The sequence below is a fragment of the Schistocerca piceifrons genome, chromosome 5 (genome assembly GCF_021461385.2).
Source record: "Schistocerca piceifrons isolate TAMUIC-IGC-003096 chromosome 5, iqSchPice1.1, whole genome shotgun sequence".
Classification (NCBI taxonomy): domain Eukaryota; kingdom Metazoa; phylum Arthropoda; class Insecta; order Orthoptera; family Acrididae; genus Schistocerca; species Schistocerca piceifrons.
In genome coordinates this window covers 504,483,113-504,555,201 of record NC_060142.1, presented here as the reverse complement: position 1 = coordinate 504,555,201, position 72,089 = coordinate 504,483,113, and the positions used below count along the sequence as shown (strand labels likewise).

At 42.3% G+C, this 72,089-nt stretch overlaps 2 protein-coding genes, 1 non-coding gene and 1 pseudogene across 3 annotated transcripts in view; 1 reads left to right on the top strand and 3 right to left on the bottom strand.

Moving 5' to 3' along the window:
* Positions 1–19,273: 19,273 nt before the first annotated feature.
* Positions 19,274–19,348, bottom strand: Trnat-ugu. Its single transcript has one exon. It is a non-coding gene; the product is annotated as a tRNA-Thr (tRNA).
* A 1,811-nt stretch (positions 19,349–21,159) lies between these two features.
* On the top strand, positions 21,160–38,633 carry LOC124798618 (peroxiredoxin-6-like). Its single transcript, XM_047262094.1, has 4 exons — positions 21,160–21,314; positions 31,004–31,160; positions 32,208–32,425; positions 38,342–38,633. Exons 1-4 carry the CDS (start codon positions 21,232–21,234, stop codon positions 38,544–38,546), a joined length of 663 nt encoding a protein of 220 aa, XP_047118050.1. The 5' UTR covers positions 21,160–21,231; the 3' UTR covers positions 38,547–38,633.
* On the bottom strand, positions 36,283–36,400 carry LOC124799539 (annotated as a pseudogene).
* Positions 38,634–66,677: 28,044 nt separating the features above from the next.
* LOC124798155 (neuropeptide-like 3) overlaps positions 66,678–72,089 on the bottom strand; it is a 5,811-nt gene continuing 399 nt past the window's right edge. The window contains exon 2 of the mRNA XM_047261437.1: positions 66,678–67,036. Within this exon, the coding sequence (XP_047117393.1) occupies positions 66,809–67,036 (228 nt within the window). The 3' untranslated portion in view covers positions 66,678–66,808. The remainder of the gene's footprint in view (positions 67,037–72,089) is intronic.

Sequence of the window (72,089 nt, the reverse complement as noted above, 5' to 3'; positions counted from 1 at the left end):
ACAATTGCCAAGGTGCAGGAATTTGGTGCACGAACTGACCTCTCTATAATGTTCCATAAATGTTCGATGGGATTCATGTCGGGCTATCTGGATGGGCAAATCATTCTCTCGAACTGTCCAGAATGTTCTTCAAACCAATCGCGAAAAATTGTGGTCTTGAAGCATGGCGCATAGTCACCCATAAAAAATTCCACCACTGTTTGGGAACATGAAGTCCATGAATGGCTGCAAAGGGTTTCCAAGTAGCCGAAAATAACCACTTCAAGTCAATGATCGGTTCAGTTGGATCAGAGGAACCAGTCCATTCCATGTAAAGACAGTCCAAACCATTATGGACCCACCTACAGCTTGCACAGTGCATTGCTGACAACTTCGGTCGATGACTTCGTGAGGTCTGCACCACACTCGGACCCTACCATAAGCTCTTATTAACTCCAGTCGGGACTCAGCTGACGAGATCACGATTTTCCACTCGTCTCGGGTTCAACCGATATGGTCACGCCGGCCGGTGTGGCCGAGCGGTTCTAGGCGCTTCAGTCTGGAACCGCGCGACCGCTACGGTCGCAGGTTCGAATCCTGCCTCGGGCATGGATGTGTGTGATGTCCTTAGGTTGGTTAGGTTTAAGTAGTTCTAAGTTCTAGGGGACTAATGACCTCAGATGTTAAGTCCCATAGTGCTCAGAACCATTTGAACCATTTGATATGGTCACGAGCCCAGGAGAGGCGATGGCATGCTGTCAACAAAGACGCTCCCATTGGTCGCTTCCTGCCGTAGCCCATTAACGCCAAATTTCGTCGAACTTTCCCGACATATACGTTCGTCGTACGTCCCACATTGATTTCTGCGGTTATTTCACGTAGTGTTGCTTGTCTGTCAGCACTGACGCAGACGACTCTGCTCTCAGTCGTTAAGTGAAGGTCGTCGGCTACTGCGTTGTCCGTAGTGGGAGGTAATGCTTGCAATTTGATATTCTCGGCATACTCTTGACACTATGGATCTTGGAATATTGGATCCCCTAACGATTTCTGAAATGGGATGTCCCAACGTCTAGCTTCAACTACCATTCCGCGTTCTGAGTCTGATATTTGCCTTCCTGAGATCATAATGACGTCGGAAGACTTTTCACATGAATCATCTGAGTACAGATGACAGCTCCGTCAATTGCGTACGCGATACTACCGCCATCTACATACGTGCATATCTCTATCCCATGGCTTTTGTCACCTCAGTGCGTAAGACCCACCATAAGATTAATTCTTTCTTTCGGTTTGTTTCTCAAAATTGCAACTGGACGCTCTTGTGCGCAACCTGTGAATTATAAATGAGAAACGCAGACCACAGCGGTCGTGGTCAAGCACGCACAGGGATTAGTCTCCTACCGATTTCATGTGCTAACATGGTCTGACCAGCGTTTGGACACTGAGAAGTTACGCTTAGTAACGATGTCGTGGTGGTTAACACTGTATTTAAGTATAGATTACAATTAAGCAAGGTAGGCTTCTTAATATTGTGAATGTTTCAATATTTTTATAAGAAATAAGTTTGTTTTTATATGTTGTTATGCGGTCTTCACATTAACTGAAAGGCAATTTTTCTGTTTGTTTCCGTAGATTTGAAACTTTTCGCTAACCAACCGTAACCGGTCATCAATTATTTGTCATTACGAAGTATTGCTACCAAGACGATTAAAATATGTACGAGGGGTGTTCGGAAAGTAAGATCCGACAGGTCGCGAAATGTAAACCACAGTGAAAATCAAAAATTTTTTATTCGCTACAGTTAGCCTCATCTTCCAGCTAGTTGTCTAAACAGTCGCGGCTCCGACTTAAACATTTGTCGTGGCGTTGTAAAAACTTTCCAATACCCTCATCACAGAAAGCAGCCGCCTGTGCTTTCCGCCAATTCTCTACGCTGGTCTGCCTTTCGTTGTTTGTGCCAAAATGTGTCTTCGTAGTCGCCGGTTCATGCGAGCAGAGCTGAACAACGGAGGGAGCCAATTAAGGGCTGTATTGTGGATGATCAAACACTCCCCGTCTTTTTTTCCACTTATGTTCGTTGTTGACCGATTGACTCAGTTTTTTTATTACAGAGGGCAGCTAACCCTCTGACCGAACACGCTGAGCTACCGTGCCGGCATCACTTTGCGCTCTGAACTGAAAAGAGCGACGTGAAGCGATCGACGGGCAAACTAAAGCCGCTGCCCAACACATATGCGCAAAGTTCCATCAGATTTTTGTAGTGGTTTCCACTTCGCGCCTAATCGGACCTTTCTTTCCGAATACGCTTCGTAATAAAAAGTTCTATGGTGATTCTCTAAGTTATCGAATCTTTTGTTGTGAAGACGGCGTTGATACTAACTGACGTTTCAGGTTGCGGAACAATGTTGTGCTACAGCTGATCTGTCAGCATGTACCAGGCGGCAATTCCTTTTGTGTTCGGCTACGCGGATGTTGACATGTCTTTTTCTGCACTAGCGACACCTGGGATGTATAAAATCCCGTGTAGTTGTGGGCAAGCATACATTAGAACAATAAAAAAAAGTATGTTGACGCCTGCTTAGCGAAACACAAAAGGAACTGCCGCCTGGGACTTACTGACAAATCGGTCGTAAGAGAACGTTCTGAAACGGAGACTACGAAATAAAATTCAGTGAGACGAGAGTGCAAAAACAACGCATTAATACACGTGCATGTATAGAAGGATATTAGAAATTCACGAACGTCATAATAATTTTAACAGAAAAGAAAAATCTCTTACGAGGGTGAGTCAATAAATAAGTCGCAAACGCCAGAATACCACATATCGTGTTAAATTTCGCGCCTATACGTATCTAGAAGGTGGCAGCACACGTCGCGTGGAAAATAGCTATACACAATATTCCGTGGCCAGTGGTTAATGATCTGCAGTCAGACCAAGGTGGTAGGTGTGCAATGCATGTGTATCCTGACTAGAACAATGCGATTTTTATGAGCCGACGTCCATACCGAAATTCCACCCGTATGTGGTTAGAACTGTTTTTCATGGAAATTTGTGTTCAACTGGCTACAGGATTTCAGGAAAGAACAAGAAAAAGCCACAAACAAGGAGCGTCCTGGTTATCCAAAGATTGCATATTTTTCCCCGTCTATGGGTATTTCGCTACCCCTAGGACACATCGGTCTTGTGGGTTGCAGCAATGTAAGGAAAAAAAAAACATTTTACATCCCGAGAGGTCACTCGTCAGATGCTAACGTTGCCACAAGAGACTATTCTGCAGACTTTTAACGCCTTGTCGAAAGATGGTATGCAGACGAAATGAATTAAAATTTGTGCTGCGGCCGGAACACGAACCCTGGTCTTCTTGCTAGGTAGAAAAAGCTAACCATTACACCATCGCAGTACGATGGTCAACTTTTCTGCATGAACTACCTAAGCTGAGTGCCTCCGCAACACATACTTCATTTTTCCCTTACATATTGTCACTACTGCCAGGGTTCTCCGATATTGGCAGCCATCCCAGCATTGGACGTAATGGCACTAAAGTTGTAGCGGTTGTTGCTGGAATAGGTGGCGCCGGCCGGAGTGGCCGTGCGGTTCTAGGCTCTACAGTCTGGAACCGAGCGACCGCTACGGTCGCAGGTTCGAATCCTGCATCGTGCATGGATGTGTGTGATGTCCTTAGCTTAGTTAGGTTTAATTAGTTCTAAGTTCTAGGGGACTGATGACCTCAGAAGTTAAGTCGCATAGTGCTCAGAGCCATTTGAACCATTTTTGAATAGGTGGCTGCGCTCTGGACATAGCTTCTCATCCTATTTACGCCCAAACCAACTAAAAATTTAATGCAATATTCGTAAAATTTCGGCCGGCCGGAGTGGCCGTGTGGTTCTAGGCGCTACAGTCTGGAACCGCCTGACCGCTACGGTCGCAGGTTCGAATCCTGCCTCGGGCATGGATATGTGTGATGTCCATAGGTTAGTTAGGTTTAAGTAGTTCTAAGTTCTAGGGGACTGATGACCATAGCAGTTAAGTCCCATAGTGCTCAGAGCCATTTGAACCAATCGTAAAATTTCCTTATTTGCTGCCCTTCGCGATATTGCGGCTTTAGTGTCTGTGTATTTCGAGCAGACACGGTCTGGGCCTTGACCCATTCGCTGGCAGCCACTTCCGCTGTTGTTTGCCCGCAGCCTACTATAGGACCGCCTAGTCACTGCCCCCCTCCACAGCGAGCACACGTCGCCTGTGCGGGCACGCGGCGACAGCTCTGCACTTCAGTCTCTCTCTGTCTGGTCCCTCGCTCTCTCTCTAGCAGAGATACCGCGTCACTGCGGCCGCGTCCCGTTTACGTCCCCCCCACCACGCTGCTTGTGACTCGCCGTGTTTACGAACCGGCGCTCGTCTCTAAACAAGGACGCCTTCCCCTTGCAGTGACCTGGCACGCCGCTGGTTGTCTCAGAGCCGGCCAGTGAGCGTGCCTTCCGTTCGCTGACGAAGCTGCCCGCCTGATTCTCGAATGTAACGAGCGGAGTGTCGCAGTGGTGGGAAACTGGAATTCTGCAGCGCGCAGTTCCATACCCTGTCCTGCCATCCAGATTTAGATTTCCCATGTTTGCACTAAATCGCTTATGATGAAATTGGAGATTAGGCCTCTGAAAAGGGATATGGGCGATTTTCTTCCTCTTTGTAAGGTTCTGTACCTCAGTCGATGAAAACGGAACCTCTATAGGATCGCGTTGTTGTCTGTCTACTTCTCTGTGTATCTCTCCGACTGCTAAGACACCTTTTCCTTAGGGACGGGTGGTCGTATGAAGTTCAAATTCATGTCGCATACTAAGATTTATGGTCTTTTGGCGGTGTAAAAATTTGAAGCTTCTAAGTCAATGCAAACGGAAGATAATGCCATTTATGTGGTATATTTCGATACTAGCAAAGTCACCCATCAAAAGCTGTAGGATACTTCCGGTTGAGCTAGAACTATAAAATTTAGTAATAACCAAGGTTTCACAGTACAAGTAAAGTAAAAAATCAGAAATGTGAAATGGTATCATATAAAAAATATCTTTTCGCCATTACCACTTACTTTGCTTGTATCATCCGTCAAAATCATAACAGAAGAATTTTTCTGCATGCAAGCGTGACATGTAAATTGTAGTCATGTTTTAGTAAGCAAATAAAAAAGAAATTTTATTATTTCTTCTCTCTCTCTACATACATAAATTGAAGTTCCCTGCTCGCTTCTTTTTGTATGTCCGGCCTAGTCTCAGTACTTATTTAGAGATTAAACAGAGAGTGGTTCTAGGCGCGACAGTCTGGAACCGCGCGCCGCTACGGTCGCGGGTTCGACTCCTGCCTCGGGCATGGATGTGTGTGATGTCCTTGGGTTAATTAGGTTTAAGTAGTTCTAAGTTACAGGGGACTGATGACCTTAGACGTTAAGTCCCATAGAGCTCAGAGCCATTTGAACCATTTCAATTTTCTACTAAATTTATACGGAACCCTTAGTGCAGGGACGGCCGAAGTGGCCGTGCGGTTAAAGGCGCTGCAGTCTGGAACCGCAAGACCGCTACGGTCGCAGGTTCGAATCCTGCCTCGGGCATGGATGTTTGTGATGTCCTTAGGTTAGTTGGGTTTAACTAGTTCTAAGTTCTAGGGGACTAATGACCTCAGCAGTTGAGTCCCATAGTGCTCAGAGCCATTTGAAACTCAGTGCGCCATTCCTATTCGCACTTGCTCAATTTTTTTCAAGTCCCTGCCTTTACTCCTGCTCTACTGACTCGTTGTCGACGAGATTATAAGCTCTAATCTTCCTTCCTTCTCTGATTCTCAAATACTTTTACGTATGAAACATTTTTGCGGGAGACGAAAATATAATTTAGGGTTTGCTGCCGAATAAAAATATTCGTTTCACTGTTTGCTGTCCATTTTAACGCTTGTGTATTTCAATTAGCTCTTCCAATGGCTTCATTGTTACGAAGTGAGACTGTCAGTCTTTCGTAATCCATAAACGGGTTACCTTTATTCATACCGAAACTGACGCTGGTGAATGTAATTACACTAGAAACACTCTAGTAAACGTAGGTTCACTTATGATAAATGCGAATGCTCAGGTACAAGCTGCCACTGAGTACAGTAGTATTCTAGTTAGTACAGTTGTATAGGAAATGTACCAATCCAGTTAGGACCAATTTTCATCAAAGGCCTATTTTAACAAGAAGTACAATAACACTTTATAATGTTACAGGTTACAGTTTCATCTACATCTACATATATCTCCGCCAGCCACCATATAGTGTATGGCAGGAGTACCCTGTACCGCTACTAGTCGCATTCTTCCCACTCTACATGCTTCCGTACGAGCCCTAATTTCTATTATCTTATCTTTGTGGTCATTGCGCTGCATAATCGTTCTGCATTCAGCTTCAAATGCCTGTTCTCTAAATTTTCTCGATATTTTTTTTTTCTGGATAAGAACGTCGTCTTCCCTATAGCGATTCCCATTTGAGTTTCGGAAACGTCTCCGTAAGGTTCTGACGTGTTATTCGAACCTACCCGTAAAAAGTATAGTAGACCGTTTCAGAACTGCTTCGATGTCGTCCTTCAATGTGTCCTGGTGCAGAGCCCAAAGTATATGATCAATACTCACTAAAGGACCACACTAGCGTCCTTCATGCCGTCACCTTCGTAGATGAATCGCACATTCCTAACATTCTTCCAATACATCGAAATCGGCTATTGGCTTTCCCTACTACAATCATTAAATGCTCGTTACATGTCATACTGCTTTCCGGTGGTACACCTAGGTACGTATTTGATTTGACTGTGTCAAGCAGCACACTGCAGCTATATTCGAGCATTACGGGTTTGTTTTTCCTACTCATCTGTATTAACTTACATTTTTCTGCTCTACTGGAAAGAAAAATTAGTGCTCCTGGAAAGATGACGTCGATTTTGATCCGATTACATCATACGCCGCCAGGGGGATAGTAGATGTACTCATATAAGTTTGTACGTCGTACGCTAACCTCGACAGCGTACTGGTATTGCTATCCTTTAATAGAGACTGCTCGCAGCCAGAAGGCATGGTGTGGTGTAAACGTTTGAATCAATCAGGCAACCACGCCACGGAGACGCACTCAGTCAACTGAGCGAGTTTGAAAGGGGTCAAATTGTGACCACCGGAGAGGAGGAATGGTTCTTTCAGAGAATTTCCATGCAAGTTGGACGTGCCGCTTCAGTAGTACAACGGTTCTGGTGTCAGTGGTCACATACCTGATTTTGCAGCACTTTCAACGATATTCTACGTCGAGATAAGAGGTGCCTCAGCGGGCTGTGAATCAGGCTGAATACTTTCAACCATTTAACATTTTGCTTACTACAAAATAAATTTAACAATTTGAACGTCTCGCACTCACGCGTGACTTCTCTGGAAAGTGGCGTAGACTTACGGGCGGCCATTCAAATGCCCGCACCAAGACACCCTCTACACAGTGGTGTGAAAGCCCTGTTGGACCATCAATGGTCTCGACGGCTTCTGTCATTTGAACAGAGAAGGACTTAATGAGGATAGGAGATGAAACTGGAGTTACAGGACACAGGCGTTCCAGTGTTACAGACGGAATTGAAAAGAGCTCTTCAAGGCTTGACATCAAATACTTCCATCGGAACTTATCAAGTTATTGGGGGAAGTGGTATGTAGAATTATGAGACTGGCGACGTGCTATCAGTCTTTCGAGAACATATCATCCACACTTTTCCGAAGACAGCAAGGGCAAGTAATTACGAAAACTATCGGACAATCAGCTTAAGAGCTCAGGCATCCAAACTGCTGACAAGAATAATATACAGTCGAATGGAAAGAAAATTGAGATTCTTTTAGACGACTATCAGTTTGGCTTTAGGGAAGGTAAAGGCACCATACCGACTGTTCTGACGTTGCGCTTGATAATGGAACAAGACTAACAAAAATCATGATACGATCATAGGATTCGTCGACCTACAAAAAGCGTTCCACAATGTAAAATAGTGCAAATGTTCAAAATTCTGAGAAAAATAGGGGTGAGGTTTAGGGAAAAACGGCTAATATATATATAACATGTGCAAAAAACAAGAGGAAACAATGAGGCTCTGGAGGAATGTAGTCTTTCGTCTTTACTGTTGAAACTATACATCGGAGAAGCAATGATAGAAATAAATGAAAGTTCAAGAGTGGAATTAAGACTCGAGATGGAGGGATATCAAGATTATGATTCGCTGTCGATACTGCTATCCTCAGTGAAAGTGAAGAAGAATTACAGGATCCGTTGAACAGAATGAACACTCTAATGAGTACAGAACATGGATTGAGAGTAAACCGCAAAAAGACAAAGGTTATGTGACGTAGCAGAAACGAGAATAGCTAGAAACTTAACATTAAATTTGGTGCCCACAAAGTAGACCAAGTAATTCTGCTATCTTGGAAGCAAAGTCATCTATTGCGACCGAAGCAAGGAGGGCACAAAAACCACTCTAGCACAGGCGAAGACGGCATTACTGGCCAAGAGAATTTTGCTCGCATCAAACATATGCTTTAATATGAGAAAGAAATTTATGAGAATGTACGTTTCGAGCACAGCATTGTATGGTAATGAAACATAGACGGTGGGCAAGCCAGATCAGAAAAGAATCGAAGTGTTTGAAATGTGGTGCTACTGAAGTATGTGGAGAATTAGGTGGGCTGATAAAATAAAGAATGAGGCGGATCTCCGCAGAATCGGCGAAGAGGAGAACATATGAGGAAGAGTTACAAGAAGAACGGGTGACATGACAGGACATGCGTTACAATATTAGAGAATAACGTCCATGGGAGTAGTGGGAGCTGTAGAGAGCAAAAACTGTGGGAAAGGACAGAAACATGAATACATCCACCAAATAACTGAGGACGTAGGATGCAAATGGTACTCTGAGATATAGAGTTTAGCACAGGATGGGAATTCGTAGCAAGCGGCATCAAACCAGTCAGACGACTGATGACACCAAAAAATATGTCGTTTCGCGCAATGATGACACATAACTTTATATGTCTTAAGGAATCCCTTTTGCAGGGCAGTCGACTCCAAATGTCCATTGTATCCGATTGTCTTCGCAAAGTTGGAAACTGGTTGTGATGAACCTACATTTACTTTCGGGCAGCAATTTGTATCATAGTCATTGACAAGGCGTGTGGCACTTGTTTCCTGTTCGGGCTGTGCTTATGATATCCAGTGTCGCTCACGGCAGTGGTTCGACCTTTCTCGAAGTCGGAAAGATGTTGATAAGCTGCTCGTAAACGTCCTCTGAGAATATTCTGGACACTTTCACCTAGAAATCTCCAGTAATGGTGGATAAATCCAACAACCATCGTGTACTGAGGTTATTCTTAATCAATAGGAATGGCTTTTCTCTGTACTGAAAGAAAATAAGCTCGCCTAAGAATGAAATTTTCGTCTACGCATCTCATGTAAGAATACTGTAATTCAGTTTGGCAGCGTTCGGTCAGTGTCTTCTTTGAACAGTACATTTCCCTGAGTGTAGTTCGTGATAATTAAAAAATATTTCATAGGTGACTGCGAGAATTATCGCACGATCAGCTTAACAGCTCTTGCATCCAAGTACATTATGATATGAGACCAAAGACGCTGCTGTGTTTGATTATATTGTTTATTACAATAGGCCTATTACGGTGTGATTGCCATCCTTAATATACTCAAACACAGCAGCGTGTTTGGTCTCATAACACAATACTGTCCTCACATGACATAAACGACGCAGCGAACCCAAACGAGTAAAAAAAAAGCATGCGCACAAATTGTTGACAAGAGTAATATACAAAAGAATGGAAAAGAAAATTGCGGTGCTGTTAGACGACGATGAGTTTGGCTTCAGGAAAGAAAAAGGCACCAGAGAGGTGGTTGTGACATCGCAGTTGATAATGAAAGTAAGGTTGGAAAAAAATCGAGACACTTTCATATGGTTTGTCGACCTGGAAAAAGCGTTCGGTAATGTAAAATGATGCGAGGTTTCCGAAATTCTGAGAAAAATAGAGTAAGCTGTAGCGGAAGGCCGTTAGTATATAGCATGTACAAGAACCAAGACGGAACAATAATACTGGAAATCCAAGAACTAAGTGCTCTGATAGAATGGGTATAAGGCCGGAGTGAAGTCTTTCGCTCCTACTGTTCAATCTATTCATCGAAGAAGCGATGACAGAACTAAAAAAAAAGGTGCAACACTGGCATTAAAATTAGAGGTAAAAAGATTCCCTGGCGACATTGTTATTCTGAGCGAAAATGAACAATTACAGGCTCTGTTAAATGGAATGAACAGTATAACGAGTACAGAAAGTAAATCGAAGAATAACGAAAATAATGAGAAAAAGCATAAATGGGAACAGCGAAAAACTTAGTGATCACCATCAGAATTGGTGATAACGAAGCAGACGAAGTTAAGGAATTCTACTATCTCGGCAGCAAAAACTATATGACGGACGTAACAAAGAAGACATAAAAAGCAGATTAATACTGGCAAAAAGAGCATCCCTGGCCTATATCAAACATAGGTCCAAATCTGAGGAGGAATTTCCTGAGAATGTACATCTGAAACACAACTTGGTATGGCAGTTAGTCAAGGACTGTGGAAAAAATCGGAACAGTAGAGAATCGAAGCATTTCAGATGGGTGCTACTGAAGAATTTTGAAAATTAGGTGGGCTGGTAAGGTAAGTAATGAGGTTCTCCGTAGAATAAGCGAGGAATGGAATATAGGGAAAACACTGAAAATAAGAACGGACAGGATGATAGGACATCTGTTAAGACATTAAGGAATAACTTCTATGGTAATGGAGAGAGCTGTAGAGGATAAAAACTGCAGAGGAAGACACAGATATGAATACATCGAACAAATAATTGAGGACGTATCTTGCAAGTGCTACTCTATGAAGAAGAGGTTGGCACAGGAGAGAAATTCGTGTCGGACCGTATCGAATCAGTCAGCGGACAGAAGTTTAAAAAAAAAAAAAATACTCTCATGGATGCGGGCGGTATCGATAATGGATAAGCTTTGCTTTAATTCAAGGAATAAAATCGATAGCGCCAACAAGTTGACTGAAGGTGAGTGGACAATTTTAGGAAAAACGTACGACTAACATCGGTTTATACAACTGGAATCTGTAATCATTTATTCAGCAGTGAATGTCAAAGAGCTGCTGCCCGCTGCTTGTGCTGCCGATGATGAGGATGATGATGATGATGGTTTCTCCAAAATGAAACAGTGGTTGTGTTACTGGGATACCAACTCGTAATTTTCACTCATCGATCGTCTTTTGGATTGTGTGAATTTTGTACAATTCCACACAGCGTAGAGACGATGGTAACTGGGCAGATTCCTCTCTTGTGTGGGTTACTTACGTAACAAAACAGGTTATCACTGGCGAACAGAGAGCGCTCTTGTTTGGCGCAGATACAGATACTGCTTATCGGCGCCGCGAGCGCTTCTGCGTCGAGGGCACTCTAATGGTGTATTCCCGTTCACGACAAAGCGGGTGGATTTAGTGTGAAAAGGATTTCTGTGATAAGATACTCGCAACTAAGCTCACCAGTAAAATTCCTACTTAAACTGATGTCATGTTCCCCTGACATTTGATAATTTCATAGGAGCAGTGACATTCTGTCAGGAAGTTCGCCCAAATAAAGTAAAATTTTGATACAGAATATTTTCGCTCAGTAGGGTTCTTTAAACGAAGTTGAGAATTTTGTTTCAGCATGAAATACTGGAAGGTATGGAAAGGGGTCAGTGGCAAGTTGGAGCATAGATACGAGAGCTATCTTTTCAACTTCCGATTAGTCGCGAAACAGAAACCACAATAATTTTTTTTGTTACATTAGCTACACCTTCCATCTGCTTCTCTACATAGTCGCCGCTACAACTTAGACATCTATCGTAGCGTGGTACCAACTTTAGGTCGTATAGGTGTTATGGTGTGGGGAGGCGTAATGTAGCGTGGGGGTAATTGCCTCCAAATCTTTGAACACTGTACATCCACTGGGCAAAGTTATTGTGACCGTGTATTCCTTACCCGCTTGCTTCTTTTCAGGAGTGCGTTCTGACTTCATTTTTGTGCATAAAAAAAATGTCGTGTGACTAGGGCCTCCCGTCGGGTAGACCGTTCGCCAGGAGCAAGTCATTCGATTTGACGCCACTTCGGCAACTTGTGCGTCGATGGGGATGAAATGATGATGACTGGGATAACACGACACCCAGTCCCTGAGCGGAGAAAATCTCCGACTCAGCCGGGAATCGAACCCGGGCCCTTAGGATTGACACACTGGCGCGCTGACCACTCATTTAGTTCGTTTTCGTTCGTTGCATCTGCTCGGAGCCGACGTCGTAAGACACTCGTTTAAGTTCGTCATTGATCCATTACCTCAGTTTTTTTTATTACAGAGGGTAGCTAAGCCTCTGACCGAACACACTGAGCTACCATGCCGGCTTCTTTAAATGGCTCTGAGCACTATGGGACTTAACATCTGAGGTTATCAGTCCCGTAGAACTTAGAACTACTTAAACCTAACCAGCCTAAGGACATCACACACATCCATGCCCGAGGCAGGATTCGAACCTGTGACTGTAGCAGTCGCACGGTTCCGGACTGAGCGCTTAGAACTGCACGGCCACCGTGGTAGTACCGGGGCGGACATTTTTGTGGATGATAACACATGACTGTATCGAACAGCATAGATGGAGGATCTCTTGGAACGTAGGATGTTCAGCAAATGGACTGACCTGCCCATTCCCCCAACTTAAATCTCACCAACCCCAAGTGGGATGCGTTAGGTAGACGTACTGCTGCACATACGCATATACGAAAGACCATCCAATTACGCTGGTGGAGGAATGAAACGCCCTACCACAACTGCTTACCTACTGTGAGGCAAGCGTGGGAGCACATTGCAGAGAGTGCATTGCCATCTGTACTGGTCACACACCCTATTTGTGGTGTCACGTGTTGATACTGCCCCGTGGGCATCACAGTTGGCAACAGAATTGCAAGTTTCCGTCAGATACCGATAGTGGTCGTGCGGGATTCGATGGACCCAATGGAGCATGCCTGCTGAGCCACGCCTCTAGCAGCTCTGCCGCTGTGGTATATGACGGTCGGTAGCAGCCACTCATCCACTTGCACTTGGAGCCTCTTCGCTACGACACCATCGTTCGCACTTAGTAAAAGTGCCTCGTCCTTATGAACATTGAGAGCAGAACTTTATTTCTTGCTGCATTACTTCTAATGAGTCTTTGTACACTTGGAGTAAATTTTCTGTATTCCATTTAAAAATTTCTCAGTGTATAATTTTTTTGAGTCAACTACTAAGTGTAACTTGATACACCCACCACATTCTCCTCTCATATTCTAGTGTCTTAGTGGCAGTTACACACATTGCCCTAAATTTTTTATCCTATCTATTCGAGTCTCTATCTTCTCTAGAGTATCGCTTACACCAAACATCCTAAATTATGCGTTGTATAAATTCCGTAGTCTGACTTTCACTACAATTATTGGATTCTAATTCCTTGGAAGTTGTTACATGACACCTCAACAAATGTCCTGTCATCTTGATCCCTTCTAATTTCCTTGCCGATTCTGTAGAGAATGTCCTTATTTGTTATCTTATTAGTCCACTTAATTTTCAGCAGTCTTCTGTAACATCACTTCTTAAAATCATCGACTAGTCCCTTCCGTTCTTCCATAGTTCATGATTTACATCTGTGAACTGCCATCGTCCAGACGCACGTTGTCAGATATTTCTTTCTCTAGTTTACCTGCGATTGATCCCAGTAGGCTCCTTTTCGCCGGGTATTCTCTCTTTGCCTGTGCAGTCTGTCCTCCTTGTTTCGTTAATCATGCGTTGTTTTGCTTCCACTCTCATTTACATGGTGAGACGAACTATAAAACTTCGGAATTTGTTCATGGGTATTTCTCTGAGTATTTTGGTATAAGGGACCTCTGATTTTCGATGACTTGTTACACAGTAATTGAATCCCATTTAATTTCTTATCCCTGTGTATCTTTGCACTTGTACTGCTCTGAAAATACTCGTACAACAGTGCAAATGTCGACGGTATGCACTTTGTGTTTTGTTTGGAAACAAACTTGTTTCATCCATTAGCGGTGCTTGGTGCTGACTGTAGTATGCCCCCCCTACAGTCTGCCCTTGAATTTACATTCAACACTGCTCGATTCTCTCTTGGGTTTAAGGTAGCAGTGCTGGTTGTGCGATAATGAACGACAGTATAAATAAGTTTACTGATGAAGCGCTGCACGATACGTACACATATATGGTTTTACATCACAATGTACGTGTTTCGTCTGAAGATTTTGCATCACTCGTGTTTTGTGTTGTATATTTTGGTGATTGATTACTATAGGCTTCGCCGCTGTTGTGTAAGTATTTTTACAGAAACAAAAGTAGTTGTGACAAGAAACCAAATAAATCATAATTGCGTTATTACCACCGGAGACCATGGGTCCCTTATGCCAGAAATCTCAGAAAGTATCCCTGAAAAACCGCCGAAGTTTTGTTCAAATAACTGAAGTGAATGCAGCCGGCTGAAGTCGTGGACAACCGCCTATATTTCAACATGCGACCACTCTGTCATATTCGAGGCCAAACTGCAGCAGGTAAGCCTTGTGCAAGAAAATTTAAAACTTCGATGCACACACACACACACACACACACACACACACACACACACACATACACACACACACACACTGTAAACACTAGCGGTACCACATAACCAAAGATGACTGACACCTGAAGTTACCGGTAGTGAAAATTACTAACCAACTAAACAACGGATGAGGTAGCATTAGCTCTGTCCCTCTGTTTTTTGTCAAAGGAGAGAGAGCAGTATTCTACGCAGAATTTAAACAAAAATCTCCATCTTTATTTACAAGTTTACTTGCTAATTTAATATCACCTGCTTCCTTAATAATACCATCCCAATAGCTGAAAGTGCATGCCAGAATCTTTGTGTTGTTACATTACATAAGATAACCAGGGCCCAGACAACGTTCTGCAATAGCCGATTTGCTCGAAAGCATGTCTGGCGCTTATTCTCAGTACAACGGTCCTCCACAGTCCCATTAGTCTGGCCAATGTGTGACTACAAAAACACGATAGACACCCACCTTACACAAACCAAGGTCATCTTAAATGGAACCCAAAATGACCCTGATATTAGATGGAGGTCGGAAAACGCATTTCACATCACATTTCCGCAAAACACGATCCATCTTGTTGCTTCCAGCGTACAGCAGAAAGAGCGTAAACGCTGGTGCCAACTCATTATAATCGTCACTCGTAAGTCGCACTGTTGCTCGATAGCGCAACGCATGTCTGGTCTGCCTTTCGCTATATCTGTTCTGACGAGAGGTAACCTCAAAATGGATTATTTATTTTTATTTATTTATTTGTTTAACCTGATCAGATTATGGCCATCAGGCCCTCTCTTACATCGGACCAGTGTTCCACACATGCAGTATTTCACACATCAGAGTTACCTCATGACAATAGTTTAAATGAGAAAATTAGATTACTCTAGTGATAATATGAATAAAGAGTAGTGACTAAGACCTAATAAAGTAAATGCGGCAGTATTTTTACAACAGGTGCTATACATACAGATTATGATAAAAGCAATAATAATAACAGTAAAAAAAAGGTCAAATAATAATGATAAACATGACTAAGACCTAATAAAGTAAATGCTGGCAGTATTTTACAACAGGTGCTATACATACAGATTATGATAAAAGCAATAATAATAACAGTAAAAAAAGGTCAAATAATAATGATAAACATGATTAAGATCTGATAAAGTAAATGCTGGCAGTATTTTACAACAGGTGCTATACATACAGATCATGATAAAAGCAATAATAATAACAGTAAAAAATCAAATAATAATGATAAACATGAGAAAAATTGGCAATAGTAATGAAGCTTTGTGCAGATGTACATTAATATCTTGGTGTGTAAAGTAGATGTTTACTAGTGTAGCGAGTTTTGGGGAAGGGAGATTTAAGGAGGGGGAAAGAGGGAAGTAATGAGATGAAGTGCATTCATGTACAGAGGAAGGCATTACTGTTGCTTAAGTAGATACGTCATTAACTGTTTTTTGACGCCGGACATGTTTTTAAGTTCTCTAACATAACGAGGGAGGTTATTCCATAGTCGGGTTCCTGCTACTGTAAAGGACTTGGAGAAGGTGACTGAGCGATGCAGTGGAACAGAGAGGATTTTATTATAATGGGAACGTGTGTTTCTGTCATGTTGTTCCGACATGAGCGTTAGGGACGAGGAGAGATATGAGGGACAGTGTACATTTATAAGACAGTAGATGACACAGAGTGTATGGAAATCTCTGCGTTTGTCTGCACGCAGCCAGGACAATTTTGCATGTGCTGGTGAAATGTGATCAAAAAGTCGAATGTCACAGGTATATCGGACGCAGGCATTCATGACCAGTTCTAGACGTCGCGAATTTTCCTGAGAGAGGCCTTGTAGGATAATATCACTGTAATCAATGATTGGGAGTATAAGCATTTGTACTAATTTCTTTTTCAGATCGAAAGGGAAGAGCTTTTTTATATTTTTGTAGGACATGAAGGGATGCTGATGCTTTTTTGCACACTGCAGCTACATGCTCTGTCCAATTTAGACTTTCATCTATTATAACTCCCAAACTCTTTGCTGAGGGAGAGAAGTTAATATTTATTCCATTTAGGATAAGAGGTGGTACGGATTCCCGATGTTTTGGGCTAATGAGCTTAGAGTGACCAACAAGTACCGCTTGGGTGTTAGATGGGTTTAGTTTTAGACCTATGTCCTGTGCCCATTTAGACAGTGCATCGAGGTCAGTATTGAAATTTTCAATAGCTTTCTTGAGATTGCTTGGTTTCGCACTTAGATACAACTGAAAGTCATCAGCATACATATGATATTTGCAATAGGTCAGAACCGATGACATATCATTGACATACAGAGAGAAGAGTATAGGACCTAATACTGAGCCTTGGGGAACGCCTGACACTACCTGCCGCCATTGTGATTTTATATTCCTAGACAGGACGCGTTGCTGACGAGACGTCATGTATGAGCGAAAACATTGCACTGCACTTGGTGAGAAATTTAGACCGCTAAGTTTGGCTAGTAAGATGTCGAAATCGACAGTATCAAATGCTTTGCTGAAATCTAAGAAGCAAATGATAGTCGCTACTTGTCTGTCCATGGCAAGTTTCAGGTCATCTGTCACCTTTATCAGTGCGGATGTTGTGCTTCGATTCTTACGGAAACCAGATTGGTATTCGTCTAGTAGGTTGTTAGTAGTTAGGTAGTTGGTGAGCTGGTCATGAACTATATATTCTAAGGCCTTTGATAGTGCAGGAAGAAGGCAGATGGGGCGGTAGTCAGAGGGTGCTGTGGCGATGTCCTTTTTAGGCAGTGGCTTAATTTGTCCCAGTTTCCAGGCCTCTGGGAAAACACTTGTGATTAATGAATCGTTGAAAATGTCTGTTATAGAGGGCAGTAGTTGGTCAATAATAAGTTTTACCATCTGGGTGGTGATGCCATCATGTCCAGTAGATGCTGATCTAATCCGCATTATGGCTTTCTTGACAGTACTGCAAGTGACGCGCTGTAGATAGAATTTTTCTTTCCTACAGTCATTCATCCCCATGAAGTAATCAATGATTCTCCGTTTTTTTTTTTTTTTGCGGTACAATTGTAGTTGTAGGTAATGTGAAGAAACTGTTTAGTTCTTCGGCTGGGACCATGGGATTTTCTGCAACTTTTATTTTGCCTAAACCGAGACTGCGGAGATTTTCCCACAGGATAGCTGGTCTACATCTATTGTCAGCTAATGTACGGGCATGCCTGAGCTTAGCGTTTCTCACCGCTTGACTGACTTTGTTTCGTTTCTGCTTGTAAACAGTATGATTTTCAGGTGTAGGGTGTATCTTGTATGCTCGATGTGCAGCGTCTCTGAGATTCATGAGCTCTTTTAGTTCCTCACTCAGCCAAGGTGCAGGTTGCCTTTTTACTTTTCTGGTCTTTATTGGAGCATATTTGTCATATAGTTGAGTAATTTTGCTAGTGAAATCCTGGAGTTTGTCGTTTATGTCCATGAGGGGAGTAGAGGTCATCGCCCAAACTATTTCTTGTGCCTCACTTTCGAGTTCAGGAAAATTTATGCGTTTGAGGTCTCGGTATGTAGACAGTTTTTGTTTCTTTCTAGGGCATTCTAGTGAATACGTCATGGAAATGATGTCATGGGCAGACATGCCAGGCGCAGATATTTGAGAGGTGCGGATTATTCTGTTCGGAGATTTCGTTGCGAATATATCTATGAAAGTGTGACTGGTAGTCGTGTGATGAGTAGGTGCCAGCTGAAGTAGCGTCATATTTGAGGAAGAAAGCATCCTCTTAAATTTCCCAGTGGAAGGACTATTGCACAGAAAATTAATGTTAGTGTCACCTGCTATAATTACATGTTCATATGACGATTCGAGACTAGAGAGGGCAGTTTCGAAGCAGGCGAACCCACCTACTTTAGGAGGTTTGTAAAGGACACATATTAAGCACTTTCTGTTAAGTGATTTGATCTCTATGAACATATATTCCACTTGTTTATCTACATTGTTGTCGGATGTGTGTAGTACTGTAGGTGACAAATCAGAGCGTATGTACGCCCCTACTCCGCCCCCTCGTCTGTTGCATCTGTCGTGCCTGAGAAAGATATAGCCGTCTAGGTTTACGGAAGTTGTAGGAATACTTGGTTTGAGCCAAGTCTCTGACAAAAGTATTACGTGTATATCAGCAGTTTGAAATATATATTTGAACTCGTCGAAGTGAGCTGGCAGAGACTGGACATTTGCATATGCAATATGCAGCTTGGTGCGTTCGGGTGTAGATTGCCCGAGGAGGCTGCCGACCGATGTTTGCGGGTCGTGGTTAGCGGTGACAAGAGGGTCTGGCATGAGGAATGCGGAAAGCGTGTGAAGGGGGGGGGGGGGGGTGAGGGAATGTCCTCCCAGTTCTGTGCAGTGAAAGCGGCCGGGAGGGGGAGGGGGTGGGTCCCCAGGGAGGCAACGGGATCTGCGGCCAAGGTCAGTTGATAATCTCTCTGGGTCTGAACTAAGGTACGAAATCACATGATAATGAAATCAAGACCCTAAGCTGTCGACATGCATTGATGTACATCAACGGGGACGGTTGAAAATGTGTGCCCCGACCGGGACTCGAACCCGGGATCTCCTGCTTACAGGGCAGACGCTCTATTCATCTGAGCCACCGAGGGCAAAGATGATAGTGCGACTGCAGGGATTTATCCCTTGCACCGATGATATCTGTTATTTTGGACATGTCCGAGAGAACAGATACTATCTTCATATATAGCAAAGGCTAACCGGCAATTGGCCATCTTCTTCTGTGCTGGATGCACAGGCATTGCCGGGACTCGGTAAGATTGTCTCCGCGAGTAATGCGTGTAATGGGCAGGGACACTACGAATGTAGTGTGTCGAGACTAAGTTGGGAATGTGGGTCTCATGGGGAGCGTGCAAGGGATAAATCCCTGCAGTCGCACTATTGTCTGTGCCCTCGGTGGCTCACATGGATAGAGCGTCTGCCATGTAAGCAGGAGATCATGGGTTCGAGTCCCGGTCAGGGCACAAAATTTCAATCGTCACCGTTGATGTATATCAACGCCTGTCTTGATTTCGTTATCTTTTCATTCTAAGAGAGCTGCATGGTCACCGATGGTGTCTGTTCTTTCGGACCCTACCATCTTCATATAAGGTATGAAATAGTCCTTCACGCTGAGCCGTGTGAGTGACGATAATATCGAGTTAGCTCCAAGATTTATGCCCTTTATGCCGTACACTGGAAACATTACCAATAAGATGGGTCGTATTTTGCGGAAATGTGATGTGAAATGAGTATTCCGACCTCTATTTGAGATGAGGGTCCCTTTAGGTTCCGTTAAAGAGGACCTTGGTTTATGTAAGGCGGACGTCTACCGTGTTCTTGCAATTATGGCATGTCATACATTGGTCAGACAATTAGGACCGCGCAGGGCCGGTGTACTGAGAATAGGCGTCACATACGCTTACAACAGCCGAGCATATCGGCTATTGCAGAACACTTTCTTGGCAACAGTCGTCCTATAGAATATAACAACATGGAGATTCTGGCATCCACGTACATCTACAGGGATAGTGGTTTTAAGGAAGCAGGTGAAATTAAATTAGCAAGTAACCTTGTAAATAAAGATCAAAGTTTTTGCTTGAATTATGTATGGAAAACTGCTTCCTCCCCTGTCAAAAAACAGAGGGCTAGAGTTAATGCTACCTCACCCATTGTTTAGAAATTTTCACTACCGATTACTTCTGCCGTCGGCCATCTTTGGTTGTGTGGTGGCGCTAGGGTTTACAGTTTGTGTGCGCGTGTGTGTGTGTTGCTCTACAAACCGAGGTTTTAAATTTTCTTGCACAGGGCTTACTTGCTGCAGTTTTTCCTTGAAAATGACAGGGTGGTCATGTGTCGAAATATCAGCGTTAATCGACGACGTCACCCGGCTGCATTCCCCTAATTTATTTGAACATGGTATACGCCGGTAGAAAGTCAGGTCTCACGTCGAAGTTTTATCCGTTTAGTTTAGTTTCATTCTGTGTAATCTTGCATAGTATCAATCCAAAGAAGACTCCTTGGCTCTTTGGACAGTAATACAAGCCAAAAGTCTTGTTTCGAATCATTTATCGGATTTTGGAGACGGGTACTGTGTATACTCTGTACCAGAACCTGCTGGATCTACGTTGCACTTCAACAGACATCATTACACATTACATTCACGCCAGTCGTAAAGAAGGACGTCACTGCATGAACCTCGAATTCCATGCTGGCAGTGGGCGTGTATTTGGAGTGCAGATAACGGCTTTCAACATTGCTGGTTATCGGCCAGACTTCGGCAGCTGCCGAGTCACGGTGTGAGACAGAGAGCGACCGGGACTGTGCGAGTGAAAGAGCAAAGCTGAGCGCTGCTGACTTTGCAGTCTTCTCTCTCTCTGTCCCTCTCTCTCGCTCCTCCCACCCAACTCCTCTCCGCCTACTTATATAAGTAGGCGGTGGCCCAGCAGCCGCCAATCACTTGTTCAGAGACGCACAACAGTTGCCGCCGCTACAACATGAAGCTCGAGAGCATCGTACCAAACTTCACGGCGCCCTCCACGCAGGGGCCGCTGGACTTCTACAAGTGGAAAGGGGACTCGTGAGTATTTATTTATCTACCATTTGTGGTAAATTCACTCTTCGTTTTGTTTGTAACATTGTGATGATAACCTTCTGCTTGTCTTTTAGTGTTACAAAATGTTCCTTTCATTCTGTGAATAGGCCAATAACCTCGCCTGAACATTTCTGTACGCTATTGTAGACAGGGAGAGCCCGAGGTGGTTTTGAACTACTTGTTGTGCAAAGACTTCTTTCTGCAAGCGTATAGCTAGCTTCCCTTCTTGTAATGCGAATGTATTGTGTCTTAAATGTAAATGACTCTGATTTGATATGATTTGCGTGTATGTGTCTGTATGTATGTGTGCGTGTGTGTGAGAGGAGAGAGAGAGAGAGAGAGAGAGAGAGAGAGAGAGAGAAAAGGAGTGGGTGTAACCCAGTGCCGGCACACAGCCCGCTCTTGTCGAACAGCATCGATTGGTGTGTCGTGTGCAATGCCGCCATGAACAAATTATCACCCATGTGTCACACCTCGTTATTTCGTGAGGTACTGATGAGAGGGCTTCTGTTTAACCCAAGCATTCACACATAGTCGTCTGATGTATTCTCGTCTTTTCGGCCTATGGCCATTGAAATTTGATCTGCAAACAGACGAAATACCTTTTCATATATTCTTGTTGGGTTGGTGACCAGTTTCCGCTAATGGCCATCTCCAGACTTATTCCAACTCTATCACTTCACCGTAGAAAATTTGGTCTGAAGATAGTTATTTAACCGAAAACCAGTCACAAAAAACAAATAAAAAGTGGTTACGTGTATTGCTTGACCAGTTTTTGAGAACCAGTTGCTGTAAGTACATAGACGTTATGTCTGAAATTATTCGCAACACATTTTTTCCACCATTGGTTTATGAACTGGTCCTCGAGGTGGCTGTGACTTTGCTGTACCTCCTGCTGTATAATATGCGCTTTTTGTTACCGTTTCTACATGTTTTTGTTACAGTTTTGTTGTTCAAAACATTTGTATGGCCGTCCTCAGCGTGTTCGAACGGAAATCTGAGGTACATTTGCATTTCTGTTTTAAACATGAATCCCTCATTTGTACATTTGCTAAATAAACAAGAAAGGCAGAAGATGTAAATCTGTTTTGTCGTTTATTTTCCTTATTTTGAATGTATAGGAGCATTTTTAACTATTTCAACCTGGAATATTCGTAACGTAGCGCGCTTACATGGTGGCTTTGTGTTTACATTGAGAGCCAAGCTAGTGACCTAAAAACACAAATTGTTTCCGTTACTTGCTCGCTTTGGGTTCTAAGACGAGACACTGAAAAGTGGAAACAACGGAAGTTACATGCATATTAAAGCCATTTTCACCTAACGGGAACATAAACTCTCGTAGGGCTTTAATTTTGCCAATGAACGTCCCCCGCCCCCCCTCCCCCCCCCCCCAAAAAAAGAAAATCTTTGCGTCCAGGGTCTGTAATAGTGTCTGTCTGTGTCTCAGATCCAATTCTGAAGCATTTCTTTATTCAAATGTAGCTGCTGAATACGCACACTGATACTAACCGCATTCTCCAGTTTAAATACTTATCCAGTTTTTATTCACCTATGAATAATCACAGAGTTAATTTTTTGTAAATTAACTAACAAAATAATCTTTAAGTATAATGTGAATATCACGTCACCAAATTCTCTGTGAAAGTTGTTGATCTCCTTTTGGATCCTCAGAATGATCTACTCAAAGAATAATTTTATCGTGTTTTAAATCGATGTATGTTCTTCAGGTCTCCCAAGGTCTAGCGAAGGCCAGTGACCGGCATAATCAGACACTAATGAGCAAATAATCCGTTAATTTCCATCATAATTTTGCTACTGTTATCGTGGAAGGACATTTTATAGATTCTTAGGTAGACTGTAGGCCTTGATTGTGTTTTCGCTTGGTATATGACGCAACAGAGGAACAACTTCATGACAGTACAAACATGTCAAATATTTTCAGATCTTTTCCCTTTACGTTAGAGAGATAGCTTTTTCAAGAATTTGAACTGTATCTCTTATTAACTGTCATAACGCAAAGTTCTAGCCATTACTGGCGTTCCAGTTGGCGGATGGCATTAACTCCACAGGTAATTATATTGTGTCGAGGACTAAAAGACGAGCTGCACGAATCAACTTCGTCTCGGACAGAAATGCTGTAGCAGATGTGCATCACTTTTATCGTTTACTATGTTCTATAAGGTTTTTGTGTTTGTGTAAGTTCTGTGGCATCGTGTTAGACTCTTTGATGCATTAACTGCGTGCCGTTCATTAACGGTAGAAATATTCGTGGCACCGGGAACACGAAGGTACTAAAAACGCGCTTTATGAAAAAATAGACCTTAAAACGTTTGAAATCTGCACTCTTCAACTATGTATCAAGTGCAAGAATAATTCTACACAGTGGCTATGACTGCATTACACATGTTATCACGCATGTATACAAAGAATATGCTTGCAAATGACGTATTTAACTGTGCATTTGACAACTGCAGTAACAGGTCTTACCAAAATTGAGCATTTTAAGATTTTGATTATTGTTTACAGTTCTGAAATGCACAATGAAATGCGTGTTTTGTAATTATCATATATTGGTTGTATACTTAAATGACGTTCTGAGCGTAATGCATGTCTTGTTAAAAATGTTTTATGCGGCACTGCGCACCATTATAGTGTGCGCTTGACATTCGAGGGCTGGAACTTAAATAGTGGCAACTATTTATGCACAACCGATACACAAAAGTTACATGTATGCACCTGTTACTGTCCTTCAAAGTAGTCACCAGCGTTGTGTAGAACCCGTAAAATGTTCCTCTGTCGCAAAGATGATCCAAGAATGGTCAGACTTTGATCGAAATCGACTGTCAAAACAAAAATAAGTACAGCTGCGTATTTCGTGATGCAGTTCCCAATTTTCAATGTTGGCATAAGAATCAACAGTAACAGACCAAATCACAGTTTCTTTTCTTTGCAGTGATGGTGGCCGATTTCGGTTACCATAAGCTTCACCTGACAAGGATGAATTTTCCCTGAGCACATGAGGTGCCGTTGCCCGCAGTCGCTGCGTTCTACCGAAGATAGCCGTCACCGACTCATGTTCTAAGACTAAATTAATGTTAATCAGATGATGCTTAAGATAATCGAAATCAGTCACTTTCAGTAGAAAGAGAAGAATTTGTGGTTTGAACTGGCACTATATACTGCAACATGTTATCGAAACTTCTTTCTTCAACCTTTGCTAACTCGTTGACTGGAGGGATATATTTCTTCGAAGGAAATATCGCTGAGAAAATGTGAAAAACTGTGACAGTCTCCCGCGTGTTTTCCTGCATGTCGTTTTTTCCTCAAAAACCCGCCTGAGAATAATTTCGTTTCCCCGATGATTACAAGGTGAATACAATATTGCTTTCTCCAAAAGTTTTCTGTAAAAAGAAACGAATTCGTAAAAGTCGTGTTTTATGCTCTTGTGTCAATAACCTGGGACATAACGTTGGAGTGGATATTTCACTCAGCGATTGTTCATAGACAACATTTGTCTGCTTTTTTCTATAGTAAATGAAACGAGCGAAATAGAAGTAAAATTACCAGCATTAAATGAGTGGTGGATTTCTCTTTTATTTACAAATTCTCTTTTGTAGAAAATTTTTGAGTACAAAATACGCGAACTAGTGAACTGTTAAATTTAGTACTCGATTCGCTCTCGCCTTTTTATAACTACAACTAATCGCTCAACAGGTCTTTTCCCTTTCGTAAATAACTGGTGACCAATTCCATGCGTAACGTGTTGACCTTTCAGCCGTACATTGACAAAAAAGTGAATTCTTCAATATTAGTTATCTTCAAAGAATTACCATGTGCTGCATCTTCATGTCTTTAAACACGACTTCTCAGTCTTTTCGTTTATGAACTTCTAACTGTGCTCCAGCATGTTTATGTAGTTGCCTCCATTGTCGATACAAAATTGTGGTGTGCGGTTTCTCACCTCCTGTGCCGGAAATAGTGCTGTTTGTCAATCAATCATTGCTTTCCGTACAGTCAGTGTGAAATTTACATAACAGTTAATTTACATATTAACAAGAAGCAGAAGAAAACCGTACATATTTGTTTGATTGGTGGCATTGCACTTCCATTTATCTCAAGTGTGTAATACCGGATCAAATATACTATTTCCCATGAAGTAAGACTAAACATTGCACTTGCTACAACCACAGCTTTCTTTTCTACATGAAAGATAAATAGTGTGATCCAGGTTGAACAGTAAACAGGAACGGACTGGCTCGCTATGTGCTCTGCGTCTGTGTTGTGGTACCGAACCGTAGTGACATAGAATTCAGTCATACAGACCGAGATAAATAATCTGTCTAGTTGAGGTTAAGAATTGAGGAGCGCCGAAACAAAACCCAATATATCCACTTTTGCTGTATTCGCGTGTTTGAACTGTAGGGGGGAGATATGGGAGTAATAATACATGCTGCCACAAAATAATTTTCAGCACAACGCGACATCAAGTGTTTTATGGTGTGTTTCTTCTTTTTATAGCTTATGGAGCCATTTAGAGATCACTATTTGTTACTTTCTGAATTAACAGCAAATGCGGATTTATCGGTTTTTGTTCCAGCGCTCCTCAATTAATTTATCATTCAGAACTAATATTTTGAGAAGTTCAAATGGTTCAAATGGCTCTGAGCACTATGGGACTTAACATCTTAGGTCATAAGTCCCCTAGAACTTAGAACTACTTAAACTTAACTAACCTAAGGACATCACACACACCCATGCCCGAGGCAGGATTCGAACCTGCGACCGTAGCAGTCCCGCGGTTCCGGACTGCAGCGCCAGAATCGCACGGCCACCGCGGCCGGCTTTTGAGAAGTTGAGGTTCTTCCTTTTAACTGAATTATCCGATTTCGGAGGCTGAGGCGATTTCCTTTCCCTCTTTACACAACTCGTTTTGACATGGAGTTGTATAAAATTTGTGCCGTGGTGTCGGAGGGGAGCTAGGCTGCGCAGGGGAGTGAGCAACCATAGAAAAATTACGTAAAAAAGTGCCAGAGTGTGCCACCCTAATATTACTAAGCCACGCCCGCCAAAGCGCCTGACAACAGCGATACGACGCGGCCTTGGACGGTGTGCTCGTGGCCGACCTCTTACGTAACCGGTTCGCCAGTTTCGCTGGAGAGCGTCCCCTCCTTGTGTGCTCAGCCTGCACGCGTTTATCTTTGCGCATCACGAAGTAACGCCTAACAGGTGCCAAGAGCGTAGAAGACGATGTGGACTTATCTACAAGGGAAAAACAGGAAAAGCAGACCTGATGACCATGGGACAAAATCGACCTTTAAGAATTACTTTTGGACTGTTACAGTGCCGTTAGTGTTCACAATATATATAAATCGTGAGTGAATAGCGTCTGAAACTTCTTGAGGTTGTTCATAGGCGGATTCAGAAGATATCGTTTTTGGCAAAAACACAACTGGCTCTTTATTCGCACGAAGTAGTGAGTTAATATTTTTTTCAAAATGTGGGGCCACAGTCATATATTTCTTTAAAGTCAGTACCGCCATTAGACTTTTTTATTTGCAGTGCTACATTTACACGATCATGATGTCGGCTTCAAAGTGCCATTATCAAGTGTTTTAAGTGTTATACAGTGCCTAAGATGGCATACTGTCGTATTTAAAATACAATATTAGAAACATTATTTAAGGGTCGATATTTCTGGTAAAGCCTACTGCTTTGTTTTATCACTGAGAATAGCATCTTGAGTCAAGATGGCGTACTCAGTGATAAAACAAAGCAGTAGGCTTACCATAAATATCGATCCTTAGACAATGTTTCTAATACTGTATTTTAAATACGAGAGTATGCCATCTTAGACACTTATAACACTTAAAACACTTGATAATGGCACTTTGAAGCCGAAATCATGATCGTGTAAATGTAGCACTGTAAATAAAAAAAAAGTCTATGGCGGTACTGACTTTCAAGAGTAATGAGTGCTATCGACAGGGGATCTTAAATTGATTCCACATTTCTATGTTTGCACAAGGCTTTTGATATCCTTTCTGAAAGCGGCTTCTAATCAGACTGCGTGCCTACGGAGTATCGTCTCAGAGTTGTGCGACTGGATCCGTGGTTTCCAGTCAAAGGTTACAGTTCGTAGTAATTGATGGGAAGTCATTGGTAAAAATAGAAGCGGTTTCTGGCGTTCTCCTAGTAAATGTTATAGGCTCTCTGCTGTTGCGAATCTTCATACATAAGCAATTTAGGAGATAATCTGAGCAGCCCTCTTATAAGAGACGATCAAACAGTTCACGTTCGAAGGCCGTACAGTCCAGGATCGGTATGCCAATCAGGAAAAATCGCCGTGAGCATTGAGGCAATCGTCTACCGGCGCACCAGGTTTGAAGGTACCCGTTTGGTGGAACACCGTGTCCTGCTGCGTGAAGAAGTTCGTAGCCGCTAGTTGCATTTCATTAACCGACAGAATTGTCGGCTCCTCAAGGCCTCGTTTACAGTACCGCAAGCGTGATAAACGCACGTGGAGAGATCAGGACTATAGGTCGGGTGTCCAGCGCTTGAGGTGGCGTAAGTTCTGCGTTACGAAATTTTGCGATACGGAGAGGTGCGTTACCATGAAGCAGCAGCACCGCTTGGCGCACCATTTTCACAACGGTGGCTTTCGATAAACGTGCTGCCCCATACATATTCTCCATTCTCCGATGGATATCTATCGGTGTTTGGTCTTCGGCAACCGAGAAAAGAATAACAGCACGTTGGTCCTGTTTGGACTCATTGGGTAATAATGGTGTCATAGTTCATATTTCCGCTTGTATCGCACGCACGACGGGAAGACGATGCCACACTAATCACTTACCTACGTTTTGGTGTTTATATACCCGCATCCGTATGCGCGTCACGTTGCCTGTAGCAACGACCTCAAATGGATACTTTTTGATCGGCGCTTATGGACTGTTTAGAGATGATGCTGTCGTTTAGCGTGTAGTAAAGATCAAAACCAATAGCAAAATGATTTAGACAAGATATCGACTCTAAACAATGAAAAGTGTTAGGTCCTCCACATGAGTACTAAAAGGAATCTGTTAAATTTCGGTTACACGATAAAGCACTGAAGTTTAAAGTTTGTCGATTCCACTATGTATCTAGGAATTACAATTACAAGCAACTTGATTTGCAACGATCACATAAAAAATGTTGTAGGGAAGGCGAATCAGAGACTGTTTTCTACTGTCAAGAGCACTCAGGAGATGCAACAAATCTACCCGCACTACGCTTATTCGTATTCTTCTGGAGTACTGCAGCGCAGTGCGGGGTCGTTATCAGGTAGGACTGATGGAGGACGTTAGTTTTTTATTTGTGAGTGTCACGTAACAAGTTTTTTAGTGAGTGTCACGTAACAAGTTTCGCCAAAGGTGACACAACTTCTTCGTGGCTAGCATTAAAGGCTTCTGGGATTATGTGATTAAAGAAGCCACCGAAATAACAATCACTGATAACACCCTTAATAAACGATAAGGTCTGCAGGTCAGCAGGGCTCGGGATCCAGCCATCGCGATTTTGATGCGGATGCAGCACACGCAGAGTCTGCGTATGTGTGACGATGCCGTGAGCACCAGTGACGTCACAGCCGGCATTTGGAGGCATACCAGCAGCCCGTCAGCGGTCATTCTGCTTGACAATGGCTAAGAAGTGCTTTGTCGAAAGCTGGTGACATTTTAACCACTTGACGCCGCTGGAAACCTAAGAACATTTTAGTCATACAGTAGAGTTAGCCAACAAATCACAATCAAAATCTAAAAAGAGTAGTTGTGTACGCTGAATAACTGCTTTATATCTTCAGTTAAAAAGGAAAATGGCAAACGGCAAATAAACCCGAGAAAATGAATTCCCAACACGCGAAATGAAAACTTATCTTTGTAACCAACTGTATCTCTGTAACCAATAAAAATGTTGCTCTTGTTGTATGGAATATGTTATTCGAGTTAGTCTCCACTACCACTTCCTAAAATATTCATTATTGCTCTTCAAAGACCCTATATATTCACGTTTTTGTTACACACTCTAAGACAAAAATAAACGACGCAGCACAAATGAATTGTCCGAATGGGACGGAAATCGGCAACTGTGATTATGTATATAGACAAACAAATTATTACAATTTCAGAAAAATTGGATGATTTATTCAAGAGAAAGACCTCACAAATTAAGCAAGTCAGTAATGCGTTGGCCCACCTCTGCCCCTTGTGCAAGCCGTTATTCAGCTTGGTATTGATTGTAGAGTTGTTGGATGTCTTCCCTCCCTAGGGAGAGAGTGTCAAATTATGTCTAATTCGCGCGTTAGATCGTCAAAATCCCGATCTGGGCCTGCCGATAAATCTCCAAACGTTTTCAACGGGAAGACATCCAGCAACCTTTCTGGTCAATGTAGGGTTGGCAAGCACGAAGATGAGCAGTAGAAACTCAGGCCGTGTGCGAGCGGCCATTATCTTGCTGAAATGTAAGTTTGGGATGGCTTTCCATGAAGGGCAGCAAAACGGTGCGAAGAATATTGTCGAGGTACCGTTGTGCTGTAAAGGTGCCACGGATGTCAACCAGAGGCGTCCTGCTCTGAAAAGAAATGGCACCCCGGACCATAATTCTTGGTTGTTGGGCCGTACGGTGGGCGCAGTCAGGTTGATATCCCTCAGCTGTCCCGGACGTCTGCATACACGTCTTCGGCCTGGAATCTCGTTGACTGGAGTAGAGTTGTTTTCTGTGTGACCTCCGCTTCGAACTGAGCCATGATGACCAGTCAAGATATGTCTGGAGACGCCACTGGTAATCATCTGCGACACCCTTACAGCAAAGAGGTTCGTCACGGTATTTTAGGCCTCATTTGCTACCCTTCATGGCAACCTATTCTGGGCTTGCATTTCAGCAAGATAGTGCCCGTCCGCACGCGGCGATAGTTTCTACTGCTTTCTCTTCGTGCTTGCCAAACCCTACCTTGTCCAGCAACGTAGCCGCATCTCTCCCCAATTACAAACGATTAGAGAATTATGGGCAAGGCCCTCCAACTAGGACGATTTAATGCGCCATTTGGCCAGAGTTTGGCACGATTTCCGTCAAGAGGAGAGCCAACAGCTCAACCAATGCCAAACAGAATAACTGCTTCGACAAGGGCTGGGCGTGGGCCATCGCGTTATTGTACTGGTCAATTTGTGAACCTTTTTCTGTTGAATAAATCATCCAAATTTTCTTAAAATGCAATCATTTCTTTGGCTTTACATGCACATTACACCTTCCGTCCCAATTTGATAATATGCTCATAATGCATCGTATTTTTGGGCTTTGAGAGTATTAATATTTCGATGAATTTGTGAAAAAATTTACTTTTTCTGCTTTCTACAGTTTAAAGTTTAGTTTTACACTGTAGACACTGTCGATTCCTTTTTAGTATCCAACATAACTGTCAAATAAATGAGTAACCAAGAAATGCTGGGTAATCAGATAGTAATAAATAAAACCAAACTACTATGTTTGTTTGCTTCAAAGGCTCTGTGAAATTCGCACGTGTACGTCTCGTACTGAAGATTAATATTTACTGTTTTCTTCGCATTGTTGTTTTCCGATCCCCGACCGGTGGAATCGGTCATCATGTTTTGCGACTTACTGCTGACGTGATTCTCGTTCCACAGGTGGTGCGTTCTGTTCTCCCACCCGGCAGACTTCACACCGGTGTGTACCACAGAGCTGGGCCGCATCGCTGTCCACAACCCGGAGTTCCAGAAGCGCGGAGTCAAACTTCTGGCGCTGTCCTGCGACAAACTGAAAGACCACGTCGACTGGGTCAATGTGAGTAAGCCAAATCATTTTTTTTCCTAGTTGTAAACGAATAGCAGATTGAGGGGCTTGTAAGATGTCTCATTCCGTGTCTTATCCAACACAGTTGTCAATAATTTTATTGCTCTAGACCATAAATACGTGGTACACCACAGACCATGTTTAGTTATTTTCTAATAAGAATATACGGAGAGCTATATTTTACAGTTGAAGTAATTCACAGGTGGTTGTCTTATCGTCCGCAGGATTTGTTTGCAGATCCACTGTTGTTCTTGATCGATCTGAATTATTAATTTTATATGAATTAGAACCAGATACAAGTACTGTTGCCAAGCCGAGCATAGAAGTAATGACGACGCAAGTATCACATAATGTTGAAAAGTAATTTTTTTAATCCATAAACGTGCATGCTTTCAACATCTAAAATAACAAAAAATACAGCATATCCAATTTTCTATTCGTAGAAATGTAATGCTAACTGTGAATATGTTTTATCGGCAAGACATTGTAAACACAGAGAAAATTTGAAGATATAGGCGGATATATTGAAGGAAATTTAAAATAGAAATGCCATTTAATGGATATGCTAGAACGTGTAGGTTGAGTCAGGTTGTTATAAGAAAAATAGGTAACTCAGGCAGTTACTATATTTTGCATAATTTCATTCATTGGCACCTTAAGAAGAATTTTTTTTAGGAGAACGAGTGTTCTTTACATAAAATAAAATAATTAAAATACCGTGTGAGGTTTTATATACATTCATGTTTTAGATATTAGTTTGTTGAAATAATCTTTATTTATTTATGTAAGTAGTTCAGATAACTGATTATAGTTTGAGACTGATGGAGGTTTTCCGAAATACTGCTGCGGTTCTAAAAGAAAAAGTGATGAACATTACTCACTCAGAATTATGTTACAGAGAGAGTGGATTACACAGCTGTTTTGCCACATAATCATCCGACCACATAAATACGTTTCTTGAACAGTTGAGTTCAACTATTGTCTATTTGAGAATATAGCTAATACGAAATGTAAAAAATATAACCAATCTGTCCACAGGACATCAAGTCGTACTGCAAGGACATTCCCGGCGACTTCCCGTACCCCATCGTGTCCGACGAGACGCGCGAGCTGGCCGTCAAGCTGGACATGATCGACGAGCGCGACAAGGACAACGTGGAGAAGGCGATGACGGTGAGGGCCATGTACGTCATCGGGCCGGACAACCGGCTGCGCCTCTCCATGGTGTACCCCGCGTCCTGCGGCCGCAACGTCGAGTGAGTGTCGCTACTCAGCTATTTACGTAACCAACATCCATTACAGGGTACATTCATCAGTAAGAGTGAGTGAGATGTTTTCACCTGCGGCTGCACAAAGCTTTGTAATGAACAGTACAAGTCATGTGATTGGCCTAAAGGCATGAGACGACTATCATGAGGTTTTTAGATTTTAACAAAGCTTCAGATACCGTTCACTTCCAAATTTTACTTGCCTAACTTGGCAGCCTAAGTTTTTTCCTCGTTTCCTTATTAACTGTCGTCTCAAATAAAGGCGTATTTGGGACCATGAAGTTGTGTTGGACAGGTAGTACAAGTGTCCCACAGGGTTCAGTATTAGGTGTGATACTGTTCTGCCAAAGTCGTGTCATCAGTTCTGTCCCAGTGTAAATACAAAGTGTATGTTGATAGCTCCCAATGATATTTAACTGTAAATTAATTAACTCGGCGTCAGCAGTTGAGAATGTCATTGCTGACCTATGCACATTATCCAAAAGGGCACAGAATATGGGTTAACACTCAATAAATCCAAAATCCAAACAGTCGTTTTAAGTTATTCTAGGCTCATCAGCCCTACATTCAGGAATATATGCCATCTTTTATTGTGAAGGGGACAAACACACATTTTTGTCACTGAGTGAAGGGTTCAGGATTGATAATCGATGAAAACATATACTGAGCTGAACACACATCAACAGTTTGAGAGCCGGCCGAAGTGGCCGTGTGCTTAAAGGCACTGCAGTCTGGAACCGCAAGACCGCTACGGTCGCAGGTTCGAATCCTGCCTCGGGCATGGATGTTTGTGATGTCCTTAGGTTAGTTAGGTTTAACTAGTTCTAAGTTCTAGGGGACTAATGACCTCAGTAGTTGAGTCCCATAGTGCTCAGAGCCATTTTTGAACAGTTTGAGAGAAGGCATCAGCATATCTCCACGCCTTAAAAAATATATAAATAACTTGGAACTTAAAATGACACATTTATAAATGCTTTGCTTTCAGTTTAATACACAGCGATGTTATACTGCAAGATTTTTCTCATGTTATTCCAACTGACATCACACACAGACACAGACACTCTCTGTCTCTCTCTTTCTCTCTCTCTCTTCTCTATCGTCTCTTACACACACACACACACACACACACACGCACGCACACACACACACACACACACACACACACAAGTCCGTTTTCTGTTCCTATAATTGCTACTTACATTTATGATTGTTTAAATGTGTTGTAAAATGTCTTGTACGTGTAAAACGCTCACCTACCTTTAATTCGATGATGACATTCAACTGTTTGCTATATGATGGTTTAAATGTGATGTAAAAAGTCTTGTACATGTAAAACACTGACCTGCCTTTAATTCGATGATGACATTCAACTGTTTGCTGGAGCTTCAACAATGAACAGAACTTAATAAGCGAACTCGAAAATATGACAAAGAACTAATTACATTAAGGCTCAAACAATGTATAATTAACACACTGAAAATAAAATAACACAAATTAATACTGGAATGATACAACCAGTTGATCAGCTGCTATAATTAGTGCAGTGAAACAGGACTGGATGGACAAGGAAATAAACAGAGAAGTAAAAATAGACTTTCGTAAACCATGTAGGATATTCAAGTTATTCAAGTGGAACTTTGTGGTGTGTAAAGAATAAAGTTCACTGTGTACCTTGCCACCTACGACATATGGTAAAGCAGCTTGGATTTTAAATGTGAAAATTATTCAAAATTAAGAGTTTCTCCAAGAGAAATGGAGAGATACATGCTGGCAATTATAGGTTTCATACTCTAAGAAATTGCTTTATTAAAAAAATAATTTTTCTTATATAATCATGTAATTATCTCATACACAAGTAAATGAAACTTAACACAAAAGGATGAAAGGAAGATGTGCCTGTTCATTTTAAACTACAGCAACATCTTGCATTACATTGTTATTGATTCACATTATTTCACTTATCATAGGTAAAAAACTGATATTACTGAAAATGTTTCTAAGACAAGTATTTCGGAGTTCCAGAATACTGAAAAAACAGTTTCATATTAGACCACAATGCATTGCTAGAGAATATGACTTTCATTTAAGAGCTACCTTTGACCACATGCCTATTCTCATGTTGGCATGGAATATATTATATTAAAAGCACATATGTAGGTGCAAAATGACGTATCCTGCTACTAACATTTGAAAGTTGAGTAATGTACCACAATATTATGGTCTGAAAATTTTGCTTACTGAAAACATTTCAGCGATTAATTATTGTTTCAACTTATTGGAAATATTTAGTTTTCATGATGGTACTATTACACTTGTGCATCTACATATATTTATTCCAAATGTTTTAGAATGGTTCCAGATGACCAGAAGTAGTTGTTCAAGAGATATTATACCCTCAAGAAATGTATGGTATATACAAAATAAAAATATTTCAATGTATATAAGACATAAGAAGTGATCTTTTTGTCAATTAAATTAAATTTGAATTGTGAATGTGTGACTCAGGTAATTACACTAGTAAAATAACAATTTATTTTTGTGAGAATTATAGACTGCTGTGCAGAAATTAAGGACGAATGTAACTTTCGCATGATGAGTCACCGACAAATAACATATCTCGGGGAACTTGGACCACAGATAGAATGATCTGCTACAGTATAGTACAGAAGGTAACTGTAAGAAAATGATGCGAATAGAAATGACACTTTTGATTCAAAGACAATAATTACATTGAAGTCACTGCACTCCATTATGGTCCTTTGGACATTACAGAAGGCAGAACGTTGTCCTTAACAGGGTGCGTGTTCACCACGGGCAGCAATACATGCTCTGTAACGTACACCCATGCTGGCCACAATGTTGGTAAGGAGTCCTTGACGTATGATGTTCCAGTCCTCCATCAGCGCGGTTGACAACTGTTGGATGCTCGTTGGTGAGAGCGGACGTGTTGCAATACTTACCCTCATAGCATCCCACACGTGATCGACGAGACTTAAGTCGGAGGATGGGGCTGACCAGTCCATTCGCCGAATATCCCCTCTTTCCAAGAGCCTGCACGGTTCGATACGGACGCGCATTGTCATGCATAAAAATGAAGTCCGCGGCGAATGCTCTCACAGAAAGACGCACATGATGGAGTATAGGGTCACTTTAACGTTGACCTGTGAATGCACCATGTTGAAAGATTTCGAAGTCAATATACCCTGCAACGTTATGGCTGGATCACTAAAACGACTATGTTCTGAAATGGTCCTGACTGCATTATATGTTTCCTCCTGTCGCCAAGTGAGGGTATGTCCAGTTGAAGCAGTTGTCTGCTGCTCAACCGGAGACTTCATTTCTCACTTTAATAGAATGGATGATACATGCAATACTGCTACCCCCAAACTTTAAAAGTGCAGTCAGTAGTTGATAATATTCTCCAAATGATACTTAAACTGCATTTATAGAAGGGTCCACATCCACACACATTCTCCGCAAGCTACCATATGGTGCGTGGTGGAGGGTACCCAGTATCATAACTCGTCATTTCCTTTCCTGTTCCACTCGCAAACAGAGCGATGGAAAAGCGACTATCTTCATTGCTCTGTATAAGCCCTAATTTCTATTATTTTCCTGGTTCTTACGCCAAATGTTCGTTGAAAGCACTCCGTGTTCAAGTCACAAGTGGCCCACCGGGCCAACCGACCGCCGTGTCACCCTCAGATAAGGATGCGGATAGGAGCTGCGTGTGGTCAGCACACCGCTCTCCCGGTCGTTACGATGGTTTTCTTTGACCGCGGCCGCTACTATTCGGTCGAGTAGCTCCTCAATTGGCATCACGAGGCTGAGTGCACCCAGAAAAATGGCAACAGCGCTTGGTGGCCCGGATGGTCACCCATCCAAGTGCCGGCCACGCCCGACAGCGCTTAACTTCGGTGATCTGACGGGAACCGGTGTATCCACTGCGTCAAGGCCGTTGCCAAATGTTCGTTGACGGCAGTAGAATTTCCTGGGAAAGAACGTTGCCTTCCCTACAGGGATTCTCATTTGAGTTGCCGAAGCATCTCCATGGTACTTGCGCGTTGTTCAGAACTACTGATAACTAATCTAACAGACCGCCTCAGAACTGCTTCGATAACTTCCTTCAATCCCACCTGGCACAATTCCCAAACCCTCGAACAATATTGAAGAATGGGTCACAGTAGTGTCCTATTTTCGGTCTCCTAAAATTCTCCCAGTAAACCATTCGCCTTCCCTACTGCAATCCTTATGAGCTCATTCCATTTCATGTTTCTTTGCAACTTAACGTCTAAATATTTAACGGAGGTGACTGTGTCAAGCACCGCACTACTAATGGTGTACACGAACGTTGTGGGTTTGTTTCTTCTTCTCATATTCATTAACTGATATTTTTCTACCTTTAGAGTTAGCTGCCATTCGTCACATCAACTAGGAATTTTGTCTACGTCATCTTGTAACATTCTATAGTCTCGCATCGATGACACGTTCCCGTACACCGCAGTATCATCAGGAAACAGCCACAAATTGCTGCTTGCCCCAGCCGCCAGATCATTTACGTATATAGAAAATAACAGCGGCACTATCACACTTCCCTGGGGCACTCCTGAATGCATCTTTGTGTCTGATGAACACTCGCTGCCGAGGACAACCTACTACATTCTGATACCTAGGTCTTCGAAAAACTCTTTGATATAAAATATAGTCGGCGGCCACGGGCATAGACATGGCGTAACAACTCGAACAGAAGATTTCCTCCAGGAAGTACCGTAGCCCACAGTGTTGCCAGATTGTGAAGATAGCCAGACTTTTAGTATTATCAGCGTGGCCAGTTTATCCGTCCCTAAATTCTGCGGTGACCGGCCGCCAGCCAGATTTTGTGTCAAAGAGTGTACTGTACCTTCATTAGCAGTCTGCAGTGGGGCACCGTGACAAATGCTTTTCAGAAATCCAGGAATATAGAATCTGCCTTCTGACCTTCGCAGGATATCGTGTGAGAAAAGGGCAAGCTGAGTTTCGCATGAGTTGATTTGTGGACAGAAGCTTTTCCACCTCCAGGAAATTTATTATATTCAAACTGAAAGAATTCTGCAGCAGTGGGATGTTAAGGATAAGGGTCCGCAATTTTTCTGGTATTTCTTTTGCTCTTCTTGTATACAAGAGTCATCTGCATTTTTTCCAGTCGGTTGTGTCTTTGAACTGAGAGAGAGAGATTCGCGATAAATGCGGCGTAAGTAAGGGGCCAGTGCTCTGTAAAATCGAACTGTGATTCCATCTGGACCTGTCGACTTATTTGCTTTCAACTCTTTATCTTTGCCAGGGATGTTTTTACTATGTCTTCCATATGCGAGTCCGTGTGACCATCAAACAACGGTATTTCATACGATCCTCCTGCGTGACGATTTCCTAAATGTGTGATATAAACCTTCAACTTTCCTATTGCTAACTTCTACTGCAGCACCAAACTCATCAACGAGTGACTGGATAGGAGCCTTAGACCTGCATATCAGTTTTACGTAGAATCAGAATTTTCTCGGGTTTTTGGCAAGATCTTTTGCTAAAGAATGACGGCGGTGGTTATAGGCTGCGGGCATCGACCTTTATACAGCCGCACAAATTACTACTTACTTTGCCTGTCGCCCTTGACGCGGTCTCTTTCGAACCGGGAGTGCAACAGCCTTTACTTCCTCAGCTTTTTCTGAATTTCTTTGCCAACCACGGTGGTCCTTCTCTTCGTAATCCACTTACATTGCACGTACTTCTCCAGATCACGATTTACAATCCATTTAAACTTCACGCATAGTTCCTCTATGTCCATCATACTTTTTTTTCTTTCTCACAGTGTTTGCATCTTAGCTGTTAATGTGAAGAGTGTGTCTCTCTATGTGTTTTCTGGTGTTTCAGTGAGCTGCTGCGCGTGATCGACTCCCTGCAGCTGACGGACCGGCTGAAGGTGGTGGCCACTCCCGCCAACTGGACGCCCGGCACCAAGGTGATGATCCTGCCGCACGTGCCCGACCAAGACCTGCCCAAACTCTTCCCTGGCGGTGTCGAGCGCGTCTCCATGCCCTCCGGCAACAACTACGTGCGCACCACCACCGACTACTGAAATGTTCAATATTTCGTCACAAATATCATCATACAGTTTTTGTATTTCATTTTAATACCATAATAAAAATTCTCATTTTCTCTATAACATGTTGATTTTCTCTTTTGAGACCTGCCTATTGCATCAAGATGAGACTTTCATAAGCTCAAAACTGCGATCTGGGTGGATAATCTCTCTGATCTTCAGTCATTAGAGGAGTTTATAATTTGTTCAAATACTGGAACGAAATCAATGAAAATTTTTGTCAATGTTTTCACACAGTACCACCTACAGCACCACAAGTGAACCACTTTATTTATTTCTTATTGTCACGACAATCGACACAGAGGTTGTAGCAATTTATCCCATTACACACTCACATCAATATAATAGTGCGATTCAGCTTCAGTGCTATGAAAAATTGTCGCCTCGGCACATCCATATGAATTCTTACAGGTTGTAAAAGACATAAAATGTTTCTCTGTTAACTACACTATATGGTGAGGTGCAGCATTCATGGCATCATCCTGGGTAACATTCCTGGTTCAATCTTACAATTCTTCTACCACCCTATGCAGTACCTAACATGCACATGAATGATTAAGTGTGCATAAATTCTACTGACTCATTTTGGAAGGGTTGTGGTGAGGGTAGTTGCGAAACTCTACTCAGTATATAGACTATCATGACGAGGTGCATTGTGTGTGGCGAGCTGTAATAATAGTTGCAACGTAGCGCCTACATATTTAATAGACAATCACGAGGAGGTGTGTTTTGTGGAGGGGGTTGTAATAATATTTTAATGTTCACTTTTCAATTACTGCTGGAATTATATCATTTCAATAAATTCGCATTTCCTAATAAAAGTTTGTTCTTGTAAAATATCAAATATGCGACAACATTTGTTTTTAATGGCATATACTGAAAACTCTGCATCTTGTTGGACGATTATTTGACCTGTAACACATATTAAGATTTGTTGCCACACAACACTTATTAAGAATTCACGCCATGGACTTAAAGGAGGCCTTTACCAACTCTTGACAATTTACTGTCACTGTGTGGCAAGTGTTATTCATGGTCCAAATCGCTAAATACTTTACTTGACACTGCTAACAATACTATGAAACAGCTGCCACTCCATCTTGTTTCATGGTTTTATATATAGTCTGCACTGTAGTGTATTGATATTTAAATATGCCTTTTTCATACAATTCATTTTACTTTAATTTTCATCAAGAATATAATTAACAAAAAGTCACTAGTACCTCACGGAAGTTCAAATGCGATCTTAAATATTAATTAATCAGATTCTTCTTTTCTTGAGCTGAATTTCAATAGTATTCATTATTACATTTATACACAATGAAATTAAAACTGCTTCTATCACATAAAACCAAACACATGTCTATAATCAGGAAACTTAGTAGTTTAATGTAGTACAGGTTAAAGATCCAGAAAGGTATATTAGTGAGGTTGATATTTTTATAATACATAGAACTACAAAATTTCAAATATAAAATTCTCCAGCAAAATAAAAATTCTTCAGTATAATTAACTACACCTTAGGAAACAGAAAAACAGAAATTACTGACTGCATAATAAGGATACAGAAAAAATAGCTAGTGAAGTAATTTTCCTATTGATTAAGTAATTATCCAAAAAGTAATTACAAGATGGAAGTTATTGGCACTAACTTACTCTAGGAGTGATGATAAAGCAACGAGATGTTCACTGTGCTATGTTTCAGAGTTAAGTCCATTTTACTCATATATTGAAACTACATGATGAATTGAGATTATTAATGAGCATCTATGAGGATGAGTTACACACTGATAATAATCATATGTTTCACTATCGAAAGTGTGGTTATATTATACAGTGATGTTTAGTAGTTTCTAACACATGCAAGCAGTCCCAAAACTTTAGGGTCAAAATCATACTGACAGTAGAGGATGCTAAATGAGTACTTTGAGAACAGGAAGCATTGCTGAAAAGGAATTTTGAGTTTATTGTCATAAACAATTTACAGTTTTATAGCAAAAACTTCAGTTCTTAGCAACGGTTTAAAATGTTGCCTACCAGCCTCAAACCATGCCGTACAACGACCCAAATTTTTTCCACATTGTCTCAGAATTATCAGTTGTTCATTAGTGCATGAGGCAAGCAGCTGAGACGATACCTAACAGTTCTTTCTCTACGTCTACCGTGTTTCATGTACCAAAGACTCCACAGAATCTCATAGAAAAAAATTTACAGCAGTGAGATGTAGTAATTACACTTGCTACTGAACAGGTTCTCCAGTTCAATTCCAAAAATGATCGTATCTTGTGCTGGTATTAGTAACGGACTGTGTTCACACTACGTCTACTTGCGGCCAACTGGTACAGTTGTAAGGTCTCTACAATATTTTTCTATTATTGAAATTCATTTTCCACATCTTCCAGAGCATTTAATAAATCATGCTGGGAGGAGCAGTCAGCAGCTGAATGTTTCATTATCAACCACAATTCCGTACATTCTCTGATTTCGTATTTGTTCTGTACCTGCTCTACAAGCATAAATGACGTTTTACTAAATCTCTACGTTCCTCCCCATTCCCCTCATTAAGTATGATGTTTTTATATTGTACTGATGCATCTTTCTCCGATTCCCTCGCAGAATGACAGAGTGAGTGAATGCGTCTGGTGGCAGGTAAACTTCTTGTCTGCTGCTGTGACAATTTAGCCAGCTTTTGTGTAAGCCTGGAGAGAGGCGAAGAGGGTTTCGTTCCTTCTGGTCGAAGATCTTTTGTGCTTTAGTTGGCATGGTGCAAAAAGGATTTTTCTGACGACCCTGGCTACTTGTGGGTAGCCCGAATTGATTTGGGTATTGTTCACTAGTGCCTGATATTTGGGAGCTCCTTTACAGTAGTGAGTACGGTAACGGAGCTTGTGGAAGTTTCAGCCGGGTTGAGGTCTTAAGACGTTAATTTTCTGCTTCAGACTTAAGTGACACTGCAGAATCTTTCATTCAGAATAGAAGGTGATAGAGTTTCCGTAATTATTCAGTTTTATACATCTACATCTACATTTATACTCCGCAAGCCACCCAACGGTGTGTGGTGGAGGGCACTTTACGTGCCACGGTCATTACTTCCCTTTCCTGTTATAGTCACGTATGGCTCGCGGGAAGAACGACTGTCTGAAAGCCTCCGTGCGCGCTCTAATCTCTCTAATTTTACATTCGTGATCTCCTCGGGAGGTATAAGTAGGGGGAACCAATATATTCGATACCTCATCCAGAAACGCAGCCTCTCGAAACCTGGCAAGCAAGCTACATCGCGATGCAGAGCGCCTCTCTTGCAGAGTCTGCCACTTGAGTTTGTTAAACATCTCCGTAACGCTATCACGGTTACCAAATAACCCTGTGACGAAACGCGCCGCTCTTCTTTGGATCTTCTCTATCTCCTCCGTCAACCCGATCTGGTACGTATCCCACACTGATGAGCAATACTCAAGTATAGGTCGAACGAGTGTTTTGTAAGCCACCTCCTTTGTTGATGAACTACATTTTCTAAGGACTCTCCCAATGAATCTCAACCTGGTACCCGCCTTACCAACAATTAATTTTATATGATCATTCCACTTCAAATCGTTCCGCACGCATACTTCCAGATATTTTACAGAAGTAACTGCTACCAGTGTTTGTTTCACTATCATATAATCATACAATAAAGGATCCTTCTTTCTATGTATCCGAAATACACTACATTTGTCTATGTTAAGGGTCAGTTGCCACTCCCTGCACCAAGTGCCTATCCGCTGCAGATCTTCCTGCATTTCGCTACAATTTTCTAATGCTGCAACTTCTCTGTATACTACAGCATCATACGCGAAAAGCCGCATGGAACTTCCGACACTATCTACTAGGTCATTTCTATATTGTGAAAAGCAATGGTCCCATAACACTCCCCTGTGGCACGCCAGAGGTTACTTTAACGTCTGTAGACGTCTCTCCATTGATAACAACATGCTGTGTTCTGTTTGCTAAAAGCTCTTCAATCCAGCCACACAGCTGGTCTGATATTCTGTAGGCTCTTACTTCGTTTATCAGGCGACAGTGCGGAACTGTATCGAACGCCTTCCGGAAGTCAACAAAAATAGCATCTACCTGGGAGCCTGTATCTAATATTTTCTGGGTCTCATGAACAAATAAAGCGATTTGGGTCTCACACGATCGCTGTTTCCGGAATCCATGTTGACTCCTACATAGTAGATTCTGGGTTTCCAAAAACGACATGATACTCGAGCAAAAAACATGCTCTAAAATTCTACAACAGATCGATGTCAGAGATATAGGTCTATAGTTTTGCGCATCTGCTCGACGACCCTTCTTGAAGACTGGGACTACCTGTGCTCTTTTCCAATCATTTGGAACCTTTCGTTCCTCTAGAGACTTGCGGTATACGGCTGTTAGAAGGGGGGCAAGTTCTTTCGCGTACTCTGTGTAGAATCGAATTGGTATCCCGTCAGGTCCAGTGGACTTTCCTCTGTTGAGTGATTCTAGTTGCTTTTCTATTCCTTGGACACTTATTTCAATGTCAGCCATTTTTTCGTTTGTGCGAGGATTTAGAGAAGGAACTGCAGTGTGGTCTTCCTCTGTGAAACAGCTTTGGAAAAAGGTGTTTAGTATTTCAGCTTTACGCGTGTCATCCTCTGTTTCAATGCCATCATCATCCCGGAGTGTCTGGATATGCTGTTTCGAACCACTTACTGATTTAACGTAAGACCAGAACTTCCTAGGATTTTCTGTCAAGTCGGTACATAGAATTTTACTTTCGAATTCACTGAACGCTTCACGCATAGCCCTCCTTACGCTAACTTTGACATCGTTTAGCTTCTGTTTGTCTGAGAGGTTTTGGCTGCGTTTAAACTTGGAGTGTACCTCTCTTTGCTTTCGCAGTAGTTTCCTAACTTTGTTGTTGTACCACGGTGGGTTTTTCCCGTCCCTCACAGTTTTACTCGGCACGTACCTGTCTAAAACGCATTTTACGATTGCCTTGAACTTTTTCCATAAACTCTCAACATTGCCAGTGTCGGAACAGAAATTTTCATTTCGATCTGTTAGGTAGTCTGAAATCTGCCTTCTATTACTCTTGCTAAACAGATAAACCTTCCTCCCTTTTTTTTATTCCTATTAACTTCCATATTCAGGGATGCTGCAACGGCCTTATGATCACTGATTCCCTGTTCTGTACATACAGAGTCGAAAAGTTCGGGTCTTTTTGTTATCAGTAGGTCCAAGATGTTATCTCCACGAGTCGGTTCTCTGTTTAATTGCTCGAGGTAATTTTCGGATAGTGCACTCAGTATAATGTCACTCGATGCTCTGTCCCTACCACCCGTCCTAAACATCTGAGTGTCCCAGTCTATATCTGGTAAATTGAAATCTCCACCTAAGACTATAACATGCCGAGAAAATTTATGTGAAATGTATTCCAAATTTTCTCTCAGTTGTTCTGCCACTAATGCTGCTGAGCCGGGAGGTCGGTAAAAGGAGCCAATTATTAACCTAGCTCGGTTGTTGAGTGTAACCTCCACCCATAATAATTCGCAGGAACTATCCACTTCTACTTCACTACAGGATAAACTACTACTAACAGCGACCAACACGCCACCACCGGTTGGATGCAATCTATCCTTTCTAAACACCGTCTGCGCCTTTGTAAAAATTTCGACAGAATTTATCTCTGGCTTCAGCCAGCTTTCTGTACCTATAACGATTTCAGCTTCGGTGCTTTCTATCAGCGCTTGAAGTTCCGGTACTTTATCAACACAGCTTCGACAGTTTACAATTACAATACCGATTGCTGCTTGGTCCCGCATGTCCTGACTTTGCCCCGCACCCGATGAGGCTGTTGCCCTTCCTGTACTTGCCCAAGGCCATCTAACCTAAAAAACCGCCCAGCCCACGCCACACAACCCCTGCTACCCGTGTAGCCGCTTGTGGCGTGTAGTGGACTCTTGACCTATCGAGCGGAACCCGAAACCCCACCACCCTGTGGCGCAAGTCGAGGAATCTGCAGCCCACACGGTCGCAGAACCGTCTCAGCCTCTGATTCAGACCCTCCACTCGGCTCTGTACCAAAGGACCGCAGTCAGTCCTGTCGACGATGCTGCAGATGGTGAGCTCTGCTTTCATTCCGCTAGCGAGACTGGCAGTCTTCACCAAATCAGATAGCCGCCGGAAACCAGAAAGGATGTCCTCCGATCCATAGCGAGACACATCATTGGTGCCGACATGAGCGACCACCTGCAGATGGGTGCACCCTGTACCCCTCATGGCATCCGGAAGGACCCTTTCCACATCTGGAATGACTCCCCCCGGTATGCACACGGAGTGTACATTGGTTTTCTTCCCCTCTCTTGCTGCCATATCCCTAAGGGGCCCCATTACACTCCTGACGTTGGAGCTCCCAACTACCAGTAAGCCCACCCTCTGCGACCGCCCGGATCTTGCAGACTGAGGGGCAACCTCTGGAACAGGACAAGCAGCCATGTCAGGCCGAAGATCAGTATCAGCTGGAGACAGAGCCTGAAACCGGTTCGTCAGACAAACTGGAGAGGCCTTCCGTTCAGCACTCCGGAATGTCTTTCGCCCCCTGCCACATCTTGAGACGACCTCCCACTCTACCACAGGTGAGGGATCAGCCTCAATGCGGGCAGTATCCCGGGCAACCACAGTCGTAGTCCGATCGGGGGATGCGTGGGACGAGCTGGCCATCCCCGACAAACCCCCATCCGGACCCCCACAGTGGTGCCCATTGGCAACAGCCTCAAGCTGTGTGACCGAAGCCAACACTGCCTGAAGCTGGGAGTGAAGGGATGCCAACTCAGCCTGCATCTGAACACAGCAGTTGCAGTCCCTATCCATGCTAAAAACAGTTGTGCAAAGAACGTCTGAACTAATCTACAGAAAGCGCAAACAAATCGACACAAAATTTAAACGCTTATTAAAATATAAGATTGCCTAGTAAATGCAGTAATGCTGCTACTTGCGCACTGCTGACACACTGCTCGGCGGCGGAAGGAGACTACGCGATTTTACACTATTCAGGTACTAAAACGCGATGCTACAACTCTCAAATACTATAATACGCCCGAAATTTTTGAATTAAACAATGCAAGTAGCCAGAAACACACAAAGAAATTAAGAATTAAACTATGTAACAAATGAGTGAGCTAGGAGTATACGACTTGCTGCTGCAGCTGCTTATCCAACGGCGGCAGGGAGTACTAGTAGTTACTTTGTTCACCCAGAAGTTATGTGTGAGGGAGCGTGGTGTGCAAACTATGTGTAGTCTCAGAATTCTTGTTTCCCAGTATGAATGTGTGTGTGCTTGTGTTGTTATCTATTCTTCTGTTTTCCATAATTTCTATACTTTACTACATGTGCCTCTGTTTGTTCAATGAAACATGTTCGTCATTGGTTTCGGCGAGCCTGGAATCTGTTTCATTTTGCAATTGTTCCGCAGTAATTGATTTATGTGGGTAACTGCTTCCAAGGAGTAATAGACATTTTGGGACTTTTTTTCTTTTTCGATGTGGCTTTGTGTGGCTTGGACTACGTGTTTTAAAAATGAAGGGGCCAACAGCTTGTCTGTTCCCAGTTCTCGTTCTATATTGATGACATTGCCAGCAGTTGTGTGTTATGTCTTGCGTGCGTTCCCGGCCTGATTTGCATTTCGGCTCGTAATTCTCGTTCCATTCCACGACTTCAGTTTTCCGTGTTATGTATTAAGCCATTGGAGCAAACATTTTGCCGAATACATGTGTTTTTGGGGCACAAATTGTAGTTCTTCAGTTTCTTTCTTATCTTCTACGCGATGCTAGTGTGAATGCGAAATGCGTGTGTAATCCCTTATCTTTAAGTTATTCCTATTGTAAGATGCCCTAAGAATTTACAAGCCCAGCAGGTAATGTATCAGATTATACGCTTCATTCTCGAAATTACTTCGGACATTCATCAGTAATCATAACGTTTTATATATAGTGCTTTTCTATTTGTTTATGGTAAAATAAATGTTAGGTATTGGTAAAACTGAATCTGACTTTTACTGGTAGTAATTCATGCCATATATTTCAATCTTTGATCCATAGGACAGATCCTACAGCGTTTTACGATGTGCAAATGCATGCAGGCCCATTAATGTATTTGTCTATTAAATAAAGTTTACATTATAAAGTAATTAACATGGGAACAGGATGGCTGTTTGATTAATGGTAGGTGTGAGCTGTGAATCATATTTTTACAACCTGCCCTATATCCAAAGAACTAGTATTCTGAAGCTTATCCTCCGCTTAATGAATAGAAATTTGTGTATTGTTGAGTAAGAAAAGTATGTGGTGCTAGAAACACTTGGATTAATTTGAGGACTTATCGAGTAATTCCACCATGACTCACTATTAATTTTAAATAAGTATCCGATAGCATCGACAACTTTATTTAATGGCGATCCTGAATTAAATTTATATTAAATTCCCATTGAATTAAGTCTGGGGTTGGATTGTTTGGGGAAGGAGACCAGACAGCGAGGTCATCGGTCTCATCGGATTAGGGAAGGAAGTCGGCCGTGCCCTTTCAAAGGAACCATCCCGGCATTTGCCTGGAGCGATTAAGGGAAATCACGTTAAACCTAAATCAGGACGGCCGGACGCGGGATTGAACCGTCGTCCTCCCGAATGCGAGTTCAGTGTCTAACCACTGCGCCACCTCGCTCGGTAAAAGTTAATAAAGCACAGTTCCAGCCCTCAAGCTAACAGGTAGTAGTTGCTGATGATGAAAGACGAGCGCGGTGTACGGAACGTATCATTCATATGCTGCAGTTGAAGACACCATCACTGCTCGTTTTAGGCTCCGTCACTGAAGAATACACACTGTAGGAAGTTCGGCAGTGATGACTGCACCGAATAGTCTATTGACAGAACGTAAGGTTGAGTTCAGAATCATTTGACGTGATTACTTGCACATGTTGTTTACGACAGGGGGTCTAATTGCCTCTCCAACAATACTTTCCACACTGCGTTCGTCTTATGCGTTACTCATTTGAGACCTCATATCATCCTAAATATTAATTTCTACCAGTGGTTCCTAATCCCATAGAATTCAGGGAACGATATTTTACAGGCTGTGTAGTTTTTATGTAGATGCGGTCAAAAGATATTGCTGAAAGAAGGAATTCCATGCTAGCTTGTCACCACCTACGTGTTAGTGGGATGTTCGTTCTTGGACTAGTACGTGATTCATATATATGTTTTATCTGTGCAGAAAGTAAACAAAATACTACAACATTTCGTAACTTTTATTATTCATACTATAGTATAGCCTATGACGTCAAATGGAGGCGGACCTCTGGAGAAAACGACATCAATAAACGTAAGTATATCCACCGGAGTTGTGGATTAATGCATATTGAAGAGATACAATAATTTTTTGTGAATTAATTTACACGAACAGTTCGTTTGCTCGAACATCGCATTTTCTTTTATGGTACAGGAAAAACTCGCATAATATATAAACCTGAAATACTGATGACTGAGTTGAAAGTTGTGCCAAAGAAATATCTGTCAAATATTTTTTTCTTTTGTCTTTTCTCCTTCTCTTGTTACTTTCTTATCCGTTCTTCTCCTAGTCTCCATCGGTAGGGACATGTGAAAGTTACTTACAATAACAATAATTACCATCAAATAGACATATCACATTTTAATTTTCATTCGAGGACACAGTTGAAGAGAAGAGGGGAGAGTCCATCCAATTGTCTCACTCCAGTTTTTATCTCGAAGCTTTTTGAGATGTCCCCTCTAAATCTGACCTTCGAATGGGTGTTTGTTAAGGTTTCTAGAGTGAGTCTGCGGGTTTTGTTGTCTAGTCCTAATTCCTGGAGTATTTTGTTAAGCGTTTCTATATCAACAGAGTCGTAGGCCTTCTAGAAAACAACAAAGATGACAACCACATTGCGGTTTCTCATGTTGGAGTACGCCAGTACCGTTTTAAGGTTGAGGATCTGTTCAGCACAGTATCTGGTTTTCCTGAAGCCTCCCTGATATTCTCCCAGTTGACTGTCCAGTTGATCTCCTGCACTTGTTAATAATGTCTTGGAGAGAATCTTGTATGTTACTGGGACAAGAGAAATTCTATGGTAGTTGTTCCGATCAGTAACATTTCCCTTTCTGTGAAGGGGATGGGTCAGAGCCGTGTTCCAATCAGGTGTTAATTTCTCTGTTTCCCAGATGTTCTGGAGCTCGCCCACGGCGTTACTTGCAGCACATTTCCAGAGTTCAGCAATGATAGAGTCCTCTCCAGCTACCTTATTATTCTTGAGAAGCTGAACGATTTGTCGACCTTCTTCCAATGAAGGAGGCAGTGTGTCCGAGTTTGGTGTGGTTTGTTTTAGTTGAAGCACAGTTAAGCAGGTTATTGAAGTACTAAGCTAAGAGGTGATAGTTGTCCTTGTCGTTAAAAACCAGTTTGCTCTGTGAGTCTCTGAAGTGGAGGCTTGGTGGATCGTATTTTTAGAGTGCGTGCTTGAAGGTTCTATAGAAATCTCGGGAGTTATACTTAGCAAAGTTCTCTTCGATTTGGGTTAGTTGGTTTTGTGTGAAGGTCCGTTTGGTTCCTCGAATTATCTTGGCTGTTAGCCTTCTCTGTCCCAATACTTTCTCCCTATTTATCTTCGTTTTCTTAGAATTGCACTTCTCCTAGAGTGTCTATCTTTGGGCTATTGGATCGACACAGTCTTCGTTCCACCATGGATGCTTCCTTCTTCTTGTGAGGGGGGCGAGTTCATGGGCCGTCTTCACAAGAGTCTCCCTCAGTTGGTCCCAGCTGTTGAAATCTGTACTGTTCAGTCTCCAGCTTAGTTCTTGACTGTTCCTAAGTCGCTCTATGTCAAGCCTCACCATCTTGGGGGTTTTGTGTACTCTAGTGTTTCTAGGCTGGAGTTTCATTTTGTTCTTTGAGAAGTAATGGCCTGACTGGCACTTCTCAGTACCTTCACGTTTTGTATTTCCTTTTGAGATTTTCTTGAAATGGTCACATGATCTATCTGAAATTCACCCAAGCTGGTGTTAGGTGAAATCCAAGTCTTCTGTTTCCTTGGCAGGTGTTTGAAGGCTGAAGACTTCATGACCAACCCAAAAACCCTGCACAGATCCACCAAACGTTCCCCATTGCGGTTAGTTCTCTTACGTGTTGGATAGTTGCCCACTATATTTCTGTACTTTTTCTCTCTTCCCAATTGGGCACTGAAGTCACCAAGCAGTATGACAGTGTGTGTCTCTGGAATTTTAGAGAGAATATCTTCTAAGTCTTCCCAGAATTTCTCTGTTCTGTCTGGATTGCGTCTGTTGTCCTGGTTGGTTGGGGCATGTACATTGACTACAGTATAGCCCTTGTTAGCTCATTTGAGGGACAGGAGGGATACACGTCTGCTTGAGGAGGTGAAGTCAATGACTGAATCCAGTATCTTGTGACTGATTATAAATCCTGTACCTAAGTGGGGTACGTTCTTCATTACCTGCTGACCCACTTTTTCTTTGAGGATTCTATATCTTGGGACTCGAAGGCACGATCATCTGTGAATCTGGTTTCCTGTACTGCTGTCCGTACTATGTTGTGGTGTGTAAGTGAATCGGTCAGATGTTTCAATTTACTCACTTTTAGTAGTGAATTAGAATTAAATGTTGCGAAGAAGCTTTGATGTCTTGGTCTGAGTTTACGTCCGGTGATTTCAGGATGCTCCGACTCTTCCTTAAAGCATGTTGGTGTGGACTCCCCAGAATCCGAAGCTCCGCTAACGTCACCTAGGGTGACGGTGGGTTGGTTACCACCTGGGCTAGTGCATACAGCGAAATTTTCCTCCATGCTCAGTTGAAGATTATTCTTTGTGGAGAATGGTAAGCCACTGTCCAAGATACTACCCAAGTTGTTAGCTTGAGAGACTTGAGAGGTCTACATCATTTATGGATCGTTAATTTAGTTCCTGATGTTATTATTAGTGTTATTATATGTTAGGTTAACTTTGTATTTCGCAAAATTGCCATCATCCAGACAATTTAACCAAAGGGTCACAAGTGTCTAATTTAGGGCGTGTAATGAGACACGTGCGGTTCAACCCCTACACGAGTTTGACCCAAGACATTTCGACGAAGAGGAACCACATGTGAGCCCAAACATCTTTGGGATGTTAGCCCGCATGCAGGAAAGCATTATTGAAGCATATAGCGAACGAAGAACTTCATTACAGACGATTAAGAACGGGTTTAGAGAAATACACACGCCACTAAAGAAAGATTTGCCTCAGTGACAAGGCAGTGTGTAATCTCAGCGTAGTAAACAGATAGGTAACGTAGAAATGAATGGAATGCTGTTAACGAGCAAGTAGGAAATCATGCAGCCTGCGTGGTTAGGATTAATGATGTCTGTCACAGTTCTGAGTCTCAAGAAAACAAGTATACTGAAGAAATATAGATTACCACAAAATCTTACTACTAGGACTATTTGAGCAGATCCCACTAATTACTCTGTTTTGTTAGGCGAAAGCATCCTAAAATGCATAGTGTTTCAGATATTCACACCTATGATGAATAATAATGACAAAAATGAAAAAAAAAACAGCTGGGAGCAGGTCACTTCTCGCCACTTTGTTGTTGCGGTCCGTCACAAGACGAAAATATCAATTTGGTGATGCAACCAGTAACACTGCGGTTGTGTTACACCCGACATGCAGAACATGGCCTGCCTTACATTAATATTGAAAGTATCAGTCCAAAAATATCTTTAAAAGTAAAAGTATCTAACCAAAATTTTTTCCTTCTTTATTAGTGAAAGTATCAAAGATACAATTGTTCCAAAATAATTTTTCAACAAACCTGCATCTGACTGCATCTGCGAACTTGTTTCTTGCACTCCTCCATTTTGCCAGTAATGAAACATGTATTTGATTCAGCAATCAAGTTTAAGAGATTATTGCCATTTGTGCAATGGCATTAAGATGGTACTGAAAAATTAACTTTTGGCCCTGATGTTTACTTAATGAAATTATGTCTTGACTTGAATAATGCCAGTTGTGCAATGGCGTAAAATTGGTTATTTTAAATAACTTTTGTTATACCAAAATCGATTTCAAACCATGAACTACACATATATATTGCATAGAGGCCTCATTTTCTTTATGTTCTTTCATTTGGTGGGTAACTTTACTTTAGTACTCATTTTCATATGCAATACAAGCAAAGGATGTGGATTATGATTAAGGCTGTTAGCTGTTGACCTCAATACATACATATATATATATATATATATATATATATATATATATATATATATAGTTAAAATTTAAGTCATATACAAAAACTACTATTTCCAACACTTTTGCAGTACGAATCACTCTTACAAAAAATTTTACAAAATGCTTACTGCGTCAAAACTTGGACATACAAATCCTAACTCTGAACATTATCTAACAAAAACCATTTTGAAATCATTTTATAGCTTCTCCCATTAACGTGCTAAAGTTTGCTCATTGTACAACCTGAAAATGGCGTAGCGCGAATTCTACCTTAAAGCTGTCACCACACGTCTGCTTCCTCCAGGCACCTAGCTGCGACGACAGAGTTTTTTACTGCATGTGCCTGGCTCTCTTAAACATCAAAGATCCTCCTACATAAAGATATTATACTCATTCCACCTTGCAGTTGGCAACTATCGACTTTATTTTCTGGATCTACCCTGATAAGACCTTAGCACATACCTCACAATATAAAATGTGACAGGAACTCATCAGTTGCCATCATTGGTCAGTACTCTGATCATAGCATAAACGAATACCAAAATGTAAATTATATACAATTTCTCGGAATTTCAGTACAATATAGTACTTCTAGAGAAAAATGAGGAAGAAACCAACGCTCATTACATTAACTGTGACCACAGAAAAAAAATATCAAATCGAAAAATGGCGTGTGGTAGTTTAAATCCAAGTAAGAAACTCATTTTTTTGCATGTCCAACAAGAACGAAGATCAAAGGACTGCATTCCTACTGGGATATTAAAATACTTTCATTAATATATCCAAATATTTAATGGAGTTGGAAGGAGGGCACAGTGCTTACTTATTGTAATTATTTACATGGCGTATTGATGATAAATTATACAACTTGGTACTACTAAATACTTTAAGACAAAAACTAAAGTACAAATGAAGTAAAAGGGAACAACTAGTACTTTGATTTCATGGAATAAGTAACATCCTATTTCTGAATATGAGATCCTTTAGTTCTATTTTCCTATGTGAATGATATTATTATTAATAAGTACTAGGATACACTAGTAACTAGTTCCTGTGCACCAATAGGAATGCACTTGTTATGATGAGTGAAGGAAGTTGTTACGACCGCCGTAACATTAGGTTAGTATTACTAAAGGGAATCAGAGTCGATTGTCTCGGCCTAATAGGTAGTTCAATGCAGTTTGGTCGGGATAATGGGATCTAGGAAGGACGAATGAATCGATCTTTCACCATGTATGAAATTTAAAAGATATTTTTGTAAAATATGTAAGTGATGAAACAAATACTTTCTCACGCAGAAGCAGGTGTTTTGTTCACATTAATTAAGGCTAAATATTAGCATTCTCAGAGAACTGGATAGATTAGTAATGTTTTGGCAATTACACATGGCACTAGAACCGTGCTGAACACTGAGACATGTATGTGTACTTTGGTTTGAAGCCTTGAAGGCAGAAATTCAAATATTGATCATTCGTAGCTGTAATATGGAAGCATACTTCTTATACAACATAAGTGAAAGGAATCTTCCCCCTCATAATTACGATAGTAATGAACCATGTCTAGTGGAAGTGATATAACTGATGACCTATAATTTGGTAAATCATTTGGGGATTTCCTGTTTAGTATAGAGGTGATCACCTCATGTAATGTGACGTAAGCTATGGAAGTACTTGTAATTAGCAATGACTAATATTATATTTTATTAATTACCTTGTGCTACTGTGAACTGACTATGATGTCAAATCTGTACATACAATTTAATAGAGGAAGTAATATAATGAAAATGTGAAAAGGATCTTAGTTGTAGTGTCACTGAAAATGATCTGTCCTCTCAATTCAATGGGAGAAAACTGTAAGCAAGTAGTAGAAACCTAAAGTGACAGCATATCAATAGAAAATCATTGCTCTGTAATGACTTGACAGAGCAATAGTTACACTGACTGACTGATCTAGCATGTAAGCCTGTAAATAATAGCTAATAAGGATATTATTCATATTAGGTAGCAAATGTCAACATTATTCTTGATGTGTCTACTAGCTGGAATGTTTGAAACTTACGTTACAACTAAGTCCTGATAATATAGACCGGAAAATTTAAAAATAAGAGTAAAATTAGAGAAGCATATGGTTTTCAGATTTCGTATTATTTTCATAATATTGTTATTATTCCAACCTAGATTTTCCAGTATATACATATAAATAAAGTGAATACTAACAGATGTGAACATCTACTGAGTTATCATTTGCTATCTTAGTGAAAGAAAAATGTTGTGCCTTTGAAACACTAGCTGGTAACTGACAATCAAAATATTTTAGTTAATATTTTCTACTTATTTTCTATGAACAAACAACCGAATAAATCCTGTAGTATTTCGTGTACGGGTCTCCCTGACAAATCTCGCAGTGAGGTTTTTTTTTGTCTACTTTGGTTGAAACTATTATCTGCACGAATTGGTGCTTGCAATGTGGTATTTTGCATTATGCGAGCTGTTGATTGCTCCTTAGTAAATTAATAAGAGTGCATTTTCTTGCTGTATATAGTCGACGAGGACACTATATATGTTGAACTGCATTCCCGTTTGAGTGAGATGAAAACATGAAGTATTACTTCTTAGTTAATCGTATGTTCTCATCACACAAGAACAGAAAATTGTAAACATCTAAATAATTGAAATTTGAAAGACACTACATGAATTTCTAGAAATCAGTAATCAAATTATTCATGAGGGAGGCCTGACCATGTATAAAGTACTTTATAAGCAAGGCAAGAAGGAAAATAAACATAATTGACCTGGTCTCAAGAATTAAATGTGCTGTGTAGGTTCAGAATTCTTATTGAAGGTGAATAAAAGGTGAAACGGTGGCAGATAATGATGCGAAACAACTGTGTTGACTACTGGAAAACTAGTTGACAATGAAAAATGTGTATTACTTACCAATGCTGGAATAGTGAGAGGACAGACAGTGACTGAAGTCACAAAAGGTCTTCACTTCTTCCTGTGGATAGAATCAAATGTTGCAAAGTTGCTGATATTATTATATGTACGCTCATCCGGACTGTTACAAAGGTCAGCATTAAGTATGCACATTCTGGCCGGTGTGGCAGCATGACGAAACCTAGAATGTAAGCCATCCATGTTGTTGCTTACTGGTACAAACGTCTGCATTTTTAACGTTCAGTGAATAAATGAAGGATGTTTAAAAAGTGACAAAATAACACATAGTGGCAATGTATGCCATGTCTGTGGTTAATTATCTCTAAACTGGTCATCAATCAATAAAGAATATTTAAATTGTCTATTAGTCCAGTCAAATTGCAGATATACCTTACAAAAGGTGGGGTAGAAGATTTTATTTTTTTAACTCGTTCATATTGTTGGAAAGGTTATAAAACCAGGTTTTGCCAACAAAATTTCTCTTGGGAAAACTTTCTGCAGTCAAAAAACTTCGAAAATTTCGGACTTTTTTCATTTTTTTCAAAATAACTCAGTTTCATTTGCTCCTATCGCTTTAACGTCTATTTTCTTTTTTAAAGAGCACAAAATTCTCTACAAATTTGATTGTTACAATTTTTTTCTACTCCCAGTATCTAAGGCGCTACAGCACGTCAAAAAATACCAATTTTTCAAATTTAGAGCATAGTGGCAAGATACCTTATGTTTGAACACTATTTTTTCAGTTTCTGTTTGTGTAGTATAAATACATTATACATCATGCTATATGTTGGAATTTACCACCTCACTTTCAGGTATTCAATTTCTCTGCATGCAACATGAGGATTGCTGGGCACCCAACAATTGTGATTCTTACATCACTACCTGAAGTTCACTATGGGCCACCTCAGCCCTAGTATTTGTAAAACTATAATTATAAAAATATATCATTAAGAGACATACACACACACACACACACACACACACACACACACACACACACACACACACACACACAAAATAAATTGTCTCAGGAAACTGAACTATTATTAATGCAATAGGCAACCTAATTAGGTAGGTAATTATTCTTGTGTATAAAGGCCACACAGTTGACATTAAATATAAATAGCTTTATTACAATTAAAATGCGTTGTCAGTTACTAAACAATGTTGACAGTTCTGGGTGTGTAATACTTGTAATATTGCACTTTAGCGCACTTGAGACAGGTATGAGCATCACTTCCAACGTTTTGATGGGCCAGGTTCCTCAGTGTCACCAGAAATACCTTGAGTTACGGATTCAGGGGCTGTACATAGAGTTGATCCCAGATTGACCTCTTCTTTAAACAGCGATTCAGCCTCAGCAAGTTCGTTGATTTCGTCAGCGGTTTCCTCAACATCCTCCATAACATCTCCTTCACTGTCTTCATATAAAAATTTTGGCGCGCTTTCACAGTTGACCCCAATACATTTCTTGCAAATTGAAGAACATTTCAAAACCGTTTTTCTGCAGGAGCACGCTCCGTCACAGTTCAGCTTGCATGAGCATGAAACAATGTGAAGAAGTGCTTCAGGTGCTGGATCTTGGCTCATTATAACGAATATTGGACCGTGGTCACTGTGATTCCAGCCCCATTTCTCAGGAGGTTTCCAGTTTCCCATCCAAGTTTGGACTTGTTGGTAAGCCCGCAACGAATGATGTTGTGCAGCATCTTGTGTAGAGGCGTGAGTGAACAGAATATATTCACTGTCAAACTTGTAAGATGCAGTGGAAAACCACTTGTCTTCTGCATTTCCTCTTCCTGGCTTTAAGAAAAATAAGTTTTCAATGCCTTGCCCCAAACTGGTCATGAGCAAAAGCAGGTCAACATCTTCTCCTACAATGATAACACTTCCAAAATCTTTGGTTCTTGATATGGCAGATGTTACAATCATAACGTCAGCATCTTCTTGTGCCTGGCTTTGAAGCTGTTTCAGCTATCACCACATCGTCCCCATATTTCTGGAAAAGGCGAGCCTTGACAGTTCGAATATCAGGACGAGGTGATTTGGGTATTTGCACTAACAGATCGTCCATAGAAAACTGACATTCTTTCGTATTGGTTTCCAGGTAGGCAAATATAGCCTCCATGCCTTCATCTACTTGTGTTGCAGGTCGGTAACCTCGAGTCTGTCCAGTAGCTGAAACACGGTGAAAGAACTTTCTGTAGCAAAATCTGTGGTATCACCCATCTGCAGCAACCAAATCATTTACATTTTGAATCCGCTCTATCATTTGTTGACCAAATTCATCACCACGTCGTTTAGCCTGTTCTAATACTGTCGATTGCACTTCCAATTTCATTACTTTGTAAACAAAATTTCGTTTGGCATATGGTAATCTTAACTGCTTGGTTAAAAAGTCACCAGAATTCCCTTTTGCAAATAAGAAGCATTTTTCTTTGAAATTGAACTGACCTTTTCCCTGCGACCGACGTAGCACGCCTGTTGGTTCCTGAGGATGTCGAAGGCTAGCTGCTATCATTCTCTCATTAATGTACTTCTTGTAGCATGCTTCATGCAACATCACTTCACTGAGCGTTTTCAAAAACCGGGTGTGGGCAGACTCCCTGCGTTTATCACTACAATCGATAAGTGTGCTCAGTCCTTTCTTTTTCACAAATGGTTCAAATGGCTCTGAGCACCATGGGACTTAACATCTATGGTCATCAGTCCCCTAGAACTTAGAACTACTTAAACCTAACTAACCTAAGGACATCACACACATCCATGACCGAGGCACGATTCGAACCTGCGACCGTAGCGGTCACGCGGTTCCAGACTGAAGCGCCTAGAACCGCACCGCCACACCCGCCGGCTACTTTTTCACATTGCGTCCACCACTCACCACAGTTTTTTCGCAAATGAAACTCAAATTCATGTCAGACATACTCTTTTTCAGCACCACAACATATACTGAATGGAAGCGACTCCAAACTGTAGGACCGTTATTGTTGTGTGCTAATTGCTGTCAGCGCGCTGTGAACAATCACCAGAGATAATCGCCTTCCGCCCGCCAAATAATAAATACGCTTTTGTCCGCTAAAGAATAGTTCATACATACTTCTTCAACTGTAGAAGATGTACGGCACCTGCATGCAATCGTATTACATATTGTAACATAAATAAATTTCACGCAATCCGACGTGAATGTGTTCGTAGTTACTGAATATGATGCTGTTTGTCCTGGCCCTGCAGCAGAGTGAGATGGTAAATTCCAATTAATAACATGATGAGTAATATGTTTATACTAACAAATAGAAACTGAAATAACAGTGTTCAAAAATTAGGTAATTTGCCACTTTGCTCGAAATTTGAGAAATTGGTATTTTTTGATGCGCTGTAACGCCTTAGATACTGGGAGTAGAAAAAAATGGTAAGAATCAAATTTGTAGAGGATTTTGTGCACTTTAAAAATGAAAATAGACGTTAAAGCGATAGGAGCAAATGAAACTGAGATATTTTGAAAAAACTGAAAAAAGTCCGTAATTTTCGAAGTTTTTTGACTGCAGAAAGTTTTCCCAAGAGAAATTTTGTTGGCAAAACTTGGTTTTCTAACCTTTCCAACAACATTAACGAGTTAAAAAAATAAAATCTTCTACCCCACCTTTTGCAAGGTACAGGCTTTTCTTCTGACAGTTTCACTGGACTACATGGGTTTCCTGTAAATAAGATGTGTTGAAGTTACAACTGTCATGGTCACAAAATGATATTCCAGTCTCACGTTAGACTCAGGACATTTCTCAATGAGTTTCGATGTAAAATGTTGTTGATTGGTACTAATTAGAGGAAACAAATTAACTATATCCTAGAGTGAACTTTTAGTTCTGCACTCGCATGTATCTAGTGTGTGCAGCTGTTCTAATTCACGCCTATGCATCTTTTCACGTAATTCGTCAAATGATGGACGTCATCATAACATCATAACCTTCTGGAACCCTGTCCTGTGCGGGATCGATTTATCGTTTTCGCTGATTCTTGAAAACTTTCCTGGGTCGTCATGCAAACGTGTCTGTAGTTCTTCATGACCTGTCCGGCGCCAGCAACGCAATCAAATCGTAGAGGGAAACCAAGAGATGGATATAGTAAGCAGATTCAGAAGGTTGTAGGTTGCAAGGTTGCAGTAGTTACTCGGAGACGAAGAGGCTTGCACAGGATAGAGTATCACGGATAGCTGAACGAAACCAGTCTTCAGACTGAAGAGCACGACAACAGCAACATATGGTATTAGTAACAGAAAAAATGAAAAGTACAGTGTGATATGTCTGTTTGATGGTAATTACACTCCTGGAAATGGAAAAAAGAACACATTGACACCGGTGTGTCAGACCCACCATACTTGCTCCGGACACTGCGAGAGGGCTGTACAAGCAATGATCACACGCACGGCACAGCGGACACACCAGGAACCGCGGTGTTGGCCGTCGAATGGCGCTAGCTGCGCAGCATTTGTGCACCGCCGCCGTCAGTGTCAGCCAGTTTGCCGTGGCATACGGAGCTCCATCGCAGTCTTTAACACTGGTAACATGCCGCGACAGCGTGGACGTGAACCGTATGTGCAGTTGACGGACTTTGGGCGAGGGCGTATAGTGGGCATGCGGGAGGCCGGGTGGACGTACCGCCGAATTGCTCAACACGTGGGGCGTGAGGTCTCCACAGTACATCGATGTTGTCGCCAGTGGTCGGCGGAAGGTGCACGTGCCCGTCGACCTGGGACCGGACCGCAGCGACGCACGGATGCACGCCAAGACCGTAGGATCCTACGCAGTGCCGTAGGGGACCGCACCGCCACTTCCCAGCAAATTAGGGACACTGTTGCTCCTGGGGTATCGGCGAGGACCATTCGCAACCGTCTCCATGAAGCTGGGCTACGGTCCCGCACACCGTTAGGCCGTCTTCCGCTCACGCCCCAACATCGTGCAGCCCGCCTCCAGTGGTGTCGCGACAGGCGTGAATGGAGGGACGAATGGAGACGTGTCGTCTTCAGCGATGAGAGTCGCTTCTGCCTTGGTGCCAATGATGGTCGTATGCGTGTTTGGCGCCGTGCAGGTGAGCGCCACAATCAGGACTGCACACGACCGAGGCACACAGGGCCAACACCCGGCATCATGGTGTGGGGAGCGATCTCCTACACTGGCCGTACACCACTGGTGATCGTCGAGGGGACACTGAATAGTGCACGGTACATCCAAACCGTCATCGAACCCATCGTTCTACCATTCCTAGACCGGCAAGGGAACTTGCTGTTCCAACAGGACAATGCACGTCCGCATGTATCCCGTGCCACCCAACGTGCTCTAGAAGGTGTAAGTCAACTACCCTGGCCAGCAAGATCTCCGGATCTGTCCCCCATTGAGCATGTTTGGGACTGGATGAAGAGTCGTCTCTCGCGGTCTGCACGTCCAGCACGAACGCTGGTCCAACTGAGGCGCCAGGTGGAAATGGCATGGCAAGCCGTTCCACAGGACTACATCCAGCATCTCTACGATCGTCTCCATGGGAGAATAGCAGCCTGCATTGCTGCGAAAGGTGGATATACACTGTACTAGTGCCGACATTGTGCATGCTCTGTTGCCTGTGTCTATGTGCCTGTGGTTCTGTCAGTGTGATCATGTGATGTATCTGACCCCAGGAATGTGTCAATAAAGATTCCCCTTCCTGGGACAATGAATTCACGGTGTTCTTATTTCAATTTCCAGGAGTGTATTATTATCGTTAAATGACATACACATTTATATACGTCTGCACAGACAGAGGCTGGGAGGAGACCAGATAACGATGTATAGTCCAGCTGTAATACCCGTTAAAACCTACACCAGTGAGGGAACGTATCACTGTTATCTATAAATCTCTTAAGGAAAGAAATTAGACAAAAATGAAGTAATGTGTACTCGTGTATCATGTAATGTGTGTTCGTAGGAACGAAACAGCTAGCAAAACTTTTAGTTGTGGTAGTTTTGTGACTGGCGTTAAGTCTTGAAAATTTAAAAACTTTTTATGTAAGTTGGAAGCCAATTATCGTAAAAACTTTTTGTCTAAGTAAATATGTAGAGTGTGTGGGTTCAACAAAGGACACTGTAAAAACTTAGTTTCCGCCCACAATTGAACATTTGTATGAATCCAATAAGGTCTGAAGGTCCCGCCTCAATTTTTATTCTCGGCGTTTTTCTGCTGGTTTCACTCGGATGGGGGACGGTAACCAATTAAGTCTCCAAGTGAAATATGGTAGAATAAACATTGGTCATGAAGAAAATTTTGCGATCCATCTACCATACTAAATATCTGTGATCCACAGACACTTTAATTTAGTAAAATGTTTCCACACTTGATTTAACCACGTAAATGTAAACATTCGCCTGCCTCAATCAAGGGAGCAGTTAAGAGACACAATAATTTTTATGCATTATTTTACGTGGGAATTTGTAATGGTTTACTCAAATATCTAATTTTATTTAGTGATAAGGGGGAGACTCACATATGAACTTGAAACACTGATTACTCTGAGTTGAAAGCTGAGAAAAAATGGTTCAAATGGGTCTGAGCACTACGGGACTTAACTTCTGAGGTCATCACTCCCCCAGAACTTAGAACTACTTAAACCTAACTAACCTAAGGACATCACACACATCCATGCCCGAGGCAGGATTCGAACCTGCGACCGTAGCGGTCTTTATATAGCTGACGCAATTTTGTGATAACTGAAATAACAACACATTGTTTCGCAATCCATGAACCTTCATTTTATTTTGTCCTTACCTTCCTTTTTTTGGGGACTGTATTTTCACAAACAGTTATTCTAAACTAAGGAACAACCACTGGGAAAACAACAGGCCTAAGCTATTTGCATTTTTAAAATACTGCAATGATGTACCTTTTGTTTACCAGTTTTTTTCCCTTGAATGTTTTGTTTCGCTGTACTACTTGATATAAATGCTGTATTTCTGACATTAGATCTAGCATCGGTTTCATCGAATATCAACTACTTAAACCTAACTAACCTAAGGACATCACACACATCCATGCCCTAGGCAGGATTCGAACCTGCGACCGTAGCGGTCGCACGGTTCCAGACTGAAGCGCCTAGAACCGCTCGGCCACAACGGCCGGCTCAGTAACTACACTACTGGCCATTAAAGTTGCTACACCACGAAGATGACGTGCTACAGACGCGAAATTTAACCGACAGGAAGAAGATGCTGTGATATGCAAATGACTATCTTTTCAGAGCATTCACACAAGGTTGACGCCTTTGGCGACACCTACGAAGTGCTGACATGAGGCAAGTTTCCAACCGATTTCTCATACACAAACAGTCGTGAAACGTTGTTGTGATGCCTCGTGTAAGGAGGAGAAATGCGTACCATCACGTTTCTGACTTTGATAAAGATCGGGTTGTAGCCTATCGCAATTGCGATTTATCGTATCGTGACATTGCTGCTCGCGTTGGTCGAGATCCAATGAGTGTTAGCAGAATATGGAATCGGTGGGTTCAGGAGGGTAATATGGAACGCCGTGCTGGATCCCAACGGCCTCGTGCCACTAGCAGTCGAGATGACAGGCATCTTATCCGCATGGCTGTAACGGATCGTACAGCCACGTCTCGATCCCTGAGTCAACAGATGGGTACATTTGCAAGACAACAACCCTCTGCACGAACTGTTCGACGACGTTTGCAGCAGCATGTACTATCAGCTCGGAGACCATGGCTGCAGTTGCCCTTGACGCTGCATCACAGACATAAGCGCCTGCGATGGTATACTCAACGACGAACCTTGGTGCACGAATGGCAAAACGACATTTTTTCGGATGAATCCATGTTCTGTTTACAGCATCATGATTGTCGCATCCGTGTTTGGCGACATTGCGGTGAACGCACATTGGAAGCGTGTATTCGTCATCGCCATACTGGCGTATCGCCCGGCGTGATGGTATGGGGTGCCATTGGTTACACGCCTCGGTCTCCTCTTGTTCGCATTGACGGCACTTTGGACAGTGGACGGTACATTTCAGATGTGTTACGACCCGTAGCTCTACCTTCATTCGATCCCTGCGAAACCTTACATTTCAGCAGGATAACGCACGACCGCATGTTGCAGGTCCTGTACGGGCCTTTCTGGATACAGAAAATGTTCGACTGCTGCTCTGGCCAGCACATTCTCCAGATCTCTCACCAACTGAAAACGTCTGGTCAATGGTGGCCGAGCAACTGGCTCGTCACAATACGCCAGTTGAAACACGTATGTTGTGTGGCGGCGATGGCGAGGCATTGCAGAGTCTCTGACCAGAGAGCCATTTATCGTGGCTAGTCTGCGCTTGACCGCGCGAGAGTTGCGAGTGGCACTCTGTCAGTAGTAGTCGTGCAGTATAGTTGCGAGCAGTAGTCAGTGGGCAGTCTGTCAGTAGCAGCAGGGCAGAGCAGTATGTCGGTAGTAGCAGCCCAGTGCAGTTGTGTGTGAGGAGTCGGCGGGCGTCGACATGGCACTCTGGTCTAGATTCAGGATGAGGTATATTATTTTTAAATGCGCTCAGCTAATAATGTAAATTAACTGTAACTAATTTGTGCAACAATCGCCCCAATAATAATTTGGATTTCAAAGCAATATCTTTAACAAAAGAACTATTTAATTGAACGAACGATTTCCTTCCATTTCCTTTAAAGAAAAGTTTCAGTTAAATTAAAAAAAAAAAAATATATTACTTGCGATGCAGTCCCTCCAAGCCGTGGCCAACAATAAGAGCAGAAATTTGACATGCAGTTTCAATGAGGTAAGAAATTAATTATGATTTTTTGCACAGGGCCAAAGACCGATATTTCGGTTTAATTGAGTTATCATTATCACTGAGATTTTCTTATCACTGAATTGACTTTCATTTTGTGGGGAGCTTACACTAGGGACAGATTGCTAATTTTTGTTTAATTGTCATTGTCAGTAGATTTCACTGCGGGAGGTTACACTTGGCTCCCATTTATTATTTTTTTTATTTAAATATTTCTGTGGGGACGATATTGCTTCGTGGCTCCATTTTTATTTAACTTTGTCATACATAATTTTCGGTGGGGAGGTTACACAGTCACTACTCTTGATAAACTGTGGTATTGCGTTGAAGCTGCATGGGCAGCTGTACCTGTACACGCCATCCAACCTCTGTTTGACTCAATGCCCAGGCGTATCAAGGCCGTTACTACGGCCAGAGGTGGTTGTTTGGGTACTGATTTCTCAGGATCTATGGGCCCAAATTGCGTGAAAATGTAATCACATGTCAGTTCTAGTATAATATATTTGTCCAATGAATACCAGTTTATCATCTGCATTTCTTGTTGGTGTAGCAATTTTAATGGCCAGTAATGTACATTGAAGAAAAAAATCACAATACCAAGAACGTTACACAAAAGAAATTTGGCAGGCGTGATTCTACATTTGAAATATGACGTCTACTCAAATTTCGCGCCGGTCGCATATGAGTGTAGATCGTAGCGCCACTATGAGGATCCAAATCAGGTTTGCCTTTAATACACGCTGTGATGGGCGTGAGAGTGGACGTGGTAAGTTGATGTTAGACAAGAATGCCTTTAAGGCGACAAAGCCGCCATTATCAACATCTCACTCAGTTTGAGTTTGAGCGAGCTCGTGTAACGTGTATACGAAAAGCTGGATGTTCCTACTGTGACATTGCAGTAAGACTTGGCAGGAATGTAACCATTGTACATGACTTCTGGCAGCTGTGGTCACGAGAACGTACGGTCGCAAGAAGACCGGGCTCCGGACGGCCACGTAGCATTACCGACAGGGAAGACCATGGAGTTCAGCGTATGGTTCTGACCTATCGAACTGCAGCTGCAGCAGTAATGTGAGCAGCATTTGGCACCACGGTGTCACGACGAACGGTTACAGATCGCTTTCCGCAAGGACAGGCCCGAAACCACCGCCGCTGCGGCTGGTGGGATGGAGGCCTGTTTTGTTTTCTGATGAAAGATGGTTCTGTCTCGATGCCAGTGATGGTTGTGTACTGTTTAGAAGAAGGCCAGCTGAGGGCCTACAACCAACGTATTTGTGTGTTGGACACACTGAATCTACACTTGGAGTTATCGTCTGGGGTGAAATTTCCTTAGACAGCAGTAGCGCTCTCGTGGTTATGCAACGCACCCTTGCTGTAAATTTGTACGCCTGGTGAGTCGGGCTGTTTTGGTGCCATGCATGAACAGCATTCCAGGGAGCGTTTTCCAACTGGATAACGCTCTGTCACAGCCCGCTGTTGCAACCCAAAGTACTCTGCAGAGTGTCGACATGTTGCCTTGGCCTGCTCAGTCACCAGCTCTGCCACCAACCGAACACGCATGGGACGTCATAGGACATCCACAGCGTCATCCACAAACAGCATTAACCGTCCCTGTATTGACCGACGAAGTGCAACACGCCATCCCACATGTACAACACAATGCACCTTTGCATGCTTGCATTCAGCTGTCTAGTGGCTACACCGGTTATTAATGCACCAGCATTTCACATTTGCAGTCGGTTATCTCGCATTAACGTTAACCTGTCGTCTTGTAATGTTACCTAGACAAATGTATTCCTCAAATTTCATTACGCTACATTAATTAGTTTTTGGTGTTGCGATTTTTTTGGCAGAATATTTCAAATCAGTTTAATAATTGTGCAGGTTTAAATTCATGGAAGCTCTCAGTAGCGCATGACTTAGTAAATGCCTTTAGTAGGTACTTTAGATGATCAAAACGACTTGCAAAATGATTTAGAAAAGATATCTGTATGGTGCGAAAAGTGGCAATTGACCCTGAATAAGGAAAAGTGTGACTGATGACCACAGCAGTTGAGTCCCATAGTGCTCAGAGCCAAGGAAAAGTGTGAAGTTATTCACATGAGTACTAAAAGAAATCAGCTAAATTTCGATTACGCGACAAGTCACACAAATCTGAAGGTTGTAAATTCAACTAAATACTTAGGGATTACAATTACAAGTAACCTAAATTGGAACGATCACACAGATAATATTGTGGGTAGAGCAAACCAAAGACTGCGATTCATTGGCAGAACACTTAGAAGGTGCAACAGGTCTACTAAAGAGACTGCTTACACCACGCTTGTCCGCCCCATTCTGGAGTATTACTGTGCGGTGTGGGATCCGCATTAGGTGGGACTGATGGATGACATCGAAAAAGTACATAGAAGGGCAGCTCGTTTTGTATTATCGCGAAATAGGGGAGATAGTGTCACAGACATGATACGTGAATTGGAGTGGCAATCTTTAAAACAAAGGCGTTTTTCGTTGCGACGGGGTCTTCTCGTGAAATTTCAATCACCAGTTTTCTCCTCCGATTACGAAAACATTCTGTTGGCATCCACCTACATAGGGAGAAATGATCATCACGATAAAATAAGAGAAATCAGGGCATGTACAGAAAAATTTAAGTGCTCGTTTTTCCCGCGTGCCGTTCGAGAGTGGAACTGTAGAGAGAAAGCTTGAAAGTGGTTCATTGAACCCTCTACCAGGCACTTTATTATGAATAGCAGAGTAGTCACGTAGATGTAGATGTAGATGCAGAGATATCGATTTCCCATGGGCTCTGCATGAAGCCGAGCGTTCACGAAGTATGGCAGATAAGGTGACTAATGTGACGTCACAAGTTCGTTGCAGGATCTATATTTCTCGTGGGCCTACAGGCTGTTGTAGGCCTATCGGATAGGCCTCGGCTGTACAGGCCGAAACCTGCACTGTCCAAAACTAACCAGGAAAGAGAATGTCTGCAATACTGCAAAGTGCTGGCCGTCACACCCAGTACAATGGATTGAGGAGTATGTCTGTTGAGGTAGTCATAAATAAATAGATCAGTTTTTTAATGCGACGAATAAAATAGATGTTTTATTTCAGGCTTTCATGTTGGTAACACTGTCGTCAGCAGTGCGCCTGCCGGCCGGATAAGGGTTTAGTCGAGTGATGTGTTCTTTGCGCTGCCGGGCTGCTTAGCCCAGGATGATCTTGGCGTGAGGCACAGCGGCGGCGACAGCCAGCGGTTGCGGGGCGGCGAGGACGCCACCGATGCCGACGACGCGGGGGGCGAGCACGGGGGCGGCGATGGCGGGGGCGGCGATGGCGGGGGCGATAGCGGGGGCGACGAGGCCGGCACCCAGGTAGCCAGGCTCAGGCAGCGGGGTCGCCGCCGCCGCGGCCAGCACCACGCAGAGCACCACCTGTGGGCACGCCGCACTCTACATTCTGAGCTTCTTTCTTCCTTATTGTTTACAAGTTTTTTGCCCCCAACTTCGCCTGCGTGGGCATGTATCACATATATTTGACACTTACATACAGGATGAACCACAACTACGCTGAAAAACTTTCAGGGGTGCTTCAGTGGAAGAGATGTGCCTTACAGAATGCCGGCCGGAGTGGCCGTGCGGTTCTAGGCGCTACAGTCTGGAGCCGAGCGACCGCTCCGGTCGCAGGTTCGAATCCTGCCTCGGCCATGGATGTGTGTGATGTCCTTAGGTTAGTTAGGTTTAGTTAGTTCTAAGTTCTAGGCGACTGATGACCTCAGAAGTTAAGTCGCATAGTGCTCAGAGCCATTTGAGCCTTACAGAAGCGAAGACGAACTACACTCTGATCTCAAAAGTCAGGGGATAGGGATGTGCACATATACAGAGGGCGGTAGTGTCGCGTACACAAGGTATATTATTGTCGCGCGACGGGAATTAATAGGCTTTAAAAGCAGAACAGTAGTTGGAGCTGGAAGCATGCGACATTCTATTTAGGAATCGATTAGATACTGACTATTACGAGATCCTCAGTGTCAGGAGTGTGCCGAGAACAACAAATGTCTGACATTAATTTTCACGTTGGACAACGCAATGGCGGACGGCCTTCAATTAACGACCGAGAGCAGCGGCGTTTGCATTGATTTGTCAGTGCTAACAGACAAGCAACACTGCTTGAAATAACCGCAGAAATCAATGTGGCACGTACGACGAACGTATCCCTTAGGCCAGCGCTGCGAAATTTGGCGTTAATGGGCTATGACTGCAGACGACCGACGCGAGCTAACAGCACATTGTCTCCAGCACCTATCCAGGGCTCTTGACCATATCGGTTGGAACCTAGGGGACTGGATAACCGTGGCCTGGTTAGATGAGTCCCGATTTCAAATGGTAAGAGCTGATGGTAGGGCTCCAGTATGAATGATGTGGCCACCCAAATCACCCGACATGAATCCCATCAAACATTTATGGGACATGATCGAGAGGTCATTTCGTGCGCAAAATCCTGCACCGGCAACACTTCCGCAACTATTGACGGCTATTGAGGCAGCATGGCTCAGTATTTATGCAGAGGACTTCCAACGACTTGTTGAGCCAGTGCGGCGCCAAGTTGCTACTCTTCGCCGGACAAGCGGAGGTCCGAAGCGATATTAGGAGGCATCCCATAACTTTTTGCACCTCAGTATGTATACAAGATGAACCAGAACACTTCCGTACGTTGTTAAGTAGAAGAGATGTGCTCTACAATAGCGAAGATGAGCTACTGCTCATAGTCCTTAAAGTATGCGTTTTAGAACTCATGTTTACTGGACTTTTTCTCTTATTCTAGTCCGAAATACCAGTTCTCAGAATATGGAAAGCGAAGAGATTTCAGCAGAAGATATATGCTTCGTGGTAGCGAAGATGAACTAGTGATAACAGCTTTTAAGGTACATATTTTAGAGCCCATGTTTAGCAGGCATTTACTCGTATTTCATGCTTTGGATCATACTGCCACCTCTGAATGTTTCTCGGTGGATCTCTCTTTCACCCTTTACATTTCATACGTGTTTAACATATTTTACATATATTTGTACAAATATTTCATCCAAATCCTCAGCGTATTTCGCCCTGAAGTTTCATCTTCATTCTGAGGGAACTTGCAACTTTGCTATTAACTGATGTTCGTGCCGAGAAAAAAGACTGACGCTGGTCGCTGTTTCCCCGCTGTTTTACACCAAGCCACTGTATCTACATCTACATACTGTATACACTCCGCAAACTACCGTACGATGCGTGGTTCAGGGTACCCTGTACCACTACTACTCATTTCCTCTCCTGTTCAACTCGCAAATAGAGCGAGGGAAAAAAGACTTTGTAGATACTTCCGTACGAGCCCTAATCTCTCTAATCTTATGTTCACAGTCCTTACGCGAAATTTATGTTGGCGGCAGTAGAATCGTTCTACTGTCAGCCTCAGATGACGGCTTTCTTGATTTTCTCAACAGTGTTCCTCGAAAAGAACGTCGCCTTCCCTCCAGAGATTCCCGTTTGAGTTCCCGAAGCGTCTCCGTAATACTTGCTTGTTGTCCGAACCTACAGGTAACAAAACTTCCAGCCCGCCTCTGAATCTCTACGATGTTTGCCTTTAATCGACCTAGTGCGAATCCCACCCTCGAACAGTAGTCAACAATGGGTCGCACTTGAGTCCTATATGCGGTCTCCTTTACAGATGAACCAGACTTTCTCAAAATTCTCCCAATAAACCGAAGTCGACCATTCGCCTTCCCCAATACAGTCCCCTACATGCCCTTTTCATTTCATACTGCTTTGCAACGTTACGGCTGGATATTTAATCGACATGACTCTGTCAGGCAGCACACTATTAATGCTGTACTCGTACATTATGGGTTTGTTTTTCCTACTCATCTGTATAACTTAGATTTCTCTACAGTTAGATTTATCTGCCATTCATCACACCAACTAAAAATTTGATCTACAACTGTAGAGAGGACTTTAAATTTATCTGTCGTGTGATTCCTGTGGCATGATCCTAGTCCCGCTAGCAAAATTATTGGGTAGCTAAAGTGTTCGTTCTCAGGTTGTAGTTGATGCACTGAACGATGCAAATAAGAAACAGATGGAATTTAAAACCTTTAAAGTATTCAGGAAAGAAATACCAACAGGTCGCTTACGGACATTTCTTCACGTCCCCCTTCTCATCTTCACCCCATCCCTAGCGATAGTAGGGTTACTTCACTCCCATAGTATTTTGATATGATTATTGAGTCATGTTTCTATGAAATTTTGTTGAAGTTTCTCCAGGTATTCCTGAGTTATTCTTTTATGTCACCCCTTTTCACCCAAAGCCACAGGAATGCTAGGGATGAATTTCTGTCCTAGCATATTTCTCCACAAGCCAATTATGGCAGAATTTCCTTCAGGCGTTATGGAGCTATGTTGATACGTCACTGTAATTGCACCCCTCTCACGCACCACCAGCTCTAAGGGAAGAATGTCATCGTATCCGTCACCAACATGTCTAGCCAACGTGACAACTATGGATTTACTTGGAAGGAGAGAGAGCATTGGTCGTATATTTTTGTTTATTATCGCAAAATCGATTTTCGGTCACTTAGTGACCATCTTCAGTGCTGTAATATATAACTTAAATGAAGATGGTCACTAAGTGACCGAAAATCGATTTTGCGATAATAAACAAAAATAACGACCAATGCTGTCTCTCCTTCCAAGTATACCCATTATCTGGTCGTAGTGCACAGGACACTATGGAGTCGCCAATCAATAACTATGGATTTGATGCTAATAAACGCAAAATTTGAAACTACTCCAGACGTTTCGAAATTAAGCTTCTATGTCACCCTCTTTTCACCCCAGCCTATGGGTGTAAGTGGTTCTTACACCCACAGAAACCTTCTTGGGCGTGTCCCAACAACTCCCCAAAGTTCCATCGTATTCGGCTGAATGGTGCAGGAACGTATAGAAGAGGAACAAACGAACAAAAAATTCGTTTATATATCAGATAACATTATTCACTTGTCACGGCGGGCTGACAGCCTTCTCTGCACCCAGGCAGGTTTCTGATACAACAAATTCGAAAACAAAAGTGTAGGACGTCGATAAAAAGTGCTGACAAAAAGGGGTGGATATTGCTACTACCAGAATACTGATTTCCAACCAAATACCATTAAATACTTCACAGATAACAAACTTAAATTTGATAATTAGCTAAAATATAAGCTTATGCAAAACTCCTTCTAATCCACAGAACAAACTTCTAGAAACTTGTCGCTTACTAGGTACTTAATATGGCTCCATGGCTCAGTGGGTAAATTTCCGAGTACAAGTCCAAATTCCTGGGTATCAATTCTCAGTCCGTGAAGAATGAACTGTTGGACGTGCGTGACAGACTCACTTGAATTGTTTGAACCAATGTAATGTCCTCAACTTTTTCACCTCTCTGAACCAAAGTCTTAAATAACCTTTGATGCTCTATAATTTCCCAGGATCACATACAATATGAAGAAGAAACGAGAGGGACTAATAAACCTGAAAGACCAAGAACAGAAAGCTCGTATTAAAAAGGGTGCAGTCTTTCGCCCCTGCTGTTCAGTCTGTACATCGAAGAAGAAATGACGGAAATAAAACAGAGGTTCGAAAATGTGATTAAAGTTCTGGGTGAAAGGCTATCGATGACAAGAATCGCTGATGACATTGCTGTCCTCGGTAAAAGTGAAGAAGATGTACGGGATTTCTCCAATGGGATGAACAGTCTAATGAGTGTAGAATACGGACTGAGAGTAAGCCAGAAAATAAAGAAAGGGAATGAGAAGTGACAATAGTGAGAAACTCAATTAAAATTGGTGATCACGGAATAGACGAAGCTAGGGAATTCTGCTACCTAGGGAGTAAAATAGCCCATGATGGATGGAGCAAGGAGGACATAAAAAGCAGACCAACACCGGCAAAAAGGGCATTCTTAGACAAGGCAACTCCACTAGTATCGGACATAGGCCATAATTTGAGGAATAAATTTCTGAGGATGCACTTTTGGAGCACGCCATTGTATGGTAGTGAAACATGGTCTGTGGGAAAATCAGAACAGAAGAGAATCGAAGATTCTGAGATGTGGTCTTACAGAAGAATGTTGGAACTTGGGTGGACTGATAATGTAAGGAATTATGAGGTTCTCTGCAGAATAGGCGAGGAAAGGAATATATGGGAAACAATGACAAGAAGAAGGGACAGGACGATAGGACATATCTTAATACGTCAGAGAATATCTTCCATGTGCTAGAAGGAGCTGTAGGGGGTAAAAACTGTAGATGAATAGAGAGATTGGAATCCACTCAGTAAATAATTGACGACACAGGTTGCAATTGCTACTTTGAGATGGAAAGGTTGGCACTGGAGACGCATGGTGGGCCGCATCAAACCAGTCATAAGAGTGATGACTAAAAAAAAAATCCTCATCCACCGCTCAGGGAATCGA

Coding starts and splice junctions, on each gene's coding strand:
- LOC124798618 (XM_047262094.1), top strand. CDS start 21,232: ATGAAGCTCGAGAGCATCGTACCAAACTTCACGGCGCCCTCCACGCAG. Junction 31,161..32,207: donor ACCACGTCGACTGGGTCAAT/GTGAGTAAGCCA, acceptor ATCTGTCCACAG/GACATCAAGTCGTACTGCAA. Junction 32,426..38,341: donor TCCTGCGGCCGCAACGTCGA/GTGAGTGTCGCT, acceptor CTGGTGTTTCAG/TGAGCTGCTGCGCGTGATCG.